Source organism: Carex rostrata, chromosome 19 (genome assembly GCF_964058835.1).
Source record: "Carex rostrata chromosome 19, lpCarRost1.2, whole genome shotgun sequence".
Taxonomy (NCBI): Eukaryota; Viridiplantae; Streptophyta; class Magnoliopsida; order Poales; family Cyperaceae; genus Carex; species Carex rostrata.
In genome coordinates this window covers 6,253,992-6,326,080 of record NC_135936.1, presented here as the reverse complement: position 1 = coordinate 6,326,080, position 72,089 = coordinate 6,253,992, and the positions used below count along the sequence as shown (strand labels likewise).

The 72,089-nt window shown below is 33.5% G+C and overlaps 4 protein-coding genes across 5 annotated transcripts; 3 read left to right on the top strand and 1 right to left on the bottom strand.

Moving 5' to 3' along the window:
- The first annotated feature begins 20 nt into the window (after nt 1-20).
- Nucleotides 21-5,565, top strand: LOC144571383 (4-coumarate--CoA ligase-like 5). Its single transcript, XM_078320658.1, has 6 exons — nt 21-1,094; nt 1,733-1,922; nt 4,213-4,358; nt 4,787-4,854; nt 4,981-5,083; nt 5,195-5,565. The coding sequence occupies exons 1-6, from the start codon at nt 69-71 to the stop codon at nt 5,318-5,320; spliced, it is 1,659 nt and encodes a 552-aa protein (XP_078176784.1). The 5' UTR covers nt 21-68; the 3' UTR covers nt 5,321-5,565.
- Nucleotides 5,566-14,058: 8,493 nt separating this feature from the next.
- On the top strand, nt 14,059-16,545 carry PDV1 (plastid division1). The gene is made up of 2 exons (XM_078321110.1): nt 14,059-14,556; nt 15,717-16,545. Exons 1-2 carry the CDS (start codon nt 14,233-14,235, stop codon nt 16,161-16,163), a joined length of 771 nt encoding a protein of 256 aa, XP_078177236.1. The 5' UTR covers nt 14,059-14,232; the 3' UTR covers nt 16,164-16,545.
- Nucleotides 16,546-25,435: 8,890 nt separating this feature from the next.
- Nucleotides 25,436-62,289, bottom strand: LOC144571959 (NDR1/HIN1-like protein 2). 2 transcript variants are annotated; one of them, XM_078321355.1, is made up of 2 exons: nt 61,252-62,275; nt 25,436-25,611 (listed from the first exon to the last, which is right to left on the bottom strand). In XM_078321355.1, exons 1-2 carry the CDS (start codon nt 62,004-62,006, stop codon nt 25,596-25,598), a joined length of 771 nt encoding a protein of 256 aa, XP_078177481.1. In that variant the 5' UTR covers nt 62,007-62,275; the 3' UTR covers nt 25,436-25,595. The 2 variants fall into 2 exon arrangements, with proteins under 2 accessions (XP_078177481.1, XP_078177480.1); XM_078321354.1 differs by lacking the exon at nt 25,436-25,611 and adding an exon at nt 57,533-57,773 and having other exon boundaries at nt 61,252-62,289.
- LOC144571898 (uncharacterized) lies at nt 49,710-54,093 on the top strand. Its single transcript, XM_078321294.1, has 2 exons — nt 49,710-50,452; nt 53,679-54,093. The coding sequence occupies exons 1-2, from the start codon at nt 49,776-49,778 to the stop codon at nt 54,091-54,093; spliced, it is 1,092 nt and encodes a 363-aa protein (XP_078177420.1). The 5' UTR covers nt 49,710-49,775.
- Nucleotides 62,290-72,089: the final 9,800 nt, after the last annotated feature.

Here is a 72,089-nt window from a genome sequence, read left to right as displayed (position 1 = left end):
CGTCGTGTACTCGGTTCAATTCAATTCACCTCCTCTCCAGTCTCCAGTTTCCACCGACCCCAGCTCCCATGTCTCCGCCTTCCATCGACCCCCGAAGCGGATTCTCTCCAACGACCCGTGCATTCTACAGCGTTCGACCCGAGACGCCACTCCCGCCGGAGTCCTTCCCCATCTCCGCCGCCGAGTTCGCGCTCTCCCTCTTCCATTCGGCGCCATTCCCACGGCACCCCGCCTTGATAGACGCCTTCTCCTCTGCCTCCCTCTCATTCCCTTCCCTCCTCTCTCAGTCCTACTCCCTGGCCACGGCGCTCCGCTCCTCCCCATTCAATCTCTCCCCTGGTACAGTCGCCTTCATCCTCTCCCCTTCTCGGCTTGAAATCTCAGTTCTCTACTTGGCGCTGATTTCAATAGGGGTGATTGTCTCTCCCGCCAACCCGGCCTCTTCCTCGTCTGAAATTTCACATCAGCTCGCGCTCTCTAAATCCTCTATTGCCTTCTCTGTTTCTTCCGTGGCATCCAAGATCCCTTCCCAAGTCCCAACTGTTATCCTTGATTCTCCATCTTTCACCTCTCTTCTCTCCTCTAATCTCCCAAATTCACCATTGCCAACTATCAAGCAGTCTGACACTGCAGCTATACTGTACTCCTCTGGCACAACTGGTCGCGTCAAAGGCGTTGCTCTAACCCACCGAAATTTAATTGCTTGTATTGCTGAAACACATGCTCGCCAAATTAACGAACTAGCTGAGGCAGCGGCGGCTGGTGTGCCGCCTCCACCTCAGACAGTCACACTCTTCACTATTCCTCTGTTCCATGTCTTCGGCTTCTTCATGCTTTTTCGCTCGGTAGCCCTTGGGGAAACAACTGTATTGATGGAGAGGTTTGAATTCGGTGCCATGTTGAAAGCTATTGAGAAGCACAAAGTCACCTTTGTGCCAGCTGCTCCACCGTTGATTGTGGGGCTCGCCAAGTCACCTGACGTGTTGCGGTTTGATCTTTCATCTCTTGATACTATGCTTGTTGGTGGTGCACCACTTGGTCGTGAGCTAGCTGAGCAATTTGTTGCGAGGTTCCCTAATGTTGAGCTTGTCCAGGTGAGGTGTTGATCCATATACTACGAGACCAGTATTAAAACGAAAGCTTCATAATTGGTAAAACCTGTGGCCTAATTGTCAGTGACTCGTAGGAGGAACTGTTATCAAATAATTTGTAACAAAGAACACTACTCAGTGGTGATTCTAGTAATATTTATATTGTATAAGCCACTGTGTACTTGCTGTTGTACCGGAGCATGTAATACAATTACGACCGGTACATCGCCAGCACATACCAGTTTATATATGGGCCTTATTAGTGGAATGCAAAACCAATACTACTAGCCTTTTTAGATTTTTTTTCCTTTCTGGTGAGAGATCGAGTGCTAGAGCCTGGCTAGCTAACTTCTAATTTAAATTGGAGTATGAAATATATTTCAATAGGAAAACTCTTACTCCCTTCCAAATAGGAAAATTTGGAAATAGCAAAGACAACTCAAAATAGATCCCACAAAGTTATTCGAATCATGAAATAGAAAAATCATTGGAGGATAAATGATAGCACAAAGTTATTGGGGTCCGGGTGTATATATATGATGAGAATATATAATAAATGACCACAACTAACTCCAACCATATAATTTCTCCTTGTCTTGCTCTTTAGTTTAAGTATACATATTTATCAATTACCATATCAGGGTTACGGCTTAACGGAGTCATGTGGTGGTGGATCAGCCACAATGGGGCCCGAGGAGTCGAGGTTTTATGGGTCAGCAGGTCGGCTTGGTTCAAATCTTAAAGCGAAGATAGTGGACCCTGCGACAGGAGAGGCACTGGGACCCTGTCAGAGAGGGGAGCTTTGGTTCAGAGGACCAATTATCATGAAAGGTAAGTATGTGCCATTGTCGATTATTTGCTGAATGTTGCTAATTATAGTGTATTTCATTTTAATTGCATATGCTGGTTTCTTTCAATTATATTCAATTAGATATAGGCTAGGTGAAAGAAGCACTGGATTGTGGTCCAGCCATTTAATCTCAAGGGCCCTTTCCCGTAAAAATAAATGATATATTCGGCCCACTATATTGTGGCCAGCCTATTAGGGATTCGGGTAGAGTAGGTGCAACAATTCCTTTCAATTCGGTGAATTAATTACTATCCAAAAATAGAGTCTTAAGTATAAAATTAAATTCAAGACAAAATTTACCACTAGATGCACAATGGAGATTTTTGTCTAGTTGTACGAGCAGTGGTCTTCTTCTCCGTTCTCGTGTCAGATGTACACAACAATAACAATAACTACGTCTCTCCAGGTTATCTACACAAACAGATTAACAAACAATTGTAAATTGGAGTGCTAGCACCGACTGATAGCCCCCTTCCTTACTCTCTCTCTCTCTCTTCTTAAATCTTGACAACAGCTGTCAAGTGCTGCATTAAATAGAAAAGGATATTACAACCGTCTTACAACACTGCATACAGAGTACTAAATGCAAATAAACAGTTACAATATTAGTTAGATGAGAAATAAAATAACTTCACATAGCTAAGAAACATCCAATACACTCTTAAAGAAAAAGAAAAAACATCCTCCCATGTGGATGAAAAGTGCATCCTGTACAGCTCTGTTTGCTAGCACCTCTGGCCGTGATCTATTGCCCCAGAAACACCCAACAAGTAAATGTTACAAAAATTGTCCAATGCACATTGACTTGTGCATTTTTCTGTTTAGCTTTAGTTATAGCAAGCATCCACACCTCTTGTGCTGAATGACACAGCTAAGTGATGGGAGAGTTTAGAGAAGGAAATACGTGATACACCGTGATGTGACGTGATAAATACGTTGTGATTTGGTTACGATATAACGTGACGTGATCAACTTTTTTTTTTCACGTGACGTGACCAAAATGGTGGCAAATGATCATGTCATGCGAATGGTCAGGTCGCGTGTAGTCACGCCGTGACAATACGTGACGTGACCACGCGTGACGTGACATATTCTGATCATTTTTTTTTATATTTTAATTTAAATTGTTGAAAATTCAGAAAAAAGATATAAAAAATTCTAAAATTTTTAAAATAAGTAAATAATATTACAAATTTTTTTTAGAAAAAACTATTGAATATCTGACATTACTTTAAAAATTCAAATTACAAAATTTATTAGAATAAACTAGAGAAAATAAAAATCAGTACTATATGAGTATCACTGAACCTACACTAGAAGGAAAACCTGAATACTCTATGCGTACTCAAAAAAGCTGGATACTCTATGTTTCATACCGTGACGTGACGTGTAATTTAAGCTCAAATATGGTAACGTGATCGACACACATGACGTGACGTGATTGATCACGGCGTGATAAATTTCCTTCTCTAGAAGAGCCAGGATGATGGCCACTGAGTACCACACATGAGTTGCAATCCCTTCTTTACTCTCTCTCTATTTTGAAAACTTGACAGCGGCTCTCTCTCCTTTCTCTATCTCTGTTTGAATGCGAGTTCTAACAATAAGAGATTATCAAAAAATCTAAACAGCTGCACATTTATAACCGAACGCACCAGTTCATTCATACCATTTTGGTCGCACAAATTCAGTTGAACCTTTTCAGAGAGGGAAACAACTTGGGTCTGATGGCCATGGGACTCAAAGTGGTTTCAATGGGTTCTCTCACTGTCGGATCTGCTTTAAGATTTGCGCCCGCAATTTCGTCTCTACTTTAAAATCCGTACACATAAATTCTAAAGCAAATCCAACGGTGAAAGAACTCATTGGAACCACTTTGAGTCAGCTGATTCCTTCAGAGAGAGAGAGACTTACCCAGAGAGAGTGCATACATATTTCGGACCATATGCAGCCCATAACTATAGGGTCCAATATGATTTAATTCATAATTAACTATTAATTTTGGCCCACTATAATTCGGCCTTCAAGACATTTCCAACACAGCCATATTTATAGTTTTGAGTAGAGGCCCATACATATTTATTCGCCAATCACGATTTGGTTTCTTGACGTAATCTGCTCTTTGATCATAGTCATGTCCTGTACCACTAGTAAAATAGTAGATTGAGCGTTTCACAAAATTACAATTTCAGAAAAAAGATCTATTTGACCTTTGTTGTACCGTTATTAGATTAGTTAATAATTAATTAGAAAATGTTTTATGTATAATAGGTTATGTGGGTGATGATGAGGCAACATCATCAACACTGGACAAAGAAGGCTGGTTAAAAACTGGAGACCTTTGCTACTTCAATGAAGATGGTTTTCTCTACATTGTTGATCGGCTAAAAGAATTGATAAAATACAAAGCTTACCAGGTAACAAAAATATAACATATAACTATATATCTGAATATTATAAGGATTCAGAATCAGAATTTGCTATTCGGGTTGATTCATCTCGCACTCACTGTCTGTACCACTAGCAGGACTGAATGGGTAGTGAACCGCCTAGATCTCATGGGTTTATTTCATTTTTTTTTACTTCATCTATTTTTCTTTTCTGGGTTTGGTTCTTTTTTTTTTTGTTCCTAAGTGATTGAGACAGTTCTTGCTTGGGAAAAATTTTACAGCAAAATATTTACTCATTGGTTTGGTTGTTAGATGGACCAATGGTACACTCAACTGTCAGAATACCAAACCCTTCTATTGTAGATAGATTACCACTTTTGGATTAATTACAGTTAAATTTGTCTTTATTTACTTTTCATTCACAACTTAACATCTCAACAATAAAATTAATTCAGGTTCCTCCAGCAGAACTGGAGCTGATTCTTCATACCATACCAGGAATTGCTGATGCTGCTGTCATCCCGTATGTTATCATCTGAATTATTCACTATGTTTTATTTAACAACCGTTTATCAGCAGAGGATTTTATTGATGTCATTGATGGTTACAGCTTACAGAAGTTCTTACCTAGATATGTAATAAACGGCAGGTATCCGAATGAAGAAGCTGGAGAAATACCAATGGCTTTTGTTGTTAGACAACCTGGTACCAACATCACTGAGAAGGAAGTCATGGATTTTGTAGCAAAGCAGGTAAATTTGATTCATAGGTTTAGGAACTGCTCAATCCAGCATGTAACTTCTTTTATTATATCTTTGTATATGCCAAAAATCTATAATAATGTATATATTTTTATACAACAGGTTGCACCCTATAAAAAGATTCGGCGAGTTGCATTTGTTAATGCAATACCAAAATCACCAGCAGGGAAGATTCTGCGTAGAGAACTTGTAAACCAGACTCAGTCGAGCCTCCCTTCTAAGCTTTGAATTAAACAACGGTGAAAGATGATCCACAAGGGACTTACCAGTGTTCTTCGATTAATTGTCTCACAATAAATTGCGAGAAGATTCATTTTTGTAATTGGGATATTCGAGAGGTATATATGGTCTTCCAGCTGAATTATGATGGCAGCTGATGTCTCTTCCTTTTCATCTGCAATTATTGTTGTATTCTTATGTTATTTTTTAAAGAATATTTTAAATTACAAAACTTTGACCGTTACAATTTTCAAGCTTAGTCCTTTCCAGCTTGTTATTATGGAGCAAATCTGACCGTTGATTTTCAAGTTCAACCTACAACAACGAATTGCTTAGATTAATATGTAAAAAAATTTATAGTTACTGAAATAATTATCTTGCATATACAACTCTCGGTCTCAACAAAAGACATTTCTTGTTCCAGCCAAGGGTATAATTGAAAATTTCATTCAAAAATTCATAAGTCGCAAATGCATTTGAGTTTCTTTCTAAATTTTTTAGAGTATGTACACATTGACTAGAGGTACATATGTTGAATTTTCCAGATTTTTTGGAATTATATATTTTGAGAAGTAACAAAATCAATCTCAATCTGCAAGTTCACAACTCTATACATATGCAAGAAAACCAGTAAAGAAAAACAAACTAATAGGAACCAGTAAAAAAACAAAAATACTGAAATTATGCAAGACAACCCATAAATATAGAAAAACATAAAATTGCTGCTCATAAATTTACTGAAATTACTGAAACATTGAGATTTACTGAAATTATGCAAACTATGCAGTTGACAATAAATTTACTGAAACAAACTAAACCCTTACACCAAAAATCAAACTAAAACATTAAGATTCTGAAATTATGCAAGAAAACCCATAGATATATAAAATTAAATATCATCATCCTTTTAATCCTTGTCAATTTCTTCGAATGTCATCTTGAGCACTTGTGCCAGCTGGATTCGGCTCCGCCACACCATGAGATTCTGTTGGGCGGTCCAAATAGTGGGTTTGTAAATGATTAAGTGCCGACAAATCCAAATTATGTATTTTTCAAATTGCTCGATTAATAATTAAATAATTATTAAATTGCACTAAAATTATAAATATGTAAAGTTTAAAGATGATATATGTAATTTTACTTTTGAATTTTAATAAATATATAATTAATTTTCACGGTTGTCAAATATACATAAAGTTATGCCATATGGTGAAGGTCTTATCTTTACTCAAAATTGTCCGAATTTAACTTTAGCATCGAGTTTGTATAATTTTTTCCATTTAATATTTTGTTGCTTGGTATGCTATTAGCACCATATATAGTTACAAGATTCACGAATTAAATCCGAATAATTTGTTTTTTTTTGTAATGCCTAACCGAACACCGAATTATTTGGTTGACCGAACTTTGACCGAATTAAACCCGAATAATTCGTGAATTTTACAATTTTTTTCAAAATTTTATGAATTATTCGCAAATTTTTCCCATAACATTTTGTTTTTGCTCTCTTCTAGGACAAATCTCTGGTCCAAATAATTCTGAATCATTTTCAAATTATATCTGAATTATCCCGAATCACGAATTTTTGACATCGCCGAACCGAATCCGAATAATTCATTTGTCACTATGCTTAGAACAGCTGTCAAGGTGTCAAAATAAGTCGTGGTCAAATGTCAACGAATAGGGAATTCACATTCTCTCCAATAACTAATAAGGAAATTTTTTACAATTACTAAATCCGAACCATACTTTTTAACTTGGCATGAATCTCAAAGCCCAAAAATACTGCCCCCTATTACAACTCGAATTCCAAACCAGTTCAGATTTAATCTCAAACCGTAAAGTGATGATGATCCTCTGCAATACAGGAGAGGATACGGTAATCTCAAACCAACTTATTATTTCTTCATTTGCACAATAGGTACTGAACCTGTTCAGCCCAACAACGGCCCAATCATACAAAACCTGTAACTTCCGATGACGTGTACTGTAATATTTCTAAATGTGTGGGCCGTTGTGGTGCTGCCATCGTGTATTAAGTATTGGAACCTACGAATAGACGAATCATAGTTTTTGAAGCAGTACTGTTCTAAATAGCGCACTATATTTTTTTTTTGGACCCTAAATGTTAAGTTATGGCATCAAAACGCGTTATTTGAGCTACGGACACTATAGCGGTAATAGCGGTCCGCTATAGAGCATAGCGTGTAGCGCAAATAACGCGCGCTATGCAACATAAGTTTTTTTTTTCAATTTATATGGGTTTTAAATAAAGGCTCAGATTGGATTTTAACCGTGATTTTTTTTTTTTGCAATTGACGTACTAAGCTTTATATTAAACTATTAATTATTAAATGAGAGATCCATCAAACTAAATCAAATAAGAAATTGAATATTTTGAATAGATTAAGATAGTTAATTATGTCATGATGTCTATGTTATTTTGAAATTTAAATAGAAAAAAAAGATAGATTATGTCATAATGCTGAATATATTTTGAATAGAAAAAGATAAATAGTTTATGATATTAGTATTATTATGGATACTTAGACTTTGTATTGGTTTAATATGAATATTATAATTTTTAGAAGCGTCTAATTGTCCACAGCCTTTTGTCCACCATTTGTCCACAGCTTTGACTTGCGCGAATACTGTAAAATTACTTCTACATGCTGTATAATTATACAATATATCACATAAAAAATATCAGTTAATCACAAAACATCCAACAACTATTTGAAGTGGTCCCATGATAGTTAGAAAAAGATTCCAACTTGCACAATATGACAAAATAAATGTACTTTCAAACTGTACTTTCGAAAATTGCAGTTATAGGAAGTTATTGGCAGTTAGAGTTAGTTATTAGCGGTTATTGGCAGTTAGAGTTATTAGCGTCTGCACTGGGTTGAATCTTGTATACTGTAAAATTGAATTTTGTATACTGTAAAATTGAATCTTGTATACTGTAAAATTGAATCTTGTATACAGTAAAATTTTCAATTGAATCTTGTATACTGTAAAATTGAATCTTCTAAATAGTAAAATTTACAATTGAATCTTGTATATTGTAAAATTGAATCTTGTATACTGTAAAATTGAATCTTGTATACAGTAGAATTTTCAATTGAATCTTGTATACTGTAAAATATATATTGTAAAATTGAATCTTGTATACTGTAAAATTTTCAAATAACACTGTAAATTTTCAATTGAATTGTCTATACTGTAAAATGTAAAAAATGTAAAAAATGCTACATTTCAGTTTAAACTACAACCTGCAAACAATCATGTATACTGTAAAATTGCAAAATATAAACCATAAAATAATACCATGTATACTATAAAATTGCTAAATCTATACATACATCCATCATCACACAAAATCTGTTCACCACAAACAACATCTGTTCAACACAAGATAAAAATATTCACCGCAACATTCAAAATAGCATAATAGCAACAAAAAAAACTATGGACAAATAACTTTTACATTAAAAACCTCATGTGTTCATTGTTCGGATGAATAAGAAGCCTCATCACAAGAACAACACGTTCTTTTGAGATGTCATTCTGCATAATAATAAAATAAACAATGAAACAAATTCGATTTATAACAAATAAGAATTACAAAATAATCTTACAAGTTATTTACCTAACTGAAAAGCATATGCAGTGTAATCATGCATACAAACCTGTATCATACAAAATAAAACGCATTAAAGAGTACTCAAGTATTTCAACAGCAAAAATAAAAAGATACTTACAGACAAATAAGGATTAATGAAGAACCATTTATCCTTGACAGGTGTCTCAAATTGCATGACACTCGAAACCATTTCAACCAACTACAAAACAAACTATCAAAAACATTCAAATCAAAATCAATGATGTATCAAGTAAAGTAAAATTACTTCATATATCCAGTAAAATTACTTCCTGTATACTGTAAAATTACTTCATGTATCCAGTAAGGTAAAATTGATTCATATATCCTGTAAAATTACTTCATATATCAAATTACTTAATGTATCCTGCAAAATTACTTCATATATCTAGTAAAATTACTTCATATATCTAGTAAAATTACTTAATATATCAAATTACTTCATGTATCCTGTAAATTTACTTCACGTATCCTGTAAAATTACTTCATATATCCAGTAAAGTAAAATTACTTCATGTATCAAATTACTCCATGTATCATGTAAAATTACCATAGACAATTGAGCTGCTACTACTTGAAAATTACCAGAGACGATTGTGCAATGTAATCAAACTTGAAAATCTTTCGAAATTTGTAGTAAATTTACCAGACACGATTAAAAATAGATCTCCAATCCCATTGAACTCAAAAATTCGTGAAGAGCAAAGGTAAAACAAACAACAAATTGATGAAGGGAAATCAATGATTGAGGCTGCTGTTCCTCTTCGTTTGTCACCTATGCATTAATTAGGAAAATCAAAATTCAAAATCGGTTTGATCAAAAGAGAAAAGAACTGCATTTAATTACCTTGAGACATATATAAATCTATCAAAGGACGTGTAGATCAAATCCGAATTCGGATTCAGACTGCGATTTGATCTTTAACGGCAAAATCAAAGCCGTGTAGATCAATTCTACCTCCTTTCTTGCCCCGAAAAGCAACCCTCCAGTTTCAGCCCTAACTTCCCTCTTGTAAGTATTAGTACCAATAGCAAGAGCAAATCCAGTCTCTGCCCCCACCTATCGTATGCTCGTACTCCGTCGCTGCCACCCGTTTGGCGCTGTTAGGACCTTGCTTGAAAAGGATCAGTGTTAGGACCTTGCTGTTAGGACATTGCTTAAAATAATATAATAACAATTTTTAAAACATAAAGAAAAAGTGTCATTTCACTTGCACCAATCTTGTAAAATTCATCATTCAATGCTGTAACTTAAATAACAAATCTTATAAAAAATGTCATTCAAATTTTCAAACATCCAGAAACTTTCAATATGCACCAATACTGTAAAATTCATCATTCAATGCTGTAACTTAAATAACAAATCTTATAAAAAATGTCATTCAAATTTTCAAACATCCAGAAACTTTCAATATGCACCAATACTGTAAAATTCATCATTCAATGCTGTAACTTAAATAACAAATCCTACAAAAAATGTACTTCACATTTTTAAAATATCAAAATCGCAAATCTAAACTGGAAAATCACAAAATCGTAATATTTCAGAAAGAAATTTGTCAAAATATCATAAATCTACAGAAAATTATAAGAATAAGTGTAACCTTGAGTATGTGGATATCTATGTGCTCCCAATGATACTGGTAGCCGCTTTATTGATGGAAGTCTTATTCCCATCCCTTCCTTTGTCGCTAATGGACTTCAACACCAGCGCCTTCTTCATCTTGTCATAGGCGGTGTCATGTAGATCTGGATCGAATAAGGGGAATGAGAGATCGGAAAGAGAGATCAGAAAGAGAGAAAGAAGAGAGAAAGAGATATTCAATTGAAAGAAGAGAGAAAGAGAGAAAGAAGAGAGAAAGAGAGATGAGAAAGAGAGAAAGAGAGATCAGAAAGAGAGAAAGGAGAGAGAAAGAGAGATGAGAAAGAGAAAGAAGAGAGAAAGAGAGAAGAGAGAAAGAGAAATCAGAAAGAGAGAAAGAAGAGAGAAAGAGAGAAGAGAGAAAGAGAGATCAGAAAGAGAGAAAGAGAGATGAGAAAGAGAGAAAGAAGAGAGAAAGAGAGATCGGAAAGAGAGCTCGTTAGAAGAAAGTTGGGGACCGACAGTTAGAATGGAAGTTGGATAAGGTTGTGGACAGATGGTGGACAAAACCCAGTGGACAGAAACTTTTTCTCATAATTTTTTAATCAATTTGATGTTATTTATTGTTCTATGAGACTTAGATAATGTTGATATTTAGTGCAAACATATGATATAATTTTTATATAAAAAAAAAAACGCTATGTAGCATAGCTTTTGCTATAGCGACGCTATTCGCTATAACTTTTTTTGTAGGCTTCCCGCTATGACGCAATAAACGCTATTTAGAACCTTGGCTGTAACTAATATTGGATAGTCCAGTTAGATTTAGTGTCTTCATTGAAACTTCTTGAGTGGTGACTGTTCTGGTCCAATTGATTCAGTTTCTGATCTGATTTGATTCAGTGCCTTCTAAATGAAGCGTATGACGAAACATCCTACTAAGTTTTAGGAAGTTGATAACTGTCCTGCACTAAAACCTCTGAATCGTCTCTGCATCATAATTGTATGGGGATCATACCTACTTGGGGACCGCAAAGATTCAGCACTGGAATCTTTTTCTAAAAATATTAATATTGTCATTTTCAACTATTTAAAATTATACACAAAAGTATGTATACCTATGAGGTGAACAAATTCCTCAAACGTCACCGAGCCATAAAAATCTCGGGGTACCATACACGTTTTTAGAGGTGGATTTTTTTGCTCCATTCAATCTCGTCCATATTTCTGACGATATATGAGGAATTTTGCGAATCTAAAACCACGAACGTCTTCTATATAATTTTCTCTTTCAAATGAGATATATGATGAAATACTTTCAAACTCGTTATACGCAAGTATTTATACCTCATCGTGCAAGTATTCTTTACATATAACACTGAATGATGTTTGAAAGTATTAATATCAAATATTGCAACTATTAATATTTTATTTTTCAAGTATTTAGATATATATATATATTTACATATCCTACTAAAATTTAATTCTTTTACAAATTAATCTTTAGATGTTTGATCATATTAAGTTATACATCAAAATATTAATATTTTATTTTCTAAGTATTTATATCTATAATGTCAATTATTTTTATAAGAGATGAGAGATTGTGACAAATTATCTCAAAATAGCTAATAAATCATCTGAGATTCAAAAAAGAAAAGCAACACATTAAAGTATTTATATCTTATTTTTCAAGTATTTATACTTATGAAAGTTGACGCGAGGATAATTGAATAACTGAAAAGGGGTGATATAATGCAGAGATAATTGGAACATTGAAAATAAAAGACGATATAATTATTCTAATTATTTATTATGAGTAACTATAGAATATTAATGAAACTTCCATCTCAATGATGACTAATCACTATAGAATATTAATGAAAAATTCAGAACGAAAAACACAGCGAAAACTAGTCTAGTTTTCAGGGGTGAAAACGGAACGACTATACGGATGTCAAAATGTAAAACCAAATTCACTTTAAACGGATACAAATCTACGAATACGGATTCAAATATAGATACAAAACGAATAATTGTCGGATAATTGAGTTATATGAACTTTAGGATATAAATAATAATTAATAAAATGTAAATATGAAAAAAATGAATAATTGTAAGTTAATGGAGAGATTGATGTTGGAAAGGTGGTAGATATAAGATATTCAATTGATATAATATATAAATAATAATAAAAAAAAATAGTAACAAAAATAGGGTGGTGTAGTGGTTTGTAGGTTGGTTGCTTAGACCAATAGACCCTCACTCCCCACTCCCCAGTACATTGGTTTGAATCCCCTTAAAAGCAAAAAATAATCTTTTATATGGCGGGTCGAAAAAACACTTATTGGAGCACATTGGTTCGAAACTTCGAATTCCCCTGAAGGCAAACAAATTTATTTTATATAGCAGGTCCGAAAAAACACTTACTGGTTTCGGATGGATCAATAACAGAGACTCGTTATTTATTGGATTCCGGATGGTTTCGGATATCCGCTTCGTTTAGGTATTACTATTCATAATCGAACCTGAATCTCCTCTTAAGTATTTGATAATTATCTGGATCCGTATCCAAAATATCTGCCGTTTAAATTCGGATTCAAATCGGTTTACAGCCTTACTAGTTTTTTTTTTTATTAAAAGACTCCGGTATAATTTAAATATTATTTTTAAAAATTAAACATACAATCTCTTTGTAAACTAGTCTAGTTAACTATTAACAATTTTATACTTCATCGCATCTAGGAGTGTCAATGATACCCGTTTACCCTACCCGTATCGTATTCAATAAGACGGATATGGGTAAGATTTTTTTTTTCGTTAGCTTATTAGGTATGGTATGGGTAAGGTTTTTTTCATTAGATAAATGAGTATGAGTACGGGTAAATACTATTTCGTACCTAGAGTAACAGGTAATTATATAAAATAAATTACATCATGAGAAAATATCTGCATGTTATTGTAAGAAGAATATTATGCTAAATATGTTTTTTTTTTATTTGAATGTTTTGTTATTTAGTTAACAAATTGAATTTGTTAGAAAAGTTATTTGTAATTTTGGATTTGTTTTACTTCAGAAAAAATTATTAGTTAGAATTAATTGTATATTTGTTTTTTAATTATATATATTAGTAATTGTGATTGCATATATATAACATGATAAGTTTTAATAGTTTATTTGTAAAAATAATAAAACTATTATATTTGTATTATTCGTTATTCGTCCACTACCTTTTCGTTACTTGCTAATTTTAACGGATAGATAGAGTAAAACAAATTCTTAACATATATAGATCGCATATAGATAAGATTAAGAAATATGAATATGAAAATAATTTCATCCTACCGTATCGTAACCATTGAAACCCCTAATCGCATCATCATATCAGGTAAAGCGTAAGATGGTCCGCAGTCCACATCAAGGCGACTCAGCTCAGCATAATTCAATTCCGTTTCAGGAAAGATTTTATGGGAAAATGGACTCATCCATTGCGAAAAAACGGAGATGAACAAAACTCGAAATTGTGACCCTCTTCTTCCCCGAGTTCTCTTTCCCTCTGCATAAGTTTTTGTTGTTTTCCCTCTCTTTTCTCTCTCCCCATCCCTCTCTTCTCTCGTCTCCAATTCAAAACCCTAATTTTAAACCTAGACCTAAACCTGGAAGCGCACCTCGTCATGAAATGGGAGATGGAGGAAGTAGAGGCTGTGCTGGAGAAGATCTGGGACCTACACGACAAGGTTAGCGACGCCATCCACTCAATCTCTCGCTCGCGCTTCCTCAAATCCATTGGTAAAAATTCGAAACCTTTCTCTGGCGATGGCATCTCGGCGGTGCATCCTCCTGCGGGCGGCGGTGGTGGTGGGGGAGCTGATCGGAGGAACGGATTCGTGTTTGTGAAGGGGTTGGATGAGGCGACTGTATCCATGGCTGAGGCGAGAAGTCTCAACTCCATTAGAACCGCGCTGGAGGACTTAGAGGATCAGCTCGATTTCTTTCATGTGAGATTCCTGATCCTTTTTTTTCATTATTTACCTTGCAATTTAGGGGATATGAAATAATCAGATGGTTGACGAAGTTTCTGAAGTAAATTTCACCTCTTGCTGTTGTAATTTTGAGTACTAGCTCCAACTTGGGACTTCTGATTTTATTTTGCTTTTATCATATTTATTTATATGGGAGTTTCATATAGTCTGATTTTCTGTTAGGAAAATATGGGGATAGAAGGTCTGTGTCAATTTGATCCATAAGGATTTGTGTAAACTGGTTATATTAGATTGTTGACTAAATCATTGAAACTGCCAGTTGCCAAGGTTAGTCTTGTTATTCTTTGTCATGCATATACTAGCTTGATTGCAGATCTAAGGCCAAATATGTTAACAAGTTTTTCAACAAGCTGTCTTAGAATTCTAATTTATGAAGTTAGCATGTTTTCCATGCCTTCTTTCTTCTAATTTTGACCTTTGTTGGTGAAATCAAAACTCAGTAATTTCTTCAGTTGAGCATTCCGGTGTCAGTTGAATAGATCACTTCTGTTGAACATGCAGTAAATGTAATGGTATTGGGAAGTTTTAAAATGTACCAAAATTACAAGCTACTATATAAGAATAGAACTACTGTTGATTGTTTGATCATATTGTCTTCGATGAATTCACATGGAGAAAATTAGCATGATATTGACCATGCAAATTATAATAAATCCAGAAGTATACTCGTGTAAAAGTGCATTAAAGTAAAATTTTGTCGGACAGCGTGTTGAGTTATATGTCTCTTTTCTTATTTGGCATATGCTTTTAGTTGGCTAAAAGGACATGGTGACAGATGTTAGAATAATCTTCAAGTTGATAAAGACCATTGTGTAAGCCACGTGTTGTAGAAGCTTCTGATTTCTTTTTGTTGTGTCTGTCACTCTAACAATAAATCTTAGCAAAAATTACTGTATTGGCAGCTAGTAATGGATACAAGGCATAACTGTATAGTATTTGTTTTTTACCATATCAGAAGAATAATTCATAATGCAGTTGGTACTCAATCGATGCCAATATGTTGATGATAGATTGTTCTCTTCATTTTTTTTTAAAGGGTCATTTTGTGGCAATTAACTCAGAAACACATTTGGTGCATGTGACACAATCCTCCAATTGATTTTTTTTTTCTTCAGACAGTACAGTCACAACAGCAAGCTGAATGGGATGCAGCCATAGCACGAGTTGAACAGAGCCGTTCACTTCTGGCGATGCGATTGGCCGAGCACCAGGGCCGAAAGTACAAGGTCATTGAAGAAGCAATGGCTTTTGTCAGTGACATCAACACCGACACCCACAACTTTGTCTCTCATGAAGATCAGTGCACAAAGGATCTCAAAGATCAGTCTGACAAGGAGCAGAGGCTGGGGCTGGGGATGTTGATGCAAGTCCTGTCTTCCAGTGCTTCCCTTGCCAAGGGCTCCGTTGGGGGCATTTTAGGTAACGCGGCTGTGTTTGCTGTTAGCATGCTTGCACTGTTGCAGCTGAATCAAATGGCATGCAGGATGGGAGGTAAGGGTAATTTTGGGAAGAGAAGGGAAATGTTTGATAGAAGTATGCGGCTATCCATTTCTAGGGGGTAATTGTGATGTGGTGTTTTGTGGCAGTTTTAGCCGTAGCAGTTCTCTGTGGGTTTGTGCTGATGCAGAATTCCTCATTCTGTCAGTGAGGCAAGTATACTTTTTCTTATGGTGTTTTTGCTTCAGTAGGGTTAGTGTTGAGAAATCAAAGTCAATTTTTGCAGTGCTTGTAAATGTTCATTTTTCCTGGGGCTTTAGTTTTTGTTTTTCTTTTTCTTTTGGGTTTGTATTGAGATGTCAATTTTGTTAACCTGTTTGCTGTAAATATCTGAGCTTGAACAGTTTTTGTAGTCAAAATAGTCTGGCTGTAACAGTGTCGAATGATATTCTGTCTATGCAAAGCAATTGGCTTTGCATTTTGAATTCCATAATTGTGCTGATTTCAACTTTGAAAGACTTTCTTTATTGGTACATCTTGCTTTCTTGCTTTGATTTTATTCTTTCCGTCTCTTATCAGCAAAGAGGAAGAAACGATAAGATAACACTATTACACATTTTTTGTTGCGGTATGCACTTTTTGTTCCCGACTAATGTCGGTGATGAGCCTAGTTAAAGAACCACATTCTTATCTTTTGCTTTTAATTTGCCTTTTACAAACTGCCTCTCATTTTTGAAGACTCTAGGGTGTGATGCTAATTTAATTGATCTCAGAAGATTTTACTAATTGTCACCACTCTCTATGTGTCATAACTTTGTTAATTTTGCTGCTGCTATTTTAGCGAGAGCCAAATGTGATTAATCGAACCTAATAGTCAAAATACCAAAAACAAATATTCCCTTTTAAACATCAATAAATATTTTATATAAAAAGGCAGAGGTCTAGTATGTCAACTTACATTTAATTGTCTATGAAAGATCTCCTATTCAAGTTTCGTAGTTATAACATTCCATATCATAAGACATGTTTTTTGCCACTAGAGCAAATACTAATTCTTCTTATTAAAAATAATTGATAAATTCAACTGAATATCCTTACTCTTTTAAGTTGAACAAAGAGAGATTCATACACAAAATCTTATCACGTAAGCTAGGAAAAATCATCATTTCAGTTCGTAGATAAATAAGAAAAGCAAATTCTACGGTCGTTTTCAAACGAAAGGTCTCTTGCAAACAAATTAAGGTATTAAACAAAAATTGATTGCCTTTCACAATCATGTTCCCCATGATTCTTTGCCAGGGACCTCAACAATTCTTGACACTACATGATAAATTCTTAAAGTAGTTATTGAATAAATAAATGAAACCCCAATGCCAGAATTTTGTTTGCATCAACAGAATCATTAAAGAGCATCTTCACTAGTGTTGCCAGGTTGGTCAAACCATTAAAGCACCGGCTATATTTAATGAACTAAAATAGTTTGTTTGGGTCCCCCTTTACTAAATCGTAACAAATTGTGGGACCCGCTTCTTTTTGTTAAATAATTCCCCACTGTCCTTTCCTACAAAGCAAGGAGCCAAATCTATACAGCGGGCCAATTGCGACATGTCTTATAGTTTTCTATTAATTACTATTGTTTAGTTAATGTAATGAGTAGGGAGACATTGTTTTTGTTGGTTTAAAACTCGTTGGTATTTTCATTAATCAGGACAAACTAATTATACATAATTTCGTACCGGTACATATAATATTTGTATCAGTACATTAAATATTACAACTGATTTCTTTTACAAAAGTAAACAAAAAAAAAATCAAAAAATAAAAGCAGAATCAGGTTTTTTGTGCTCAGATCGGTAGATATATATTGAGTTTGCCAGATTTTCTGTGCTCGTGCTCAGATTGGTAAATTATGAGCCTGCATAATTTATTGCCGTTAGCACAAAACATTACGGTTGAAATCAAGGCGGGACAGGGGAATCCAGAGGAGCCTTCATGCTCAGATGAGATTTGTGCTTGATTTATTCAAACAGAAATACGGCAAGAACAAAGACAGGTCGAAGCAGAAGAGAATGAAGAAAAGAAGAAGAGGAGGAAGAAGATCATATCACTGCTAACAACATCACTGTCATCAACCATAAACACGTCCTTTATTTATGTATATAGATAGTAGATACTACAGGCGAGGTAGGGAGAATTCACAGCACCTCCATCCGAACTCAGTGAGTCGAGAAGAGAGAGTAGTGAGATGAAGCGGTGACCAAATCCATTAATAAAAGCACTGCTCAGATTGAATGAGACAGAGTGGACCGGATAGAATGAAAGAAGGGAGAATTGAGAGCAAAAAGCGGAAGAAACGATGGACTTCTTCCACTCTCAAAATCTCTTCTCAAATCGCCAAAGTCGCTATCTCCAAAGAAACTGCAGTAGTGAGACATTGTTATTTTTAAATTTTCATAACTCTTTTTTATAGTAAAAATTAGATTCAAATCTCCCCACTTAAATATTATAAATAGGGGTCCTCTAGGACTGATTCTTAACTCTTATGTTTTGTGTTTATAATTAGAAATTTCCACATTACTGATCCAAAATTACATATTTAAAGTTTCTTTATGGAGTATCCAGTCTGTCAGTTGATAATATATTCGTTTGATTTGTCATTTTATGAAATTATGTACCCACAATTTTTAAGAGTCAACTTAGATTTTATTGAATCACAAAAAAAAAAAAAAAAAATTTATTCCTTACTCAAGCAGCGCAGCTCCATTTAATTTTGGCAATGTGGTCTCGAATATATAATCTCAATTACTCAAACGGCCTTGATTTATATCAGGGTACTACACCCGTAATTTATATCAGGAGCATAAAAAAAAAATACTAGTATAATTAGGAGTGTCAATGAATACGGTAAGTGTCGGATGAAAGTATTTTTATATTCATACCTGTTACAAATTGTCTTTATATGTATTATATATTTATCTACTACGAATTACTTTACATGTACCTTACCTTATCCGGGACAAGTTGTCGGATAACGAAACAATAACTGATAAATAACGGGTAATGCTATTATAATAATAAAAATTATTTCACAAATTATATACGTGTTTTAAAGGTCTAAATTTTTTTGAGATTTGCTGAAATTTATTTATGTATTTTAATGGTTAATTAAGTGTAACACAACTATCAAGAATAGTTGGAGAATTAATATTCATTGCTTATTAATATATATAATTTTTTTTTATAATTTTCCAATGAGATAAAGATACATAATAGGCTTTACCCATACCCTTACTCGTTTAGATAATGAAAAAAAAAATCTCTATCCATACATGTACTCAATAAGTTTACAAAAAATAAAAAAATTGCCCATACCTATCTTTTGAAATACAGTATGAGTCAGGTAAATAGATAAAACGATGCCATTGACGCCCCCAAGTATAATTAGTGGGTTTGCTACAGATTATATATAGATTTATTTTCAAATCTATGTATAATACTTCCATATATAACAATCCGGTTATTTTAAAAAGCAGAGGGTCGAAATTTAAAAATGCAGAAATAAATATATTATGTAAACCTGGGTTGTACTAAGGTTAGAGAATTTTTGTATACAGTAAATTTTAAAAAAAAGAGAGATAATAGAAAGCATATTAAGAAATTTTTATAGGTAAAAAAGTAAGTAGGAATTTTACAGATTTTAATTTTTTAATCGGTATAATTTCTATCGATTCAAATTAGTTCTTTTATAATTTAATAGAAAATAGCGAAAGTTTATGTTTTAAAAAAAAACTTGTTTTAAATCGGTAGAAATTCTACTATTTCAAACTAATTCAAATTTTAATTCAATAGAATTTCTATTGATCCTTATACTCATGAAAATATATTAGTAGTATTTCTATTTCTTTCTCTCTTTTATAATATTTTTATCCAGTCTATTTCTCTCTCTTTTATAATATTTTTTATAGACAAAAAGTTCTCCTAAGTTTGGATAGTGGGGAAATCATTGCTATATATTTTTTAGTCTGTCGGCAATTTGTTGACACAGTTGCAATGTGGGGGCGGAGGATGCTTCATTGTATTTCTGACTTATTTACACAGTAATTACACTATGATCAATAGTTCGTTGCACAGTAATACAGAAAGTGGGTGCAACAAGAATTTTTTTTTTTTTTTTTTTGGATTATAACAAGAACCTTTTGAGGAACAAAGAAAAACATTGAATCAAACAGTCAATATCCTCGGGAGCAGATCACCTGCCCCCTCAGTCACTGTGGGGTGGGGTCGGGTTTAGGATGGGTGGGGCCGGGTTTAGAGTATGGGGTGGGTGGGGCCCACTAACAGTGACTCTGGGGGCAGGAAATTCCTACCCCCAGGAGTGCAGGAGATTCGATCCCAATATCCTCTCCTTTCCTCCATCTGGCTACACGTGTCCACCTCATACACGTGCTCCCCAATTCTTTTTCCCCGATCCCTGTGTAAATTGAATTATTATTTATATACTCGACGTCTCTACATATTAAATACGATATATAAATAAAACAATTGTTACTTAACTAGTAATGATATAGAAAAAAATATTGTTATTTATATACCCGTATGATTCCAAAGACGGATCGTACGGGTGCTAAGTTACTCTATAATTATAAAATTTTAGTATATTGAAATTTAGTTGAATTTTTTTTTTTAATTTTATATGAACTAGCTCTTCTAAAAAATTATCACTTGTCTACTTATAATCTAGTGGTTAGAATTTACTTTATAGTTGTGGAGAATTTTAGTTCAATTTTCACTAACAATATATTATTTATTTTAATTTTAAGATCTCTTATCATGAATTTCTAGTTTCGCCTTTGTGTATACGAAAGTAAACACATTACTCGAATATTAATTACATCTGTTTCAACAATTTAAATTTATCATTTAAACTTATTCAAAAGATTTTTGATACCATATCGTTAACTATAAATAACACGCTAGTCAAATTCTACATATACATATTAGATGGACCATCTGATCTATATATGGGGGGACAAGTATCTTCTCTATTATTGTATAAAATTTCCTTCACTTTATAGGTTGAGATTAACTCCCAGTTGCTTTGAGATTCGGGCTAGAGCAGGCGCAATATTATTGGGCTTTAAGATTCGTGCCAAGTTAAAAGGAACGGTCCAGATCCAATAATTATAAAAGATTCTCTATTATGTTACCGGGGAGGATCTGAATTCATAAATGGGTGCATCCTGCCTGCTTGGGATATAAGATGAACAATTTATCAAATGATCAAGAAAAATGAAAAAAAGTAGACAATTTACCAGCATATAACTAAATGAAGAAATTCTGTATGAACATTAAGAGCACCTAGATCTCAATTCTCTCTTGGGCTTTTGACAGGTCTACATCATTAGAATTTATAATGTAAGACAAAGGTCTCACAAATTGACAAATAAGACAGCATTAAGGCAAATATTAAATTAAGACAATATTGGGTACTTATTCTTCAATTTTTATTCCCCTTAAATCCGAAACCATAGTTGAACCAAAGATGTGACCCAAACCATAGTTGAACTAAGCAAGTGAATAGATTAAATATCAATTAATATGTGTGAAAAATTATCCTTAAGCTTGAAATTTATATATTGAACTAAAGATAAATGACGGTGTATGAAAATTTATCGTTTAATTAATTCGGTCTGAAAGATTTTATAGTCCCTATAGGAGTACTGAACATTGTGATACCAGAAATGTTGATTGAGCATAATCTTCAGTATTAATGCGAACTCAAACACAGCAGTATAACTGAGCCGGTACACTGGTACCACTGCATCTTTTAAAGTTTTAATGGAAAACTACTGAGCCAAGCTCACAGCCTATTACATCAGCACAAAAATAGCTGTAACAACTTCTGCAAAAAATGGAAAATCTAGAAACTCAGTTCTATGCTCTTCAGTCTGCTACCAATACCGGTACTAGTGAGGCGTACCAGACTGCAACAAGCCGGCTCGGTCTGAGCTAGACCAACCTCATGGCTCGCAAGTTTTAGCAACGAGCGAGCCAACATTTGAATCCGAGCTAAAAAAATGGCTCGTGGCACGCTTGTTTTGGCAATGAGCAAACCGAGCTAGCTCTTGAAAGCTCGTGGACCAAAAACTCAAATGTATTAAATAATGTATTATAAAATCAACTACCATAAATTAAGTTTGTAACTAAATTCATACATACTAAAATACTAAATCTTCAAATCCATACAAACATAGTTCACAAAATAAATTCATGCATACTAAATTCACACAAATTCATACCAATTCAAAAACTTATACTTGGACCAAGCTAGCTCGTTAATAGCTCGGTCCACTAACGAATGAGTTGTTAGCGAGTAAGTCAGATGCAAATCACGATCGATCCACAAGCTACGAGCTTTTTTGCCACCCCTAGTACCAGTATTCTCCATATTATCAGCTAGAAGGTTCAAGAAAGGTAGGCTTTAAATGGGACTTATATCTAATATTCGTTGGCATCAATATATTTTGCATTTTATTCAGTTCTTATTTCAAACCCGGATCACAGGACTATTATACTCCTATATGAACCCATAGATCTAAAGTGAACACATTGGATGGATTTGTTGATGTCAACAACCAACATATCGTAGATAACACATTGGTTGATCAATAAAATGAGTTTGTTTTAGATTGGATCATTGGATGGTCCAGATAGAGAAAATAAAATCCAGCTATTAATGTATGAAATACTAATTGACACAGACTTGGTCCCTCATCAAAGCCATTTTATCATTTGTACAATAAAAGAATGGGAGAAAGATAATTCCTACAAGAACACTGATTTAGGAGATGAATAAAACAATTGTGTTTTATAAGTTGAATCAGATCGAAAGTTGATGGGATCAGATTGAACCCTCGACTCGGATCCATAACTGCATAAAATTCTGTGATGTTATTCCATGGTAATGTAAATAAATCAGCTGTTATTTCAAAGGAATAACCGGAACCTATTATTGCAAATGAATCAGATCGAAAGTAGATGGGATCAGATGGATCCGTCGACTTAGGATTCATAATTGCAGGAAATCATGTGATATTATCCCATACTAATGTAAATAAATCAGTTATTTCAAAGGAATAACAGGAAGCTGTTATTCAGATCCCAACCGTTTAAAATTTTGAATTGCAACCCATAAATAGATAAGATCTTCAATCTTCTCTCAACGGACCAGGTGTTGATAAACGAATACGAGGTACTTATTTAGAAGTTATAAACGGAAACCGAGTGCCGGACTGAAATTATGATACGGGCCAGAAAACTATCCTTATTTTTTTTTAATTCCCAACCAGCCCAATTAAAAATAACATGCGGAGTTCGGGGACGCTCCCTCGGCCCATAAGGCTTCCGAATTGAAGCCCAGTATCATACGGAAATTTATAGTTTGTTTCTTAAGGAGCTCAGTGTATGAGTATCATTACCTCCGAGGCTCCGACAGTGGTCTACAGTGGAAGGTGCAAATAGCATTAGCAGGGGAAATTGGAGTCCGGAGGACAAGGGGATATGCAACATGTTAAACTTTGTTCTTCTGGATTTGTCTTTTATCGTTTTTTTTTTTTTCAAATCATACTTTTCTTTGTCCTTTATGTTCATTTTTGTCTTTGGCAGCTGTAAAGCTTGGAATATCTTTCCAATTGATAACTACACCAAAAGGTTATCTCAAACATTTGCAATTGACAAAATTGTTATAATTTGAGTCGCAATTTGGACTTTGTATTGATAGTTTATGATATTAGTATTATTATGGATATTTTGAGTCGCAATTTGGACTTTGTATTAGTTCAATATGAATAATATAATTTTTAATCAATTTGTTATTATTTATTGTTCTATGAGACTTAGATAATGTTGATATTTAGTACAAATATATATTATAATTTTTATAAAAAAGAAACGCTATGTAGCATAGCTTTCGCTATAGCTTTTTTTGTAGGTTTTTCGCTGTGACGCAATAAACACTATTTACAACCTTGGTTATTTCTTTGAGGAGAGTTCAAGCCCCAAGTTTATGATGTCTCATCTTATCTCAAATTTTTTATCCTCATTTTCAAAGTTCAAAAAGTCATCTGAATCGCTCAATATTATCTCATATTAAAATATGGTTGGAGACCAAATGTTATATTTTTTTATAAACTTTTTACTATATTTTCTAGAAAAGTACAAAATTGCTATTTTTGGACAGTCTAAAATAGTGATTTTATAGCTATCTAAAAAAATAGTAAATTATTTTCGAAAAATATAAGATTTGATATCCAAATACATTTTAATATGAATATCATGTAAGTGGTTTGAATCGACTGTTTAGATTTTAAAAACAATAATAAATAACATAAGTCACAATGAGACATTTTAACCCTCCTCTATATCTACTATACGTTGATCTTAATAAATGGTTTGTATTTTCACATCACGTTAAATGTGAATTTTTGAAATAATTGTTATGAATTTGATAGAATTTCATGAAGTGTTGTGATTTGAAAAATTACTACATGAATACATTAATAAAAAATAATCTACGAAAAATTATTGAATTGGCCACGTGAAATTGAAGGCCATAAAAATAACCCATGAAAATATGAATGATAGTAAGTGTTTTAATATTCAATTTATACGCGGTATGCGCAAAGCCACCGCATACTTCATACTTCATATGCAGTATGCGGATGCATATGTGGATTTTTTATGCGGACTTATATATGCGGATTTTAAATGAGAATTCATGTATATATAAACAAGTATACGGTATTATGTGGTAAAAACCATTAACCGGTATTTTTATCGCTGTTAATATACTCTAAACCGGTAATATGTGGTATAAATCATTGTTAATATACTTTAAACCGGTAATATGCTCTAAACCGCATATTCGGACCGAATATAGATTTTCTATTCATATTGCAACTGAATAGAAATATTTGACCGAATATTCAGCCGAATAGACCGAACATTACTACACTGATGATAGTCATTACTTATTAGCATGGAACTCAACTACATCTGCCTCATTTGCATAGAGATCTATGGAATTAATGTCAATTGCATATGGACATTTTTTTTTACCGATGCTAGTAATACAAATTCTAGCAGTGTTAATCAATATGTTTAAATTCAATAAGTTATTAAATAAGCTGCTGCTAATTAATTACAAATTACAAATTAGATCATTCTTCATTTTCTCACTTTGGTATTTGACATCAAGGTTACAAATTACTTGCTTTTTTTTTGTCCAACTGATCTGATTTTATATATATTGTTTTGTAAAGAATAGCATAAACACATCTTTATTATAATAAACAAAAAAAATCAATTTGTTTACATCAACCTATATGACAAATTCTTCAAAAAAGTAAGAATTGGAAATGTTGATCATACCAATCTTGGATTAATTCTCCAATGCACCAGCTGTCATTCATTTCATTCTTCTTCTGCATTCACTTGTCAATCACTACACATTTAATTTAATAAAAGCAAGTAGTTCACGAGCTTTCTTTGAGAGACTTTTAGTTGATACTGAACCTACATTGACACCAAATATAACAAATATCATGTTAAGCAAAAAAAAAAAAAATCAAACTAATAATTTGATGAACAGAACTAGAGTTAGGTCCTCTCATTAAATTTTAGCAAAGGGGACAGCCAAAATAGGAAATTTTTTCTGTAGAAACTAAGAAAAAGAAAGAGAGAGAAACATAAATAGTACATTATATTTTTAATTGGTAGAAAGATCAGTAGAAATTCTACCGATCTAAACCACCTTGTATTTTTTTTCCTTTAATTTTTTTCTAACAAAGTATAAAAGGTTTTTACAAAAAACAGATACAGTATCTTAAAATCTATATATAATAGAAATATTTCATCTATTATTTGAAAAACTTTTCTTTTACCAGAAATCTAATATAAGAATGATATCTATCTATGTATTAGATTAAAAAAAAGATAACTAAGTTTGAATCGGTAAGAATTCTACGGATCTTTCTACCAATCTAAAATACAGTGTACTCTTTTTATTTCTTTCTCTTCCTTTTTTTAAAATTTCTAGAGATAAAAAATTTCCACCAAAATACTGTGGAGGGAAATATATATATATATATATATATATATATATTTCGCCGTAAAGTTTGAATAAATTTTTGAAAGATGCCATGAACATATTAATCTCCATAGTTCAGTCACTAATTGTCCTGGAGTGTACTAAATGGGCCAGTAGTAGGCCCAGAAAATATACGACCCAACTGCCGCTTGTGTATGGTCCGGTAACGGTGCAGAGGACAGACATACCGGCCCCACCTCTGACATTGACCTCACGAGGCTCGTCATTCCACATGCACAGTTGCCTCATCGTTGCCAGAGAATCTAATCTGTTCCTTCGCTCCACGGTCATTAGCTTATTGGCTAATTGCCAAGGATATTATTATTATTATTTTATATATAAAGGATTAGGATACAACGTCTTAATAAGAGATTTAGATTTTTGACAGTAAGATTGATTGATAATATTTTAATTAATAATTTTAATACCTTTATCTCAAATTACAAATATTTTAAAAAAATAGATGTCAGAAATATAAATCTTTATAAATTTAAAACTATTAGTTGAATGATCAAATTTATTTTAGATTTATTATTATCAAGTATATGATGTTGATAAAATATAGATTCTAAGTGCTGAATTTTAAAATTATAAACTTTTTAGTGTTTTCAAAAGTATCAAATTAATCGGCCATTTTTATTAATATCCTTAAAAAAAAAATTAATAATGCCCCTACATTAAATTTCTTGTTAAAAATGTCCCAACCGCCAGGCCCACGGGCGGCCCAAAACACAAGCGGACCGCCCATCCCACTGGCGGGTCACTTCAACTGGCGGGGCGCCCCTGGCACGGGCGGTTCACTGTTCACTTTTTTTTATTTAGAGAGATCTTAGTATTTTGATTTGAATAATTTTGTGAAAAAAAAAAGTTTTCTTATTTAGAGTGTATGTCAAAAAATAAAATATTTGATATATTTACGAAGTGATGTCGTAAATCTTTATAACTTTGATGTTTTTTTTTTGTGAACTTTTATTTTATTTGTCAGTCGGTGAATTTTCAAAGTTTAATTTTTGAAAAAACTTTAAATAGCCATAACTTTGGCTAGGAAACTCGGATTTACGCGTATGAGCACTTTTCGGAAAGGGAAGAATGGGACGGGCCCGTTTTGCCCCGGTGGAACACCAACACCGGGCATCGTTGTATCGGAAGCATTAGAATTTCAAAAAAAATATCGTTTAGGGTCTCAAAAATTCAGTTTAAGTTTTCGTTCGACGGTAGGCATTAAAAAACAGCGATTTTCAAACCATCTTAATAAATAGTAAAAAAATTCAAAAAAAATGTAAAATTTGGTTTCCAAGCACATTTTAATATAGATTAAACATCTAACGGTTTGGATCGGCTATTTGAACTTCAAAACTAGAGAACCGCCCATCCCACGGGCGCTCCACTAGTGCTCCGTTTAATTCATGAAGTAGCGTAGCCTTACTCTACATGTATATATATGTATATTATATATATAATATATGTATATTATATATATAATATATGTATATTATATATATAATATATGTATATTATATATATAATATATGTATATTATATATATAATATATGTGTATGTATATATTTATAATATATACACACACACACATATATATACATATATACATATATTATAAATAAATGAGTTTATAAAAAAAAAAATTGTATATATGTTTATATGTGTATATGTGTATATGTGTATATGTGTATATGTGTATATGTTTATATGTTTATATGTTTATATGTGTATATGTGTATATGTGTGTATATGTTTATAGGTGTATATGTGTATATGTATATGTGTATAATATACATATATTATAAAAACCAGAATAAAGGCCAAGTCCTTAATTAGTGTTATATTTAGACTTGTGATATCCAACTAACAAATAAAATCAAAGTTCACCAAAAAAAAAAAAAAATCAAAGTTATAAAGATTTACGACATCACTTCGTAAATATATCAAATATTTTATTTTTTGGCATACACTCTAAATAAGAAAACTTTTTTTTCACAAAATTATTCAAATCAAAATACTAAGATCTTTCTAAAAAAAAAAAAAAAGTGAACAGTGAACCGCTGCCAGGGGCGCCCCGCTAGTTGAAGTGACCCGCCAGTGGGACGGGCGGTCCGCTTGTGTTTTGGGCCGCCCGTGGGCCTGGCGATTGGGGGCATTTTTAACAAGAAATTCAATGTAGGGGCATTATTAATTTTTTTTAAGGATATTAATAAAAATAGCCGCAAATTAATCCCCTCTTTTATATTCCAAGTCTATGAGCAAATTCATGTAATTTAAAAATATTAAAGTTTAAAAAAAAAATCCATTTAAATTAAAAACATCCAAGATCCTTCTATAAATCTTCTTATATAGTGAAGAAAATGGGCTCCAATAGACGACTACCTAGCTTAGTCATCTTATTGTGTACATATTAATTCTTTTTAGCGAATATTTTGTACATATTACTTGGTTCCCACGTTCAACCCTAATGTGATTTTATCTCTGACGACCGCGCGACATCCCACCTTATTTTGTACATATTATCTAGAGCATAGAGGGCTACAGTGCTATGGCTCAATATTCGAGTTTTTAAAATTCTAACGATCGATCTGAACTGTTCATCTTGTTCTCCATATTAATATGTGTTTGGAGACCAAATTTTACATTTTTTGCCCCCCCCCCCCCCCCCCACACACACACGAAAATTCTAGATCCGTCCCTGTTAATGCTATTTTATGAATGAACTATCCTATCCTACATTATAATGAAAAGAATCTAACTAAAAGAGGGGGGTTGAAGGATTCTTTCAGTTAGGTAGTTATTTAATCGGCTTGTCAGAAGAGTAATTTTTTTTTTTACTTAATTTTTTAGTTTGTTCAAAAATGGATCGGGCAGAAAAATACGAGCTTGATTGGAATTTACGCAACAACTTTAAAGCTTGTGTTAAATTATAACAGACGGACAGGATTTAAACTCAAATTTAATTAGCATATAAAGAATAAAGAAATTCAATTTCTAGAAAGATCTGCGGTGTCAATATATCTACCCATATTTCTATGAGAAAAAATATGCCGAAAAGAAATACCTCAATGTAAAATAAAATAGAAAAATTATTTAGCAATCATGGAAATCAAATAATTAATAAATAGTCACTGTATTAATTACATTGTGGAAAAATATAGCAGTTAGAAAGATATTTAAATAGAGTTAAAATTGTCTATGCATTCATTTTTTGTAAAAGATTATGTTAATATAAATGTGTGTGGTGTCTGTTAGTGTAATAATCTAGAAGTCAATAATACGATAATTTATCATAAATCTTTGTTCATGAATTGAATGTTTATTTATATATCATTTTGTTGCCTTGAGTATTATTGAATTTATGGAACATTTCGAGTTCATGACTGAAATTGTGAAACTCCATAATATAGATAATATATACTCTTAAAAAGTCACTGACCAAGGTAATTAGCAGGAACACTAATTACCACGATAAGGTTAGTATGTGGATTAAAAGATGGTTAAGTTTTACAAACCACCTGACACGAGATGTCATTTTAATCACATAGATACATGTTCTAGGAACATGGTATTTGACAGACCCCGAATGAAACATTAAATAGAATTGTGTTCGTGTCATTTATGTTTTCATTCAGTGTCAGGTTCTACAGTATAAGGTATTTATCGTTCCCACTGAGAAATATGTATGTGTGATTGTTATCTACCGCTGTCCGTAAAAAGCAGTCATAAATTACAAGAGTAATTATATTTGATAATCTGCTCAAGATCAAGAAAAGATTCAGTTAGCATCGTGATATTGTACAGTACAGCATCATCTGTGTAATTGGATGGTCATGATGTGTTGCCAGATGCCACCCTTGATTATAGAAGTTAAAACAGTTTTAACTCTATTTACCAACATAACACAGATCCTATTGGGTCACACCATATAGGAGTTAATCGGAGAATCTTATTGTGATTGATTATAAATTGGTTATGATCAATAGTAAGATGGTTATAATTAATTATACGTGTTATAATTAAATTGTAAATGTTATGTAATAATAACAAGCAAAAACATTGGTTAATTTATAAACGTGTGTGACACGTTGTATAAAAGTTAACCGGTTAATTTATAAATGTGCAGGACACGTTGTATAAATTACCGAAACAACAAACCGCAAGAAAAATATATATATAATTGTTCAGAATAATTATACGAATATTATTTGTGTTCGGGCCGAGGGCATTCGGGTCTTTTCAGATTCGTCCTTATCCGCATGACATGTCATTGATCCTATCCAGATAACATGTCATCAATCCTATCCACAAGGGCAAAATGGTTATTTCACACCTATGCCACCTTGCATGTGTAGAAACATGGAGAAGAGTGTGGAAGGGTGTGGAAGGGGTATTTTGGTCATTTCACATATAAAAGGATAAGGTGTCAATGGCATACCTTGTAAATAGGCCGAACTTGGAGGGCATTTTGGTCTTTTGCAACCGACCTTAAACACTATAAATAGGGGTGGAGGGGTAGAGAGAAAATTTGCTAATTCACTCATACCGTTTCGTGTCGAAACGGATCGGCATTTTCTCTCTTTCTCGGTTTCTCTCCCAAATATTATTTCGGTTGAGAAAAGAAAGTTATACGTAGTTGACGTATAATCTTGCGGGTTGTTGTGGAGTATATTTACGGGATCGATGAATAGTGTTTTACCGAATTTCGTGGTATGTCAGTTTTGCATATTGATGAAACTGAGCAACCGAAAATTCGTGTTTACGGGTTTTCGTCTTTTCCCCGTGAATAGTGTTTTTGCATAATTCCGCGGTTTACGGTATTTCTGGCAGAAGAAATAAACCGCTCTCCGGTTAGTCCTGGTGGATAACCGATAGAGGCATCAGACGTCTGATGCTCCGTTCCAAGTCGATTCCTTCCCTGGTGAGGCTCTACTCGCTCGGTCTGCATTCCAACTGTGATTTGGAAACAAGGTATAAATATGTTATATTAATTTATTTAATTTGTAAGTAGATTAAAGTTTTAGAAATCAATCATGGAGTAGATCTGTAAAATGATTAAATTGGGTTTTGATGCCAAAGGAATACTGAAGGTGGACCGCCTTCAAAAGTTTCCTGACATACCCCGTTTAATCCTGAGCTTAAGTTGGCCGTAGAAATTTTTGTTCTACGGTCATTCCGCACCTTAAACCTAAACGGATTTTGGTTACAGCACCGTGAAACCCCAACAGTGTCAATATGCCTACTCATATTTTTTATGAGAAAAAAGATGCTGAAAGGGAATATCTCAATGTAAAATAAAATAAAAAATAAAATAAAAATATTTAGCAATTATGATTCTATCAATGTAAAAACATGTAGCTAAGATTCTAAAATTATTGCAACTTGCACCTTGGTGGTCCCTTTTTGTCTGTCCTCTTCATTGATGATCATGAAACAAATTATTATAATAGCTGAGAGCCGGAGACGGACAAGTTATATATGTTAACTAGAGGTAAGCCTCGCGTTGCTTCGGCAAAATGAAACCAATTTACAGAAGGAAAAAAATATAAATAATGCTTGTTTTTTTCTTCTTTGATCAAGGTTGTGTAACATTAAAGGTGGACTCCTTACTGCATATACATAATCCAACAAAATCATCAATCATATGCAGCCTACACCATTGTAGCCAAATCTGAAAATTTCATTAGAAGTATAGATAAATTGCTGATATTATGTTGGATATTCTCCTCCAGCAGCAATGTTCCTACACAATTAATAAAACCTGTTATTGCTCTTTACAAACAAATATTAGAAGATGCATTTCAATAGTGGTAGATCCAATCTCAATAGCAAAAGTCGAGCCTACTGTATGCAACACCGAGTGTGTATCTATTGATGTGCACTTTGATTTACTGGTACCCCATACCGGATGACTGAGGACAAAATGGTACTGGTATGCCGTACCATATGACGAAAGTTGGTTGGTACTAAACTGGTAACAGTGGTAAAAAAAACCATCATAACACACTTATCTGCTATTATATATCTTCAATTCCAAATCAAAATGACATGAGATGATGTAAAAATAACATGATCATCATAGATACACAGATTTTATTGAAGTTAGATAAAGTCATAATATGGATCTCTTTGCAAATGTATCTTGTGAAGCAAAGCTTAATTCTTCCATTTCAAGTAACAAAATTGACAGCAGTTTTGCTGCAATTCCATTCAACTCTGACACACAACAATAGATCTGACCAGACAAAATTTGAATTTGGTATCTTACATCAAGCACTGAAAGCAATGGAAAGCCCAAAAGTAAGGACGATACCTTTCATGTTAAGTCAGGGATATGGGCCGGCTCCTTGAGCTGTGGATTGACTAATCTTGATGTAACTGCATGTGGGTTTCTAATGTCTAGAAAAACATTGTTGAATTTGACTATATGTCTATAGTATAGTAAGACATTAAGATAGCATGTTGTACAAAAAACTTCATATATTAATTTTTGTAAAGCAAAGAAAGTTAGTCTAACTGATAAAGATTCAACACAGCCAAAGCCATTTTGCAAATTCGAAGTAAATTAGATTAATTCGAATATCAGAGGCATATGATTCAATATCTAAGTACTGTTCATTTTCCGTGTTCGAGGGTTTTTCATTTTTTTTTCTTTTTGGTTGAAAGATAATAGAAGGAAAAAATGACGAACAGTAAAATTAATGTACGTTATTCTTACAGCATTCTTAAAGTTGGAAGTTGTGTAAAGGGAAACTAAAACCATGAAAAATTAACCATACTTGAACTGTAGAAACATTTGATTTGCAATAGACTGGAAAAATAGCATAAACAATACATAAATAATAAATTTTTACTGATTGTTGTGGTATCTTGTTGGACGAGCAAGTCATTTTCTAGTACATAAAAAATAACTGAAGCATAACTGAGTTCAGCCCAATTGTTTTATAACCGAAAATCAAATTAAATTTTACTGAAAAATAACCGAGTTCTCCATACCAGAGGAAAAGACAATTAACATATGTGTATAAAACAATAAATAACTTGCATATACCTCCTCATATAAGCTTAAGTATATTTTGTGGCAGCCGATTAGTTTTGGTTACCTGTGAATTTAAAGAAGATTCTCTTAAAATAAGTGTGGGCTAATCCACTGTGCTGCCCATATGATTCTCTTAAAATAAGTGTATCAAAAGTCGATGCCACCTACAGAAAATTAAGAATCTATACAAATAGATAACAACTTGAGAGATTTAAAGAAGACATCACAAAAGTCTTTAAAAGCTACTTTACAACCTGTGTAAAAGCGTATGGAGAATGTTAACTTGACAAAGTGCTATTTTTTATGTATTGTTTATTCTATTATTTATGTCTTAGTTTGCTGGACAATTAAGCTTAGACTTTTCATTTCATAACAAAAAAAAAAAAAATTAGCTGTAACATGAGTTCATTCCAAATAGACAAGTATCCTAATATCAATTAACAATGCACGAAAATAATTATGTAGCCATAAAATATCTAGCCATAATAATTGGAGGGCAATATTTGATGTAGACAGCTACCATAAGTAAAATTAATGCATAATAGTGGCTAATTTATATTAATACCTTCAGCACAACACCCACAAACATCTCTGTATTATCTGATTTCAATATTCTGCAAGAACAATATGAAGAATAAATTAACACAGTGAAAAAAATAATCAAATAAATTGTATAGATGGAAATAAACTGTATAAATAATCAAACTCCTCTTATTGTTTCTCTCCATTTGAACCCCTGGCAAGTGGCCATTGGCTCGGAAACGGCATGAATTTGCCTTGATAACTGCTCGTGCATTTATTTTTTCTCTATTTCAAAACCAAAAACGCATGAGAATCTTTTTGAAAGAAAAATATTTAAAACTTCAATTTTTTTCTTCTTTTGAATATCAAGTTCTCCAATAAGAACTACATACTACATACCTCTTGTAAGGTCTTGTCTGGGCTGGAGGTGTTCGAACTGGAGGGATTATTCAATCAAAGCTAAGCGGAGCTCAACCAGTTGATCTTCTCTGTAAGGCAGTCTTTTTCTAATTTAACCACTGATTTTTCAACTAATCCACTTTTCATTGGTGTTAATTTCTTCAGTTCCTTCAATCTCTCTTCCTGCCACCTTTCCACCTCCTGTTTGAACGTCCATCACTGTTTTTTATTTTTATTTTTAAAGAAAAAATGCAATGGGAATAAAGTTTCTAAACTCTTTAGGGGCAAAAAAAACTAAGATGCAAAAACCGAATTAAATCAGTCACTCACCATGAATTCTATCTATATGTAAATTTAATATATAGTCTCTATACACTATTAAAAATATATCTACAATTTTTAATAATGAGTAGCTTTGTTGTTTCACATTTCTCAAATAAGTTAAATAAGAATTCAAAAGGCAGAACCGTTACTGTGAATTTAATAACGAAGTTGGAGTGCTGTTTATGTAGATATTGGAGTAAAGTCCCTGATTCATTTTTTGATAACTTGCATTATGCATAAGTTTTGTTGACCTTCTTGAAATTATGAAGGTCATAAAAAGCTATAATTCTAGATTGACTAAATTAGCTCATATATAATAGTGGTCTTCACAACATAAGAATAGCTTGCCATACTCACCTTCAGTATTTCACTCAAGTTCTTCAAAACCTATTAAGACACAAATTTTAAAATGCTAGTAACAACTTATTTGTCTATCACAAATGAACAAAAAGTCTTTCATTAGAAAAATATTTCCTAATTCCAAATTACAATAGCAGGGATCATAATTAACATGTTATGCATAAGAATTACATGGTTTAGTGATTAACAGGTTCAGGTTGAAGCACTAGTGGAAAAACTGGAATCAGGATCGGCCTATCTGGATCGGTTATATGGGACAACCAATCCTAATAAGTATCTGGATCGGTTTATTTAACAAAACCGATCCTAAAAACTATTTAGATCGGTTTTTCATAATAACTGATCCTAATTTATTACTATTAGGATCGGTTTTTTGTGGGAACTGATCCTGATAGTTTAATCATTTGGATCGGTTTTTATTAAAAACAGATCCTGATAGTATCAGGATCGGTTCTAACTAAAAACTGATCCTAATAGTTCCAACTATTAGGATCGGTTTTTGGTTAGAACCGATCCTGATAGTAATACATATTTTTTAATAAATTAGAAAGGTAATTATTTTTTTATTCCTTGAATAAACATATTAGTTATACAAATGGAATGTAAGTATATTCAAAGAATCAACCTTTTTCAGAGCTACAGTCATCCAAAATTCAAATAATCAACATTTTTCAGTCTGACTATTCATTTGGTTCTTCATCTGACTCCGAAGATCCTTCATCCATCTCTTCCCCTTTCTTTGATGATCCTTCAACTAACTTTTTACACAACTTTTTTTTTATTAAAGTATGTATCTTCATATTTCTCTCGGTAAATCCTACTGGCACCAAAAGGGAAGAACCACCCACTTGTCCCCTCTTTCAGTCCTTAATGGAAATGACTGGCGAATTCCTTTGCATTGTGATTGTATTATCACGACCGTACACCTCTTGGTTCATATGTTTATTCTATGGAATTAAAAAAAAATTATATCTTTCTAGTTTCTTAAAAAAAATATCTATTATTTTTTTCATAAAGAACAATTGCTGAATTTTTATTAGGATCGGTTTTGTTGATAATAACCGATCCAGATACTATCTGGATCGGTTATAATGAATAAAACCGATCCAGAAGGTATCTGGATCGGTTATAATGAATAAAACCGATCCAGAAGGTATCTGGATCGGTTATAGTGCCTAAAACCGATCCAGAAGATATCTGGATCGGTTATAATGCATAAAACCGATCCAGATGTTAATGTTATAAATTTTACAAATTATCCAGAACCTATCAGGATCAGTTCTTAAATAAAACCGATCCTAATAGTCAACTATTAGGATCAGTTTTTATAAGAACCGATCCTGATAGTATCAGGATCGGTTTTATTTCTAACAACTGATCCTAATAGTGCATATAAGGCTGAATTCAGTTCGATTTTTGTCAGAAACTCGTCTCTCTTCCTAGGTCTCGCCTCTCTTAATTAACGCAACAGCTATTTCGCCCTGCTAATACTCAGCTATCTCAGCTCTTTTTCTCAGGTACATTTTGGTCATCTCTTTTCTCAAATTTGATACTAATGGAGCCCTAAACCCTAAACCCTAAACCCTAAATCCGGCCTATACAAGTGGGTTATGATCCTCGCTCAAAATCTAAACCTTATAAATTTTGATTTAGCTCTTTTATTGGTTCCACAAGCTTTTAAGTTTGAATACCTCTTATCATTTCAAGTTTTCCTTTAAATGCGGATATTTGGATGCACATGCTATATGTCTAATTTATGAGGAAATATATTAGCTATATATGACCTATATATTCTTTATATGTTGAGATTTTCTTTACAAGTTTGAATACCTCTTCTTATTTCAAGATTTGCATGCACACACTTTTGAGTTTGCTATATATATGCTATATGAGCATTTTTTTTTATTTCAACTTGTAGGATATATGCTATATGTACATCTCTTAATTAGGTTTCGATTTTCCGGATTAATTTTGTAGATTGGCTATTGTTGAGAGATTTGGTGCAGCGATCTTCATCTCACTCGGTACGGCATCTAAAAAAGTTGTAAGTACAACATGCAAATAACTCATGTTTAATTAGTTTTGTGCATGCATGAATGTGTATTTTGATAGCTAGAGTACGTACATAGATGTATTTATATTAGATATTTAGCTAGAGTATTGTATTATGAGCCAAAACCGCATGATTAATGCCTTTAGGTCATGATACCCGTTCAAAATTAATCCATTAGGGATTAATTTTGAATAGTCCCCATTTTGGGACTACTCTTTGAATAATTTGTCTCATTTAGGATGTGGTCACATGTTAGTCGTGTTTTAGCATTTAAGAAAATTTCGGCAGCATTTCCCCTTAGTTCCCCGAGTACTCGGGGAACTAAGGGGAAATGCTGCCGAAATTTTCTTAAATGCTAAAACACGACTAACATGTGGTCACTACTGAGACAAAGTATTCAAAGAGTGGGATAGGATGGTAACCCGGCCCTATGTAAGCCCTATTGTGAACAGAATTGAGTACCCCAACCTTGTTCTTAATTAATTGTGTTTTATTATAATTGCAGATGGACCGCAGTTGGATGTACGAAGCATCACGTCTATCTGATGAATATATGACAGGTGTCGAGGAATTTATCAGAGTTGCTATGGAAGATATGGCGAGCAAAGGGAGTGCACTCATGTCGTGTCCTTGTCGTGATTGTAACAATGGTCAAAAAATTTCCAACCCGACCCAAGTGAAGAACCATTTAATCCGTCGTGGATTCAAGCAAGGATATAAGTGTTGGTTATGGCACGGTGAGAGTTTGTCAACCGGCATAGGTACTGGTACTGAGCATCAGGATTACCATACCGGTGATAATGACGGGAATAATCTCCGGGGATTGGAAACCGACATAGGCACTCGTACCCAGCATCAGGAATACCATACCGAAGAAAATGATGATATGGTGGTAGATAGGTGTGATAATTTTGATCAAATGTTACGTGATTTAGAAGAGGATTTTGATAATGATAAGCAATATTGTTTATTTGAGAATTTGTACGAAGATTCTAATAAGGAATTGTATCCTGGTTGTTCGAAATTTTCAAAATTGAAAGGTGTATTAAAATTATATAACCTTAAAGCATCTAACGGTTGGAGTGATAGAAGTTTTACCGAGTTATTACAAATTTTGAAAGAAATGCTTCCGGATGGGAACGAGATACCACCTAATGTTTATGAAGCGAAGAAAATATTGTGCCCAGTGGATTTGGAAGTTCAAAGAATACACGCGTGTCCAAATGATTGTATATTATATCGAAATGAGTATAAAGATCTTCACGAGTGTCCAAAATGTGGTGTATCACGTTACAAACCAAAGCAGATAACCAGCGATAAAAGTGATTATTGTAACCCGAATAAAGGACCTCCGGCAAAAGCATTGTGGTACCTCCCCGTGAAACCGAGATTGAAACGTTTGTTCTCAAATGCTAAAGATGCAAAATTAGTGCGTTGGCATGCAGATAACCGGAAAAAAGATGGAAAATTACGGCACCCCGCTGATTCTCCTCAGTGGAGAAATATTGACAGAGAGTTTCCCGAATTCGGACGTGACCCTAGAAATCTAAAGCTTGGGCTGAGTGCAGATGGAATAAATCCGCACAGTAGCATGAGCAGCAAGCATAGCAGTTGGCCGGTTCTATTATGCATTTATAATCTTCCGCCTTGGTTATGTATGAAACGCAAATACATCATGTTGACCTTGCTCATATCAGGACCCAAACAGCCCGGGAACGACATAGATGTGTATCTAGCACCATTAATTGATGATTTAAAAGAATTATGGCAACCCGGAGTGCCGATATTTGATGCATACAGTAAGGAGAAATTCACTTTACGGGCCATGCTTTTCTGCACCATTAATGATTTTCCGGCTTATGGAAATTTATCCGGTTACAGTGTCAAAGGAGAGAAAGCGTGCCCTGTTTGCCTGGACGATACAGTCGATGTGTGGCTACCTAACTCCTCTAAAAACGTGTACATGGGTCATCGTAGATTTCTTCCTGCCAACCACGTACACCGAAAAAGAAAGAAAGAATTCAATGGGAAAACCGAGAATACCAGAGCAAATTATCCGTTGACCGGTAAAGCTGTTTACTCGCGAGTAAAGGATATCACAGTTCAATTTGGGAAATTTAAAAAAAAGGCGGTGAGAAAGAAAGGGACACCGAAAATTAGTTGGAAGAAGAGGTCAATATTCTGGGATTTACCATACTGGCAGCACTTAGATGTTCGACACTGTCTCGATGTGATGCATGTGGTTAAAAATGTGTGTGATAGCCTGGTTGGAACATTATTGAATATTCCGGGTAAGACTAAGGACGGTATCAATGCTCGGAAAGACATGCAATTCTTGAACATACGGTCGGATCTACAACCAACAGAGAAAGAAAGAGAAAGTGGAAAAACTTGTATATATCTAAAACCCGCAATGCATACGCTGTCGAAAGAAGAGAAGAAAAGCTTATTGGAATGCCTTCATGGTGTCAAAGTTCCATCTGGATATTCTTCGAATTTTAAAAACCTAGTTTCACTGGAAGATTTAAAATTGACAGGAATGAAGTCTCACGACTGTCATGTTTTAATGACACAGCTTCTTCCTGTTGCAATTCGGGGCATATTGCCAAAGTGTGTTAGGCAGACCATCACGAAGCTTTGCTTTTTCTTTAAGGCCATCTGTTGCAAAGTAAATGATACTGTTACGCTAGATGCTATGCAGAAGGAGGTTGTTGTCACTCTTTGTCATCTTGAAATGTATTTTCCGCCGTCCTTTTTTGATATCATGGTTCATTTAATCGTTCACCTAATTAGAGAAATTAAGATGTGTGGACCTGTCTTCTTGCGGTACATGTATCCGTTCGAGAGATACATGGGCTTGTTAAAGGCATATGTAAGGAATCGATATCGGCCTGAGGGCAGCATTGTAAGAGCTTATGCTGCCGAAGAGGTTATTGAGTTTTGTACTAATTACATGGACGATGCGAAAGCTATTGGCATCCCTAAATCTCGGCACGAGGGTAGACTTCACGGGGTAGGCACAATCGGTGCAAAATTATTCGAGCCCGACCGTACAACGATGTCACTAGCACATTTCCATGTTTTGCAACACCTCACTGACGTTCATCCATTTTGGGACAAGCATATGACTCTCTTGCGGCAACAGAATCCCAATAAATCCGACAAGTGGTTAATCGGCGAACACAATAAAAAGTTTGAATGATGGTTTACACGTAGAGTCATGCAAGCTCCAGAGGGAGAAAACATTAAAGAAACTGTCAGATTGTTGGCTCTTGGTCCAGTCCATGTCGTTAGGACCTTCCAAGGATATGACATCAACGGTTACACATTTTACACAAGCAAGCAAGATTCAAAGAGTACCGTGCAAAACAGTGGAGTGACGTTAGTAGCCGTTTCGAGTGATTTGTCAGATCCTAAAGGTGCCGGACCATCGCATGCATCGATGTCATATTACGGATTTGTTGAAGAAATTTGGGAGCTCGATTATAGAAAATTTAACATCCCGTTATTTATGTGTAAATGGGTCGATAACCGTAGGGGGGTTAAAGTCGACGAAGATGGTTTTATTTTGGTGGATTTCAGTAAGGCTGGATACAAGGATGATCCATTTATACTTGCAAGACAAGCCACACAAGTGTTCTACATAACTGATCCCACCGATCGTTCCAGACATGTTGTCCTCCCTGGTAAAAGACGTATAATCGGAATTGATAATGTAGAAGACGAAGAAGCGTACGATCATTTTGATGAGATACCACCGTTTTCTACTGGCATGGCATTTTTACCAAGCGGTGATGTAAACGAAACAAGTCACACGCGCAACGATCATAATGAAGGAGAATGGATTGAAGGTGTTCCCACTAGCAACAATCCCTAAAAGCTTATGAGTATGTCAAAATATAAAAATATGAAAATGTGAGTTAATATTCGTTAATATTACTGACTTTATAATTTTTTTTTCAGGATGAATTGAACCACTAGTCAGTGAGAAGCATGCAAGTAATTCTTCGAAATTTGTTGTAGCTTATATCTATTCATGGCGAAAAATATTTATTTAATGAAGATATTTATAAAGCATGCAATTATTTTTGTACAGTTATTTATGAAGATATTTATGTAGTTATTTTTTTATCTTTCATTTATCTCAAACACATCTAATAAATCAACTTAAATCAAAAAAAAGAATCTGGATCGGTTCTTCACTAAAAACCGATCCAGATGCCCATTTTTCTTTCAATTATTTTATAAAAAATTAGAAAAGAAAAATAAATAGAATCTGGATCGGTTTTGTACATAATAACCGATCCAGATAACTATCTGGATTGGTTCTTCACTAAAAACCGATCCAGATGTCCATTTTTCTTTCAATTATTCTATAATAAATTAAAATAAATCAGAAATAGAAATTTGGATCGGTTCTATTAAGAAAAACCGATCCAGATGTCCTTTTTTCTTTCATTTATTCTATAAAAAATAAGATGTGTAATTTACAGTGAAATTAATTTTGTAAAATTGTATTAGCATTTCATTCTAACATAATTCTTAAAGATTATGACATCTTATATTTTATTTTGTAAAATGTATTACTTCCAATTTATTTTAATAATAACCATTTAATTATCGAATAGATTATTTCATAAAACATATCTTAAAATTTTTATACATAATCCAGAGATATTATATTAGTAATTAACTTACATATTTCTCAAACACATCTAATAAATCAACTTAAATCAGAAAACAGAATCTGGATCGGTTCTTCTCTAAAAACCGATCCAGATAGTTATCTGGATCGGTTCTTCACTAAAAACCGATCCAGATAGTTATCTGGATCGGTTCTTCAGTAAAAACCGATCCAGATGCCCATTTTTCTTTTAATTTAAAGGTTATAAAGTTAGTAACACACATTTTTCTTTCAATTATTATATAAAAAATTAGAAAAGTAACTTACACATTAAAATTTATTTTGTAAAATTGTATTATTATTTTATTCTAATATAATTCTTAAAAATGATGACATCCTAAAATTTATTTTAGTATTACATTCTTAAAAATCTACTCATATTTACTTAAACAAAACCAGATTAATTATTCCTCAAATATAAGAAAAAACTATTTCATTCTAACATAATTCTTAAAGATTATGACATCTTATATTTTATTTTGTAAAATGTATTACTTCCAATTTATTTTAATAATAACCATTTAATTATCGAATAGATTATTTCATAAAACATATCTTAAAATTTTTATACATAATCCAGAGATATTATATTAGTAATTAACTTACATATTTCTCAAACACATCTAATAAATCAACTTAAATCAGAAAACATAATCTGGATCGGTTCTTCCCTAAAAACCGATCCAGATAATTTGAAATAAATACCATGACCTATCCACCTATCTGGATCGGTTTTAGTCTAATAACCGATCCAGATACTATCTGGATCGGTTATTAGACTAAAACCGATCCAGATAGGTGTCTCCTTGGCGCCTATTGCAATACTTGTGGATGCATCGGCTCCTCAAAACCCTTGGCCTCTCCTCTCCTTAGACTAAAACCTCAAATCAAACCCGTGGCTTCTTCTTCTCAAAACCCTTGGCCTCTCTTGTCCTTCTCAAAACCGTTGTTCAAACCTTGTGGATGCATCGGCTCCACCCTCTCCTCCTCCTCAAAACCTAGTCCGCCGCCTCTTCTCCTCCGTGAAGGCATTCTCCTCCACTCCTCCCTCTCCGTCGGCTTGGTGGCCCCGCCTCTTGCAATACTTACATGTGGATTTGATCTCCAAATCAAACCCGTGGCTTGGTGGCCTCTCCTTAAAATCAAACCCGTGGCCTCTCCTCCACTCCTTCCTCTCCGTTGGCTTGGTGGCCCCGCCTCTCTCTTAAACCCGGCCCTCTCTCTCAAATTCGGGTAAGTCCCATCTCCCTCTCCCTCTCTAAAATTGATTTGTTAGGAATGGTTTAGAAATTGTTAGCATTTTGAATTAGAAATTGTTTTTTGGATCGGATTAGAAATTGTTGCTAATTAATTCGGTTTATTATGAATTTTTTAGAAATTGTTAGCATTGTGAGAAATTGTTACCATTGTGAGAATTGTTGTTAATTGTTGTATTATCTCCTCTTTATTTTATGCATGGATTGTTAGCATTGTGAGAAATTGTTACCATTGTGAGAATTTTATTTGGTATTTGTTGCTAATTAATTCGGTTTATTTGATTATATTTGTTAACCCTAGTTACTCAAGTATAATTGGTACCAAGGCATTGTGAGAATTTTATTTGGTATTTGTTGATAATTAATTCGGGTAATTAATTCGGTTTATTTAATTATTTTTGTTAACCCTAGATTAGATCAATTTTGTGGTCTCATTTTAATTTTATGCATGGATTGGATTATCTCCTCTTTATTTCATTGTATAATCGGGTAATTGCATTGCTATTAATTGTTGTATGGTATAACTTTGTTGTACTAATTATAGTTCTCTAGAGATAATGTAGCATTGAGTTCAATTAATTGTTTTAAAAATAAAACAGATATGGAAGGTGGCAGTGATCATGATGGTAGTGTGTCGGCATCGATTAAGAAACGAGGAAGAGGGCCTAACAAAATTAAGGAGAAGTTTAACGAGAAAGACAAAACGCTGGAACTTGACAAATATTTCAGGCCGGTTGTTACTCGAGAGACAACGAGTTTTGCAACGGATTTTGGGATATTGGTAAGAAGGACTATTCCTATAAGGTTCCAACTATGGAAAGATGTTCCAGATGAGTACAAGCAAAAAATATGGGAAATACTTAAGGTAGATAACATGGTACTAATTTCATTAAAAATAATTTGATTAGTTTAACTACAAACCCTAATTTCTATTTGTTTGGTAGGTGAGCTGGAAATTACCCGAAAAAGTAGAAGTGAAGAAATATTATTATCAGAAAATGGCTACTTGTCTCCGGAAGTTCAGAACCGAGTTGACTAGAGTGTGGCGCGAGGGTGAGACGCCCGATTTTGGTAAGCTCCAGATTGAAGAAAAAGATTGGGAAGAATTTGTCAAGTACCGAATGACAGCGGAATTTGATGTATGTTTATTTCTAGGAACCACCTATCTTATCTCTAATCTAGAAAAAGATTGGGAAGAATTAAGGCCAATTATTTATTTGTTGAAATTGAAGGCTGCCAGCCAGATTGGGAAGGAGAACCAGACCCACAACAAGTATCCGCATTTCTTGGGATCCAGAGGTTACAGTGGTGAAGGTTTCCAAAAAAGACTTAAAGATGCTATGCAGGCGATTGCAGATGAGAAAGCATCTAGTGATCCGTCTTCCCAATGGTCAACTAGTACTGTATTGACACCAGATGAGCTTGTTGATTTGTCTGTTGAGCATAGGCACGTCACATGGAAACTAGCCAGACAGAAGCTCTCAGACGAGACCAAGGAACTCTTTTATCCAGAAACATACATACCGGTCATCAACAGAATTGTGAGGGTTTAGATATTGTTATTAATTGAAATTCAACTTTAAATTATTATGTTGTAACATGCATGTTATCATTTCAGGAAGAACAAGAAGCGGCTTTCAAACAAGGCCAGTTGGCGGTGGTACGATACGAGGATGTTCTAGGAAAATCTCTGCCAAATACGGAACATCCTGGGAGGGTGAGAGGAGTGGGAGGTCTCATTCCACACTCACAAACATTCGGGAAGGGCCGGATAAGGAGGACACGTACCTCGAAGACATCAGAAGAAGAAATTAACGCAAGAGTGGATCAAAGAGTGGAGGAGAGAGTAAGAGGAATAGAGGAGAGATTACGGCAAGAAATAACCGAACAAATGAAATCTGAACTTGCAATTTTGGTTCGGCAGACGATGGGCCAACAAGAAAAGACGTTTACCCCAACGGTCCTTCAGAGCAGCTGCCAGTCAGTCAAACCATATACCGATCTTTCCGAGTTTACTGAGGTAATGCAAATTCAGATTTAAATCAGTTGGCATATGCCTTAGTTTCATATATATTCAGATTTTATTCGAGTAAATACATATACTTGTACAGGAGGCAGAACTCAGCTGCAAACTCATGGCAAAAGTAGGTGAGAATACTATTGTGGTGGCCATGGGGACAATTCATGTTCCAGTTGCACCCGGTGGAACAATTCACAACAGGCCGATGCCGCCCGACCATGCAAGAGTAACGGTGGATGGTGTTAAAGATGTGGACTTCCTAGAGCTCCCCTTACCTGTACCAAATGGTGAGCAGTTAACCCTTGGATCGGTCCTCGGCAGTTTCACTGCATGGCCGATGCCCATGATATTGACAGGTTCAGATGAGGTATGTTATTGCTAAGTTTACTTCTTAATTTGTATCTATATGACAGAGTCATGGTTCATTATGGATTTTATTTCAATTTATTACGAAATTTTGCAGGAACCACGCGAAGAGGTACATCTTCCTTTAGGTGGGAAAGCAACGAGTCACTGCAAGGCGTTTGATGGTATCAACTTTGACAAGCTGGGACGAACATTCAAGCATCTGCGTGATCGATTTGCGGAGCTAGATGGCAGTCCATTCAAAATCGATCCGCCACTTGATCTTTTTTGTTCAGCAGACTCCATATCTGTTTATGCAGATGATTATGCGGCCTTGCTTGCACCACGGGAGTGGCTCACTGGACCAATCATTCAGATGTGGATGCTGTGAGTTAATATTCGTAATAATTATAGAATTTAGTACCTTCAATTCAAATAAAACAAATTTGAGAACACCTGTATGCCTTCTTTTTTTTAGGTATTGGCACAAATACATCAAGGAGGAATTTCCCGATGTGCAGGTTGGTTTCATGGACCCCCAGCGGACGAATGCCACCATGCTAAGTGATGATCGAGGAGGTGTACTTCAATACATAGGGCAAGCACTCAACGGAAATCGGGACAAGAGATTGATATTTATACCCTATCACCACATGTTAGTGTTATATATATATTCTAATTTTATTATATTTATGTCAAAATATAAAAATTATATAATATGACATTCTACAAACCTAACATGCAGCAATCATTGGGTATTGACCGTGCTTATGCCAAGAGAAAGTGCATTGTACGTGTACGATTCCGATAAGAAAAGTAAAAAAATGCTAATGATCACTGCTGCGGTCGAGGAGTAAGTGACATCCTAAATTTTACGTTTGTTTAGAATGCATTAGATTTTTTTATTATTTTATCATTTATCATTTTAAATATCTCTCGTAAGTACTGATTGTTCAATGTGTTCATATTTCAACAATGTCTTCAACAGGGTAATGGAGACTTCTTTGACGATTCATAACGATTGCAAGGTAATAGTTTCTATTGAGATATATGATTATAAGACAAAAATTGTGATTATATAACCTTAAAGCCATTTGTATGCTCATTAACATACATTTCAATTTTTTCAAACTTATTATGTAGTGCCCACAACAACCAGACGGCTGGGAATGTGCATATTATGTCATGTTGCTCATGCAAGACATAATAAACGAACACATATATACTTTTCCGAACTTAAAGGTATGCATTTATATATTTTCAAAAAGTAATTAAGCATTGTTGCTTCAAATATAATAAAATACACAATTAATTGTGCATGCTCTTCTATCTTTTAAAAAATGTAGGATATTCCCGCCAAACATACTGTACAACGCTTGAGCAACTTACGAAAAATGTGGGTTCAAATTTTCCTGAAAGAGATACAGTAGACATGAAGTACAACAATTTAGGATGTGTAAACTTAATCTGTAGGATGTGTATGTCTATGATATTTAATTTAGGATTTGTACGTGATTTGTATGTGTAAACATAATTTATGATACGTAAACTTAATTTGTAGGATGTGTTTGATATCTATTTGTGATTTGTATGCATATATATATTTATCAATCTGTGATTTGTATCGGTAGCATTTTAATTGGGCCAGCATATATATATAAATGGAAGCTGGCCAAATAATTAAAATTCTATTTTTTACATTCAACCAAACATCTGGATCGGTTATTATTAAAAAACCGATCTAGATATGTAATTTTTAATAAAAAAATAATTCAAAAAAACTATCAGGATCGGTTTTACATAAAAACCGATCTTGATAGTACGTATCTGGATCGGTTATTATTAAACAACCGATCTAGATATGTAAATTTTAATAAAAAAAAAATTCAAATAAACTATCAGGATCGGTTTTACATAAAAACCGATCTTGATAGTACGTATCTGGATCGGTTATTATTAAACAACCGATCTAGATATGTAAATTTTAATAAAAAAAAATTCAAATAAACTATCAGGATCGGTTTTACATAAAAACCGATCTTGATAGTACTTATCTGGATCGGTTATTAATTAAAAAACCGATCTAGATGTGTTTTTTTTAATAAAAAAAAATACAAAAAAACTATCAGGATCGGTTTTACATAAAAACCGATCTTGATAGTATGTATCTGGATCGGTTATTATTAAAAAACCGATCTAGATGTGTTTTTTTAAATAAAAAAAGAATACAAAAAAACTATCAGGATCGGTTTTACATAAAAACCGATCTTGATAGTACGTATCTGGATCGGTTATTATTAAAAAACCGATCTAGATGTGTTTTTTTAATAAAAAAAAATACAAAAAAACTATCAGGATCGGTTTTACATAAAAACCGATCTTGATAGTACGTATCTGGATCGGTTATTACTCAAAAACCGATCTAGATAACAACTATTAAGATCGGTTTTATTAAAAACCGATCCTAATAGTTTCTATTTGGATCGGTTGTTTAAAAAATATAAAACCGATCCTGATAGTATCAGTATCGCCTTCATCAGGATCGGTTGGATTCCGATACTGATATGTGTTTATAACCGATCCTGATTCCATATTTTCCACTAGTGAAGATATATTCTCTTACCTATTTAGTATGCTCTTGGTATTTAGTGTTGTGATGGGTTTAAATAAATTCGTCAGACTGTTTAAGAGATTTAAGCTTGAAGGAATTTCTCATACCCGTTCAGTCTGCTCTTCAACACTATCACAGACACTCAGATGAACTTTCCTCTCTGCAAATGCAAAAACCAATTCACAACTCAAGAAGAATTAGTATATTCTTTGATAGCATGTGAATATGGGACCAGCGTAGAATGTGCATGCTTTGTTTCTATGGCCTCTGTTTTCTCTGCTCAAGGGGAATACAGGTTAGTGCTATAAATTTCCTTTATGGAAACTTGTTCTTTAAAAATTGTCAAATGTGGTCAAGGTCTAATTGACTCCGACTTGGCAAGTTGGTATGATATTGTGATTCTTCGCGATTATGACGTGAATCAGCGAAGTTCAGATACACGCAAGGGGAAATGTGCAAACTAAGAGCATTTTCTAAGGTAAAAAAAAGGAAAGGGAGAGGAAATAACGCATGCTTACCAGTGGAAAGGGAGGTAGAAACGGAAGTGAAGGGCTTGGTGGATGAGCGGTGGGAACCCTGGAGCAAGAGCAACAACAAAGAGAGAACACAATCCAGCAATGATTAATTAGTGCGCATTGAGAGAACTTTAACACTGGACTAAACATAGTTAACGACACAAAAAGACCGAATAGTGAATTAGGATTATTTCACTTAGTAAAAAAGTATCTATTTGAATTTCATACCTTATGAGTATCAAATAAAGTGCTTAGATCAGTAACAAACAATCAGAGAGAGAGAGAGAGAGAGAAACCTTCAGAGCTTGACCGGCAGAAGGTCGGCGGAGAGAGGAAGGAGGTCAGTGGAGGAGGACGGGAGAGGGAGGAGAAGGAGAGGGAGGGAAGAAAACAATGAAGGGAGGAGAAAGAGGGGTGCGTGGAAAAAAGGTGGATCGGACGAGGAGGGGGAGCGAGCAAGGGGAAGCGGAAGAGAAGGCGGCAAAGAAAGAAGAAAGAGAGAGAAAAAGGTGAAAGGGTTTTAGACCGAAGGCAGAGAGAAAAGAGAGGAGAGTGACACGTAGCGAGGAAGAAATGTAAACGCGAGAATCAGCCGTGAGATACAATCTGACGGATCAGATAGTGACAACGCTGAATGAATAGTGCAAATCCCATCCAGCATTATATATATATAATATAATAAATAAGATATATAGATGGGCCCCATCTGCCAGCCTCACTGTAGCTATCACTGTAGATGTACTGTAGCAGACTCCCACCAAGATTATATATATATAATAGATTTGACCAAGAATTAATTAGTTTGTTGTTCAATCATCCTAATCACATTCGTCATAATTAATTAACTCACAATAATAAGATATCATATTATGATTTGCATGAAATGCATATCTTGAGCGAGGAGGGTTCAAATGCACCCAATTTTTTGTGCACCCAAATGTATTATATCTTTCAAATTTCTTTTCTCCGTTTTCAAAGTCCGAATAGTCAATCCAAACCGTTAGATGCGATCTATATATTAAGATGTACTTGGAAACCAAATTTTATATTTTTTTGGAATTTTTTTACTATTTATTAAACCACTTTGAAAATTACTAATCCAATGGTCCAGAAAATGTAAAATCAGTAATTTTCAAAGTGGCTTAATAAATAGTAAAAAAATTTCAATAAATGTAAAATTTGGTCTTCAGGCACATCTTAATATATATATCGTATCTAACGTTCGGATTGACTATTCAAACTTTGAAAATGAAAAAAAAAAAATGAAAGATAGGATACATTTGGATGCACAAAAATTTGAGTGCATTTGAACCCTCCTCGTCTTGAGCATATCCTATAGCTAGTATTTCCTGTCTGTATTATTAATTGGTTGCTCCAACTGGGAGTTGACCCATGTTATCTCTCTATAAAAAAACCTTTCTATGAAGGAAGAAGCTAATTAACCATCTTTCTCAAGTCATCATGTCACATGAGATAAGCCTCAGCGCCGTTTCTGGATCCCTTGAGCAGCAACCGCAGTCTCCACTACAACAATATAACCCCAATACAGTACAATCGACACCTCCATGTCCTACAACACAAGCACACAACAACAACGCGCAAGATGCAAGACAAAAGTGGTTTGAAGACATGCGTGGATGGGTCATGGTCGTCGCTGTACTAGTTGTGTCTGTGACATATACAACTGGTCTAAGTCCACCTGGAGGATTATGGCAAGACAACAATGGTCACGAAGCTGGTTCTTCAATTCTTCGTGACAAATCTCCAGATCGATACACAACCTTTTTCTATGCCAATGCGACTGCATTCATGACATCATTGGTTATAATAATACTTCTCATGAATGAGAAGTTCTATTGTGATCGGTCTAAGGTCGTAATGTTGTACATCAGCATGGTTCTAGACTTGGTCAGTCTGATGATTGCCTATGCTGCAGGATGCGCCAGGAGAGTCTCCACTTCTATATATGTAATTGTGCTAGCGGTGGGGGTTTTGTTGTTTGTTGTTTATTCAGCCCGCTTTTTGCCAAATTTATGCTCCTTCGCTAGCAAGCGCGCTCCTTGGGTGGTAAATATAGTGGGTCATCATGATTGCATTCCCGGTCGTGCGAGTTCCAGCGTACAAACGAGAGATCCTGGGTCGTGATGGCATGACTCGGAGCTTGAGTTTCTGATATATAGGCGGATGTTTTTCATGAATATTCCATATATTTATTATTATTATTGTTCTGTGATAATTTCATTTTTTTTTTTTTGGTTGGAAGAAAAGCATGAGGCATTAATTGTCTAATTTATCTAAGGTCCCATCTACAATAGAGGTATTTAATTTAAAGAATGTGATCCATGCCAATAAATTGAAAAAAGCTGAAGTGAAAACTTAAAATGGACTTGTCAAATAGACTTGGCGTGCTGGTATATATATAGACTTGCGAAGAAATTCATGTGGCAATAATCTTAACAGTTGTGAAATTTATTAGATGAAAAGCTCCTCGAGCGAGGGAATATATATATGTTAAATTACACAATAAAAACAAGAGGACTTCGAAGTTCAAATTACTTCCATAGGCATCAGAATCATATTCATGGTGTGTTTGTGCGTAGTCTAGCTTCTGTGTGATTTAGAGTTTGTTTCCCTGTATATATGCGTCAAATTTAATAATGTTTTTGTGCGTGCATGCGGGGATGCAGCTCCTACTGCAGTAAAAGGTTAGCTTGACCCAGCCCATAAAGAATTCGTATCCTCTGAGATATCTCAAAATTTGCGTGACTTTATGGAAAATCCCAACCGTTTAACTACGTTCTGCACGAATCTCAAAGCACACAAAATACTGACCCCCTACATCTCCCCCGAATAGGCACCGGACACGTCGGTCACGCAAAAGTTGAGATATCTCAGAGGATACGCACCAGCCCATAAAGGCTTATCTGTGCGGTTTTGGAAGGCAAACTTTGATTCATTATGTCGACATGTATGTAACGACTGATAACTAGATTGACCCAGACTTTGAATGGGCTCAGTTCTTTTATTCAGAGCCTAGCCAGAAAAGTGTAAACTGGCCCATCAATTATGTGTTGCAACTTGCAAGGGAGAAAACAAAAGATATCTAAAATATCCATTTCAACTTTTGGATGTTTACTCTGGAGTCAAGAGTCAATAAGCTATTACAAAATTGCTATCACTTTCTGAGATCTTATTGCGTCGCAAGATCTACATGTTAGCTATCTGGCAACTTGGCAAGAGAACTAGTATGGGGATGGCTTATCTGGTGGTAGCTTATCTATTTGAAGTCTTTATAATTAATATAACCCAATATCAGATGTGAACTTTCTTGTTCACACTATAATATAATAATACTTGTTCAATGAACTTGCCTGGATAGTTTAACGTTGAAAGATTCTCTTATCTTATTTTGGCTTTTTTTTTTCCTTTGAAAATACTTACATCTTCTTCTTCTTTTTTTACAATAAAAGCATTAGGCGATTTTATTAATTTAAAGAGTTACAAATCAATTATTACACGAGAGTAGATAAGAAATATTTAGAAAAGCACTCAGTTATAAATAAACAAAAAATGCACAGTGATATGTGCATCATGTGGACACAATTTTTAGTCATTTTTAGTTGATGAAAATAATAGAAGCCTAATGATTGTTTCATTTGTGCGTATAGTTATCTTACTGGCAGACATCATCGTATAAGACACTGAATCAAATCAGACTGGAAACTAAAACTGGACCAGAACAGTCACCACTCAGAAATTCTAATTGTGACACTAAATCAAATCAGACCAGAAACTAAATCAACCAAACCAGGACAATCACCACTCAGAGGTCCCAATGAAAAGCCGCCAATGTGAGAAGCAGGAAAGGGAGGGAGAAGAGGAGAAGAAGAAAGAGAGCACACAAACAACATATAAAGTAAGTAACTATATATACAACTCGTTCCACCAACTTTTCTATTATCAAAAAGGGAAGAAGACCTCATAATAAGATAAGAAAAAACAAATCACTTGTCTTGAAAAATAAAAACCTTCAAAAGAACTATGTGAAGAGCAATAACCAAATTTACAAAGCGGAAGTACCAAAGAACGATGGCTAGATCCCCTAAATGAAAGCATCGACTCGAACGACAACGAAGCAATGAGCGGAGGCCATATCCACTAAATAGAATCACCAAAAGCGATGACCAAATCCACTAGACATAAGCACTTACTCAAATAAAAAAAATGAATAGAAAGTAGATGTATATAGTGGAGGGAGAGGGGAGGGGGTTACGGATGGCCATGACGATTTGAGAATCGCCTCTCTTTAAGCGGCACCGTTTGGCTTTTGGAAGTACGTACATGACTTCTCAGGAGAAAGCAAACTAGCAACCCTATTCTCGTTTGACTCAATCAAATTTTAATAACTGGACAATAACTTCATAAATATACAAGGGGGAACGGTAACAACGGAAATAAATCTGTTGTGATTTTAAAGGATCGCAGGATCTCTGCAATTGCAATCCCAACCATTCATATATTTTGAGATTCATGCAAAAAAAACTAATATTTTTTAGATTCTTACATTCCATTAAATAAACAGTTGAAATTAGAATACCCTGCAATACATTAGAATTGCAGCAGATGTATTTCCTGTAACAGCTAATGCTGCCACGAAATAAAATAGGTGGGTTTGTTTTAATTGTACTCTTTGATTTCGAAATTAATAGATTGAAACATGAAAGTAAGCTTCTGAGAGGAGATTTTTTATTGGTAGTAATTAATAGAAAAGAAGAGAGAGAAACAGAAATAGTACATGTGTATTTTTATTGGTAGTAAGATAGATACAAATTGTACCGATTCTAAAAATGTCAAATTTTGGATCGGTATTATATGCATCAATTCTAACTCAGATTTTTAATTTATTTTTATTATTTCGCAGAAAATCATTGTAATATTTACTGTTCTAATTGGTTTAGATTTTAAAATCAGTACACATTGTACCAATTTTACTATCACTACAAAAATATATGTATTCTTACTGTTTTTCTCTCTTCTTTTCTATTGGTTACTAACAATAAAAAGTTTCCCTTCTTAGAAGCTTCCTTACTCCTTAGATCAACTAATAGCTCGCTTGGTTGCCACGAGTCTGGTTCCTCTATAGTAAATCAAATTTTGCGTTTAGATCCGAACCGTCATATCAAAATCTGGATAATCTGGTTCAAAAGGGAATTCACACGGATCCTTTTACATCGTATTAAAAGAGATTTGACGATCTGGATCTCGACTCATAATTTGAATTACTTTTTTTTTTAAGGTTTTTTTTTTTTTTTTTTTTTTTTTTTTGAAGGTTAATTTGAGTTACTTTAGGTGATTGAATCAATCCTTCACAAAAGGGGGCAACCAAAAACAGAGAAACGTTCCCTTCCATTCCATCAAAATGCATCAAGAATCACCACACCACAGTAGCCAAACGGGGGGAATCAGCCCATCCCCCGAATCGACACCGTCTTCTCCACCAAAGCAGATCAATGGAACCCAACAATCGACACCGATAGGACCTCAAACCGAACAAGAAGCCAACGACTCAGACAACAAGAAGATGTTTCAAGAGATTCAGGGATCTCTTATGATAGTTGCTGTTCTAGTAGCTGGGGCCACCTACCAGGCCGGTCTGAGCCCGCCTGGCGGTTTCTGGCAAGCAAACGACGACCAAGGCCACATAGCAGGCACACCAGTGCTCCGAGACACATTTTTTTATTGCAACTCTACGGCTTTCATCATGTCCCTTGTCAACTAAATATTCATCAAGTCCATTTTTTTATTGCAACTCTACGGCTTTCATATAAATCAGCTGTTATTCCGATCCCAACCGTTTAAATTTTTGAATTGCAACCTGTCACACCCCAAATCCCGGGTCTGACAGTCTGCCGCGTATATTTATTAAGGCATATATATACGCAAGGCAGTGGATCTTTTATATGCATTACCAATATCCTCATCTGCTGTATCCCTGTAATAAACCTGAAAATGACCCAAAGGGAGGAGGTGAGAATAAATTCTCAGTGCGAATTTGCCACAGTTAGATTATTGGACTTGCAATCAAACTCCATATTCAAAAATGAAACCCATTCAATAGCAATTCAAACAAATACATATTCATAATAAAAAGAAATGCATATGCTCGACAACAAATAATAAAACCGGATCACGGTTCACGGAATTTCCAAGATAAATTTCAAAATAAACACATAGTTGGCTTAACTCGACTCATTAGGGCTTGTAACAACTACAGATATTCTTTCGAGCTGGACCGTTATCAAACCCACATCTGTAGGGTTACAGGCGCCTACAGATGGCCAACCAAGCTGGACCCTTTATCTGACACCCATCTGTAGCTGTTTGGCTTAACCATTTCCTAAGGTCTGGTTACAAGTCACATATACATGTCAACTTGACAAAAATGCAATCACGCGGAATCAAAGTCAGCCATACGGCTCAACTTTGCAATTTCATTCAAATAGAACCAAAGTCGGCTATCAGCCTTGCAAAATTCAGTAAACAGATCAACGGATAGGTCACCGTCACCTGAATCCAGCCACCTAAACAGGTCGGCCTGGCAAATTCAGAAACAGATCAACGGATAGGTCACCGTCACCTGATCCAGCCACCTAAACAGGTCGGCCTGGCAAATTCAGAAACAGATCAACGGATAGGTCACCGTCACCTGATCCAGCCACCTAAACAGGTCGGCCTGGCAGATTCATTCACGTATAGAACAATTAATAGAACTAATCAAATAATAACCATACCAACATGCCAATTTACCTTAACCGAACAATTCAATCATTCTCATTTATGCGAGAATCAATATGCAGCATGAATTTCAAAGTATGCAACAATTAAGCATTCAACATGACAAACGAATAAACAGTTTAATTCCTGAAAATAAAGTATCAAACAAGTCCAAGAATCCCGCACCTGATTACGAAGAGTGTATCGCGCACTTAAGGTTCAGACGTCTCGAGAGGTCCCGCGAAATCGTGCTCAATCGAGCCTACGCCTATATTAACATATACATACGTGGTTTAATATTTGTTCGACTATCACTATGTTTACTCGAGTCATATTAGTTTAAATCATACTTTCCTTGACAAATCCTTATAATCTCATACAATTTACCATTGGGTCCTATAACCCATATACATTTTCCACACATCAGAACAATTGCACAAATACCCATTTAATTATTCATTTCTCTAACTCCACAAACCCTAATTCGATTTAACCCAAAATAATTTCAAATTTTGGAAGGGAGAAAAACTTGTCGGTTAACACCTCTATTTGTTGGATCAAACTAGATAAATCACAATTCTTTGCAAATTTTCGGATTTGGACCAACCCTAGATGGAAAATCAAGGTTTGGATGGAATCGAGAAAGAAATTACCAAATTAATCACATGGAAGCTCAATGGAGATGGATTATTCACCATTTACACAACAATTTCGAATTTGAGCAAAAACCCTAGCAATGGAGATGAACTCAGATTTTGAGAGAAGAGAAGAGGAAGAACTTACCAACGGGAGAGCTAGATGGGGACTAGGGAGAGATATTCAACCGATTTCAAATCCCTCACTTCAATTTCTCACTTGTTTTGATGGATTTTAGAGGGAGAAGAGGGTCTCTCTCTCTTTTTCTTTCTTCTGGACGGAACACACAAGGGAAAAGGGGAAAGGATGGAGAGAAAGAAGGAGAGACAACAGGAATTTTGCTAAATAGACCCGCACACTGTCGGATAAAACGTTACAACGTTTTAGTAAATCCTTATGACGATTCAGCTGGTGAAAAACGCAGGAAATAGTGTATAAAACGCATAATTTGGTGTATAAAACGTTATAACGTTTTCTGAAAACGTTATGACGTTTTAATTGAATCCAGCATTCATAAAATTGCCATTTTTAATCAAGTTTTACAGTGAAAAACGTTACGTAACGTTTTAAAAACGTTATAACGTTTTACGAAAAAAAAAAATTTTTTTTTTTTTTTTTTTTTTACAGATTTAACACAACCCATAAATAGATGGATAAGATCTTCAATCTTCTCTCAACGGACCAGGTGTTGATAAACGAATCCGAGATACTTATTTAGAAGTTATAAACGGAAACCGAGTGCCGGGCTGAAATTATGATGCGGGCCAGAAAACTATCCTTATTTTTTAATTCCCAATCAGCCCAATGAAAATAACATGCGGATTTTGGGGACATTCCCTCGGCCCATAAGGCTTCCGAACAGAAGCCCAATATCATACGGAACTTTATAGTTTGTTTCTTAAGGAGCTCAGTGTATGAGTATCACCTCCGAGGCTCCGACAGTGGTCTACAGTGGAAGGTGCAAATAGCATTGGCAGGGGAAATTGGAGTCCGGAGGACAAGGGGATATGCAACATGTTAAACTTTGTTCTTCTGGATTTGTCTTTTATCGTTTTTTTCTTTTTTCAAATCATACTTTTCTTTGTCCTTTATGTTCATTTTTGTCTTTGGCAGCTGTAAAGCTTGGAATATCTTTCCAATTGATAGCTACACCAAAAGGTTAGTAGAATTTAAGAGAATCTAGTCTCAAACATTTGCAATTGACAAAAATATAGTGGCGTTTCAGTTCATCAGGTTAAACGGTAATAGATTTCTCTTAGGGGTGGAAAGAAAGCTCGTAGTTTGTGGACCGATGGTGACTCGCATCTGATTTGTTCATTAACATCTTGTTTGTTAGTGGACCGAGTTATTAACGAGCCAGCTCATCACTGGCTTGATCCAAAATTAATAAGTTTGAGCTGGGACTTAGCTCAGTCTAAAGTATGAATTTGTGTAAATTTAGAATAATTAATTTATTTTGTGAACTATGTTTGTATGAATTTGAAAATTTAGTACTTGAGTATGTATGAATTTAATCACAAACATATTTTATGGTAGTTGACTTTATATTACATTATCTAATACATTGTCAAAACAAGCGAGTCACAAGTCACTTTGATGAAAATCCTAGATCCACCCCTAGATGTTAGTAATACAAATTCTAGGAGTGTTAATCAATATGTTTAAATTCAATAAGTTGTTGCTAATTACGAATTACAAATTAGATCAATCTTCATTTTCTCACTTTGATATTTGACATCAAGCTTACAAAATATATATGGTTTTTTTGTCCATCTGATCTGATTTTATATATATGGTTTTGTAAAGAATAGCATAAATACATCTTTATTATAATAAACAAAAAAAAAATCAATTTGTTTACATCAACCTATATGACAAATTCTTCAAAAAGGTAGATCATATCAATCTTGGATTAATTTTCCAGTGCACCAGCTGTCATTCATCTCATTCTTCTTCTGCATTCACTTGTCAATCACTACATATTTAATTTAATAAAAGCAAGTAGTTCACGAGCTTTCTTTGAGGAGAGCCTTTTAGTTGATACTGAACCTACATTGACACCAAATATAACAAATATCATGTTAAGCAAAAAAAAAAAATATTCAAACTAATAATTTGATGAACTAGAGTTAGGTCCTCTCATTAAATTTTGGCAAAGGGGCCAGCCAAAATAGAAAAAAATTTATCTGTAGAAATTAAGAAAAAAAAAAAAAAACCAGAAAGAGTACAGCATATTTTTGATTGGTAGGATTTCTACCAATTTTAAAAATTAAAAAATTTGAATCGGTAGAAATAATACTGATCTAAACCACCTTGTATTTTTTTCCTTTAATTTTTTTCTAATAAAGTATAAAAGGTTTTTACAAAACATAGATAAAGCATCTTAAAATCTTTATATAATAGAAATATTTCATCTATTTTTCAAAAAACTTTTTACATTTTATCAGAAAAATCTAATATAAGAATTATCTCTATCTATATATTAGATTAAAAAAAATAACTAAATTTGAATCGGTAAGATTTCTACGAATCTTTCTACCAATCTAAAATACAATGTACTCTTTTTATTTCTCTCTCTCTTTTTTTTTAATTTCTAGGGATAAAAAAAAAGACATGTTTCATAGCAAAGTTTGAATATATTAATCTCTATAATTCAGTCACTAATTGTCCTTGAGTGTACTAAATGGGCCAGTAGTAGGCCCATAAAATATACGCTCCAACTGCCGCTTGTGTATGGTCCGGTAACGGTGCAGAGTACAGACATGCCGGCCCCACCTCTGACATGCACCTCACGAGGCTCGACATTCCACATGCGCAGTTGCCTCGTCATTGCCAGAGAATCTAATCTGTTCCTTTGCTCCACGGTCATTGGCTTATTGGCTAATTGCCAAGGATATTATTATTATTATTTTTTTATAAAGGATTAGGATCGATGGCGACGTCTTAATAAGAGATTTAGATTTTTGACAGTAAGATTGATTGATAATATTTTAATTAATAGTTTTAATACCTTTTATCTCAAATTACTAATATTTAAAAAAAAAATAGAATTATAAGTTTGAGTGTCATTTGATATTTCATTCTAAGGCGCCAGAAATATTAATCTTTATAAATTTAAAACTAGTAGCTGAATGATCAAATTTATTTTAGGTTTATTATTATAAACCTTTTAGTGTTTTGAAAAGTATCAAATTAATTTATTATCAATTAATCCCCTCTTTTATATTCAAAGTCTATGAGCAAATTCATGTAAATTAAAAATATTAAAGTTTGAAATAAACAAAAAATTTAATTCATTTAAATTAAAAACATCCTAGATCCTTCTCTAAGAGCCTGTTCGGCGGAGGCTTGGGAATAGGAATAGGAATAGGAACGGGAAATTTTGAACTGAAAAATTACTGTTCCCGTGGGAAAAAAAAAATTCAGTCTGAGTGAATTTGTTTTTTTCCACGTAAACAGTAAATGCCGAAAAGGCCCTAAATCTTCTTATATGGTTAAGAAAATGGGCTAACTTCTCATCTTATTTTGTACATATTAATTCTTTTTAGAGAATATTTTGTACATATTAATTCCTTTTAGAGAATATTTTGTACATATTACTTGGTTCTCACGTTCAAATCTCTGACGACCGACATCCCACCTCATTTTGTACATATTATCTACTTCCCATACTAATTGGCCAACATGATATGCTAGTTCATGAGGTTCTGTTCGGCTGCCTTTGTATTCGTTGAAAAAAAAATCTACTTAGATTGAATTTTTTTTTCCCACGCGTACAGTATTTTGGCCATTTAAATTGGATTTGAACTCAAGCTCATTCTCATTTCCACCTGGCAAAAAAAAATTCACTTGGATTGATTTTTCTTTTCCCACGCGTACAGTGTTTTGATCATTTAAATTGAATTTGAACCCAAGCTCATTCTCGTTTCCACCTGTCAGCCGAACAGGCGAATGAATTATTCTATGCTACATTATAATGGTAAGGATCTAACTAAAAGAGGTGGGTTAAAGGATTCTTTCAGTTAAGTAGTTATTTAATCGGATTGTCGGAAGAGAATTTTTTTTTTTTACTTAATTTTTTAGTTTGTTAAAAAAATGGGTCGGGCAGAAAAATACGAGCTTGATTGAAATTTACGGAACAACTTTAAAGTTCGTGTTAAATTATAACAAACGGACAGGATTTAAACTCAAATTTAATTAGCATATAAAGAAATTCAATTTCTAGAAAGACAAATATATTGATGTTTTATATTTACCAAATTGCCTGTAGAATAAATATTTTTATACTCAATATGATAAATTTATTTTTTTACCAAACAACTCTCAAGGAAAAATTGTTTTACAAGCAAAGTGGTCATTTTTATATATTTATAATTTCGCTCAGTGTATCAAAGAAGAAAATATGTAGAAAATTTAATGTAAAAATATTTAATAAAATAATAGCAGCTTAGTTTTCAATTGGCTACTGGTAATATGTTAAATGTACAAGCTTTGAAAAAAAAAATCTAAATTATTGGGTTTTTAGGTTTTCATTGATATGAGAAACTTCAAATATATTAAAAAAAAACAGAGAGAGATTTATTTATTTTAACAATCTTAAAAAAATAACTTACATTTATAATCTAATATTATAACCATAATTATATTATCTATCCACATATAATGTTTACAGAAAATGATAAAAAAAAAATTGTACGCCTCACCGTACATGAAGTAATATGCAATTTCAACAATACGAAATTAACGGTTCTTAATTTATTATCAAACAATACTTAAATTACATAAAATTTGATTGTTTAATTTCTCTATGTTCAATAACATACCTATAAATTAACTTTTTAATTTTAAATTCCATTTGAATTTTTTTTTTAAATTATTGTCAAAATTATCAGAATATATTTCGTCAAGTGACATCTTCGTTATAAATAAGTATAAACAACCTAATATTTTTCGCCCACGTTCCCTTAATTAGTAAAAACTGATGTGGGCACCATAGTAACAAATTAATTATTTGAGTTCGGTTTAGCAAGGTCAAAAATTAGTGATTTGGAAATAATTCGAGTATAATTCGGAAATAATTCGGAATTTTTCGAATCAAAAATCTCAGTTCTGCAAGAGGGTGCAAAAAAACCAAAAAAAAAATTGCTGAGAAAAATTCATGAATAATTCGGAAAATTTGTAAAATTCGCAAATTATTCGGGTTTAATTTGGTCAAAATTTGATCAATCAAATAATTTGACATTCGGTTTGGCATCACCAAGAAACGAATTATTGAGATTTAATTGGCGAATCATATGACTATGGTGGGCACACTTTAGAGAAGGGAAGAAATAATTCCAACGGTTATACCAAGCAAAGACTACATTGGTCCCATTGACAGAACGATAATTAATTAACTTGAGAAAAAAATAACAGGAAACATAAACACTTTCTTTACCTTCTGTCAATAACAACAATGTAGCCTTAACACTGTATATTTGAAATTTTTTGTACTGGTACAAACAAAGAATTAGTTAATCAAACTCACCATCTAAAGAGGTAGACTTGGCACTTAACCATGGCACCAACACTGGCACCACCACCTTTCTTCCCCACCACCTTTAACCTCATCGGTGCACACGCCACCTTCACCGGCACCTTCCACATGTTCTTCCCCTTCACTCTCACCCCCATCCCCACCTCCAATTCTGCCTTCACTTTAACGCCGCTTCCTTTATACCCGTTTCTCATCCTTTGCGCCACCGCATCATCCAACAACACGCCGCTCTCCCCGGCCTGAACCACCATAGACCCCGCGCTCTTCTGTTGCAAGTAGAAACCTGTCAATTGACCATTTCCCAATTCCACATCCCCATCTTGATCCTCTGCTGTCAGATGCCCCACGCCATCGCCGAACACAATTCCGATCTTCGTGTTTGGATTCCACGTGATAATTTTCGCCGAGATCGCTACATCTAGGCTATCACTGGAGCTGATACGCAGCCGTGTTGCGTTGAGTGATTGTAGATGGAAGGAAGGAAAGCGGGGTTGGAAGTAGAGGTAGGATAAGGCAGCAGCAATGGAGAGAAGGAGAAGTGCACATAACAGGAAGAAGAGGATGCAACAACAGATGGAGCGCCGATGGTTGCGGTGGCGGCGTTTTCCGGGGTGGCGGAGAGATGGTGGTAGGTGGGTTGGTCGCCGGAGTTGTTGAGGAGGTTTAACCGGGGGCGCTCCCGGGTCCCTGTAGCCAGGAGGTTTCTGAAGAACAGGTTTGGCAGCCATGGGAGGCTTGGTTGCCATTGGTATAATTTCTGATTGGGGAATCTGAAAATGGAGGAGCGAGGAGGTGAGGTGAGATAGTGATTAATTTGGTGGGAAGGAATTAGTGTGCATTGATTGATTGATTGATTGGTTGATTGATTGAAGTTTCAATTAGTGGAGATGTGTTGAAGGATATTTGTACGAGTAGTGGAATAGAAGAAGGTAAAGGAGATTGTGTGTTGATTAAAGGGGTAGAATATTAATCAACTCTCCGCATTGCCATATATAAAGCTATTTACAAACACGAGCGAGAGAGAGAGAGTGTGTGTGTATGTGTGTGTTAGAGAGAGTTGTAGCCAGTTGTGAGGCAGGACCGCAGGAGTTGAAGGTGGTCGCTCAAGATTGTCGCTTGCACCTGGAGCACGCCGTAAATAAATCGGTAGCCAACTAAGAGCATTTACATCATGAAATTTTAAATTCAGTTTCACAAATATGAAAGAGTTTTTTATTTAGAAACTATGCAGTAAAGTTTCTTATTAAAAAACTGTTTATAAACTCCATGCTAACTGATTGGCTCAAATTATTTCTCATTTTTTTAATTTATTGCTGATGTGGCTTAATAGAAACTTTAAAATTAATTTCAGAAATGTGAAAGTTAGAAACTTTAGATACCTTAATTTCAAAAAAGTGATTAACAGTTATTTAGAAACTTAGTTGAGTTGCTGAAATGTAGATACTCCAAGTCATATAACTAATTAACTCGTATAATTTCTATATCTCACCAAAGAGCAAATTATAATAATAAATCTATAGCAAATATTTGATTCATATTCTCTTGAAGTTAGTTAATTTTTTTTCTCCAAAAGCCATTTCCTAAGAAAATAATTAAAATGCTTCAAAGAGTGAAACAAAGCTTAATTAGGTATGTTTATCTACCTTTAAGTGTCAGTTTATCTGTATTAGTATGGCGGGTTTTATCTGTAGAAAGTATATTTTATATATCAATATTATTATGAGGAGGAATACACTTACAACATCTTATAACAATTTAGTTTTGCAATTTTTATAGTCCAAACAGTCAATCTAAATCTTTCAACGTGTAATCAGTATTAAAATGTGCTTGAAGATCAAATTTTATACATTTTTTTGAGTTTTTTTACTATTTATTAAGTATTTTAAAAAAAATGTTTTTAGATAATTATGGACCACTGAAAAACAACCATTTCGTAAAATACTTAATAAATAGTAAAAAAATTCAAAAAAATGTAAAGTTTGATTTTCAAACACATTTTAGTATAGATTACATGTTGAACAGATAGGATTGACTGTTTGAACTTTAAAAATCACAAAATTAAATTGTTGTAAGATGTTGTAACTTTCAAATAGTGTAAGTGGATCCCTCCTCGGTTATTATATAAAAATGATAATTTCAGGTGACAAAAGATATAGTGTTGATTTTATTTTAGATTAGTTGAACAACGACTTTTTAGCTTTTCCAAATTTGCAAGAAAGAAGTTGATTAATTCTTTAGAAATTAATCTAAAAAATATTATTTTACCTAAAATATAATATGATTGTGCATATAATATATTAGTAAGATATGAAAATATGATTAATAGAATGCGTCAATTTATATAGCTCACATTTGGTACATAGAAAGTATACATCAAGACCTTATTGTATGATTTTTCAATATATATTATACAATGGGGTGTGTATTGCCGTACTTTGTCACAAAAATCAACTTATTTTTCTTTTCTGTGAATTCAAGAAATATATAGCTCTATTAAAATGTAAATTATTTGCTCTAATTTATATCATGCATATAAAATATCACAGTATTTGACTTAATTAGAATGTACATCAAAAGCGAAAAATAAGTATATATCAATATACTTTTGCAAAACTAATTATAATCATCAAAACAAAATTAAATGTGGCTATAATTAATTTGAGAGTAATCTCAACTATACCTTACAAATGCATTATTTGCAATTTATATATTTCTATAAATAAAAATTGATATAAAATGGAGGCATAAATGAAAGATATCAACCTTCTACTTTATTTTATTTTCAACTTTTGCTTTGATAAATACTAAAGTAATCTTTCAAATGAAGAAATTGAGTTATTTAAGAAGAGCGCTACATAAATAAAATTCCAAGTTTTTTATATTACAAAAAAAACTCTTATATAATAGTCGTGCTAACCATAGTCACAAGATTTGCGAATTATTCGCAAATTAAACCTGAATAATTTGTTTTTTTGGTGATGCCGAACAGAACGTCGAATTATTCGGTTGATCGAATTTTGACTGAATTAAATACGAATAATTCGAGAATTTTACTATTTTTTCCCATAACATTTTTTTGGGTTTTTTTTTTTCTTTTTGCTCTCTTGCAGGACTGAGATCTCTGACCCGAATAATTCCGAATCATTTCCGAATTATATCCAAATTATTTCCGAATCACGAATTTTTGATCTCGTCAAACCGAACCTGAATAATTCATTTGTGAATGTGTTGCTAACTGTGCTCCAGGTTCAGTCAATATTTGATTGTCTTGGTTTGGGTGACGTGGCGTATGGAAAGAAGGTCAAATATTTTTGTCGGTGAGCGGATCCAATGATAGAAACATTATTATGCATTCTTTGGAGAGGAGAGAAGACAAGAACTTGACTGCTGCAGTGACTACCTACTTTGATTTGTATAATCAATCCGATTAATCATTTAATTAGTTTAGTTAAGCACAAATCTATCTGAGTTTGTTTAGCACGACCAATCAGTGTAGGCCCTCAACTGGGACTTACGTACGTACAGCGTATAATCATGTATTATCATGTTATGTATATTGATTTTTTATACTGGTAAATTTAGGCTCTCCATCATTATCATGTCTTGTTCTTAGAGTTTGCTTGACAATAAAAGGAAATGGATATCTAGGTCTCATTCTAAGATTGTATGCATTACTCTAAAAGTACTCTGGAGAGGAAAACTATACATGTATCAAAGATTTCTTCAAGCTTATTATTATTATTAGGGGCGGAGTCAGAATTTCGAACTATGCGAGTCAATCATATACATTTTTTCTGTTGAGAATGGAGATCAATTCTATAATATCAAGTCATTTCACTCTAAATTATAGGAAAAATTATATCTAAATACAATTTTTTTTTTTTTTAAATAGTGGTCAATTGACTCTAATTTCCTCTTAGTCCCTACGTCCTTGATTACTACTACTACTATCATTTAATAATAATAATAATAATAATAATAATAATAATAATAATAATAATAATAATAATTTTCGTAGAGTTGAAGTCAAGCTATTCAATTATTTTAATATTTACAAGAATTTTTATTTAAATTTTGAACTTACGATTTTTCACACAGAGAGCATATTATCTCTGCCACACAAGTTCAATGATTGATTTTTAATTTTTAAAATTTATTATTTGGCGGCAAATCAAATTTTAGATTTTAAACTAGTATGTGAGTTGGGTACTGTGGCTGAGTTAATTTAATTTGGAGGACATTAATTTTTCCAGCTAGCAGGTTGAAAACAGAAGTATTAATTAATTGTGGACCATCTTATCTAGTGATGGTGGACTTGTTTATCTCACCTCTCTGTGCACACTCAATTCATGAATTGTATGGATTCATAGGATGGTCCTACTGCTTAATTACTAATCATTTTATAATTTCAAATTTATTCATCTTTAATATTTATAGTTTGAATATAATGATATAAGTATAATTTGAAATAATTAATTAATATAATAATATAAATGAAGTACAAAAATATTAATATGTTAAGAAATCAAACAATAAAGCTCATAAATTATGCAAATATTATGGATAAAATTGTGTATTATTCACAAAAATGATTGAATATACATGTGGATACGGATCGAATATCAGATATCTGTAGATATATACATAAATATTTTCATAATTTATAGGTAAACTATATGATATATATCTACTATATATTCGGATACAGATAATTAAAATTTAAAACCATATATGTATCCTTATCCTCAAGAATATTCAAATACGGATACAGATACGGATACGGTCGGATAATATCCGAGTTCCGACCCGTTTGCACCCCTAACCAAACCCCATAAATTTCATTGGACAAATCTAGATTAACCTGAAACGTTCATTTAGATCAGACGGATGAAATAAAAGTATGATCATTTGTTAATTGTTATTAATGTTCGACACCATGGAAAAGTACTGAACAACTATTCGATAAGATATGATTAAGACCTTTTTACCAGAAATAGATGGCATTGATCTGTCAAAGATTTTGCAATTAAGTCCTTCAACGGAAAAAAGCACCCCAAGTCAAATTTTTAGTTTAATAGATAAGATAATATTTTTTTATGTAGACAGTTGCAAGTTCCAAATCTAGCTAAAATATTTCTTCATATATATTCAAATAGGTACAGAAATTAACTTGTAAGTTACTTTTCTATATAGTAGTTCATGTATGCAGGGGCGGATCTACTGTAGTACAGGGGGGGTCAGCTGCCCCCCGCTGGATTTTCAAAAATAGTGCTAAAAATCTGTTTTTCGGACCTCTGTCCCTCCCTGGAATTCAAATTGCCCCCCCTGTAGCCCATTTTGGAATTCTAATAGACGGAACGGAGCCCATATAAACTCTAAGCGAAACAAATTAGCGGAGCCCAAATAGGTGCTGATCCCAAATAACGAAATTAGTTGAACCAAAATGTTTTTATTTTTTATTTTTTTTTTTAATTCAAAGGCAGAAGCTGTCAAGTTGAACCAAAATGTTGATTTCAAATCCCTATAAATGTTGAATTGTTGATTTTTTTCAAGTAATTTAGGATTTTTATTATATTGATTGGTATTTTTTTTTGTTATGTTGAATTGTACTCGATAAGCTATTGGGTTTGAACCCGATAATCTATTTGCATCCGATTATTGCCCCGCCCTGACAAAAATCCTGCGTCCGCCCCTGCATGTATGGTTAAGTAGTTTGAAACTATAATGATACTAAAATAAGAAATTGAAAGATCTCATTGAAATTGTTCGATTGGAAATTGTAGATTCTTCTCTCCATCGGAACAACAGGGTTGTTATGCTTATTACTAAATTTGTTGTAAAAATGGAATAGAACCAAAATCTATTTTTATGAGGCCAAAAAAAGAGAATACATTTTGGGAAAATAAAGCTTCAATGAAAGAGAAGTAAATGAAAGGCTTTCTGTTCTCTCTTATTATTGGTGCATATTCAATATTTCATGATTATAAATTTCAACAAAAATATATATTTTGACTTGCCATATACCATTTTTGAGTGAGGCTATGGTACTATGCATATTGGTCTGTGATATGAACTGAAAAAAAATTTAACAGTTGATACGAATCATTCAACTTGGTCTCCTTATGAATATGTACTTGTAAACTAAATTTTATATATTTTTTATTTATTAACTATTTTCTTTTAGATGGGTAAAAAATCACTTTAGTTTTGAACCATCACTGTGTCAAGTGATTTTCTAACCATTTGAAACAATAGTAAAAGAAATCTAAAAAAAATTTAGTGAATATGTACTATTCATATGAAAACTATGTTGAATGTTTCGGATACATTTTGAAACCAAAAATATTGATCCATAGTATGGACCAATCCGCGCCATGCCGCCATGTAGCCCGGAATTTTTATTAATATCCAAAAAAATAAATAAATTTCAAATTCTACCTACTTTTGCACAGAATTTCGAAAAATACCCAAACCGGTCAAATTCTCACCTGTTTTAGAGCTACTTTCTGGTTATTTTCTCACCGGTTCAAAAATTGAAACCGGTGAGATTTTCATCGGTTTTTGTCATTTATCGCTCGTTATTTTTTGAATTTTCACCGGTTTCAGCATTGTTGCTTTTCAAAATCCTCTTTTGCGTAGAATTTGAAATTTAAAATCCTCACCCATCATTTTTTTTGTTCAAAGAATTTCCTTACACGGGAAACAAATGAACAATGCTTCGTAGAGAAGAAAATGAATGAACTTTGCCAGAACTGGGGCAGTGCCTCTTTTTTGTCAAAGAAGATCAACAGAGTACACAAAGCTTTAAATTTGTTTTGGTTTTCTACACGACACTGGTGCAACAAAAGATTCATCCTTTTCTTCAAGACCACTCATGCGAGAATCAAGCATAACCTTAGTTTGCACCATAACATCATTTTTTATATATAATGCGACCAATCCTTTTAATTTTTTTATAATAACCAATAATTGTTTAGTTCAGAGGATTAAAAGTTCTTCCCACCATTATCCAATACTGTATTATATATATATTTATATATATAATATGAGGAGGGTTCAAATGCACCCAAATGCACCCTATCTTTCAAATTCTTTTTCTCCGTTTTCAAAGTCCGAATAGTCAATCCGAACCGTTAGATGCGATCTATATATTAAGATGTGCTTGGAGACCAAATTTTACATTTTTTGGAATTTTTTTACTATTTATTAAACCACTTTGAAAATCGCTGATCCAATGGTTCAGAAAATGTAAAATCAGCGATTTTCAAAGTGGCTTCATAAATAGTAAAAAAATTCCAAAAAATATAAAATTTGGTCTCCAAGCACATCTTAATATATAGATCGCATCTAACGGTTCGGATTGACTATTCGGACTTTGAAAACGGAGAAAAAGAATTTGAAAGATAGGGTGCATTTGGGTGCATTTGGGTGCATTTGAACCCTCCTCATATTATATATATATATATATGGTATTAAATGTTGTGAGTTGTATATATACACACGCACACAATGAGGAGGGATCAAATTATATCTTTTTTGGTGACACCGAATTACACTCTCGATTTTCAAAGTTTTCAAAGTTTAAATAGTTGATCCAAACCGTTCAACATAATTGATATATTAAAATGTGCTTGCATATCAAATTTTACATTTTTTGAATTTTTTTTTACTATTTGTTAAGTATTTAACAAAATCGCTATATTAAAAAAATATAAATTTGATCTACAAGCACATTTTAACATATCCATCATGTTGAACGGTTTGAATCGACTATTTAGACTTCGAAAATATAAAGTGTAATCCGGTGTCACCAAAAAAGAATGTAATTGGATCCCTTCTCATATACAACACCTCATGCTGAGAGGAAGAGTATCCTCTGCGGAGCTTTTAATCTGGTCCGTTCGTTTTGGATTGGACGGACCAGATTAAAAGTTCCGCAAATTTTGAGAAATATTTTTTTTTTCAAATCGGGCAAGATCTGATATGGTTCGTTTCAGATCGGACGGATCAGATTAAAAGCTCCGCACGGAAAAAATCCGCAGAGGATAGCGTTCCATGCTGAGAGCCCCTGAGACTGTCTGTTTATTTATTGAAAAAAGTACAATCACCCAATTGCTAATATTAAATTTTCATAGATGCTATTAGAAGGAAGAGTAATCTGCAATTTAGTTCCTAGTTCCTACCGACCTTTCTGCTTTTATTATAATAAGCAACAGTACCGAGCTTTCTAATGCTGTTTGTAATTAATTATATCTTAATAAGAGTGTGTCTTCATCCAAGCATAAAAAATAAAAATGAACAATTGACGCACCTCATCAGTTATTTTCATATTACAAAAATAAAGCATTCAGAAAATATAAGAAATGTTTATCATATTCGCTAAAGCTGAGAATAATTTGGGCATATATGTAGTTCCTAAAAATATTTTTTCACAATCTATTTTATAAAAAAATTACGAATCTTATTAGTGTAATCTGTAACTAATTAGCCACTTAACTTCGATTTATTTTTTGAAGCTCTTTATAATTACAAATCTTATTACTGTATAATTGACAGCTTCGTTGCTTAATTTTTTTTTTTTTCATATCAGCTCATTGTTTTGAGCTAGGTCTTATTTCTAAAATTGACCTAAACTTTGACAAAATTCTTTGTTTAATAATGAAATTATTAATTAGGGGACTGGCCTTTACTTTTCTTTTTCTTTTTTCAAAAATCATTTGTTTCAATCAAGTAAGTTAGATATCTTATTATCTACTGCAAAAACTGGAAAAAAAAATTTAAAAACCATAAATAGAAAAACAAAATTTTACCAAACCAACTTGATTGTTTTGGTTTTTATAGAAACCATAAGAACCGAAATGATATTTTGGTCTGAAACTTTTTTTCGGGACCGAAATGGCATTTCGGTTCTTATGGTTTTTGTAAAAACCAAAATGGTTTGGTAAAATATCGTTTTTTATTTATGGTTTTTAAAAATAAATCTCACTTGATTGTGAGAGAAATCAAAATTCTGTAATTATTTGATATGAGGAGAAAGCTTGGTACTGTGTTAACCATTAAAAAATAAATTTTATCAAAGAAAGTTATCACACAAATGCTGAAAATATCGATAAGCGTTATACAAATAATATTCCGTGCTAATTGATACAAATTAGACCAATTTTGAAATTAATATATCAATAGATGCCTAAATTGCAATGAAGAAAGAAGAATTATTTTTCATTAATCAATGCATCACAAAATTGAAATCCTAGCATTAAATTTTTTTTATAAGATTACCTTAAATATCATACAGATTAAGTAATGAACTAATTTGAAGCAGCTTTAATCGAGTAACTATCGATCCAATAGTCATACAATTTTATTTGTTTAGCCAATTGTTAATGAATATCCATCAAAAAGTTATGAATATATGCACTCATTTGAATAATCATATTTCATGCAAATGCTTGAAATATCATTTATCATGTTTTAAAAAGCATTTTATATCTATATGTGAATTATTAGTTAATTAGGGGACCAGTGCTTTTGTATCTTTTGATGACATGATTTGCTTGTAAACATCAACATAATCACAAGTGATATACAAGTCATTTTCTCTGTAGTTGTCATAATATTAAATTTCATCTCATTGAAATTATTAGTAAGTTCGGGAGATGATGCCAGTGGATTACAATTAATATTCAGGATACTGTTAAAAGAAAATTGATTAAGATGGCTATGTCTCAACTCACAACAGACTACATTAATCAATACAGTACAGTATAGCACAGTACTAAAATGTGCACTGAGTTAAGGGGTGCAAACAGATTGGATACGGATCGGATAGTGGTAAAACCATATCCGTATCCGCTTTTATTTTTCCGATACGGATCAGATATTAAACGGATACGGATATCCGCTTTTTATAATAGTAAATAACATATTTTTTTCATAATATATATTAAACTATATAGTATATATCTACTATTTGGATACTGATAATTAAAATTTAAAACCATATCCATATCCGTATCCACACAAATATTCGGATAATGGATATCCGTATCTAACTGAGTTAGCATGTAACAGAGTACTTATGGGAGTACACTATACCAAAGAAAATACATTAAATCAAGCTGATACTCTTTGTCAAGGAGCTGTATACTGATCATGCAACAGGAAAAAAGCACCACCTTCCACCATCTATATTTTTTAATTTTACAAGTCTTCTGAAAATTGCTCCCTTTTGAAAAGGGTCCTGTGTCAAACATCAAGACCAAACAAATCTAAAAGACAAAGAGACATAACAACAAATAATTTTGACTTAATTTCCTCCTTTAAAATTGCTTAAATGGTTGATTTGTTACCTTCAGCAAGTCAAATGGAGAAGCTGTAGTGAAAAGCTGACAGTAAATGTTAGGCTATGAACTCTTTCTTCCTTCAATTAGTTTTAGCGTAAAAATGTACCGGCAAAAATGCCAGCAAATGTTTGGCTGTGAACACTTTCTTCCTTCAATTATTTTTAGTGTAAAAAATGAACCAGCAAAATTGCCACTAATTGTGCTTTGCTGCAGTATATTTGCTTTCAATATTTATGGTTGGCATTGTCTCCAAAAATAAACACAATTTAGTAGAATAATCCTGGAGTACAGAGTAATAGATTTGTCTCATGACAATTAGTTGTACTAATCATAGATCATCAATAAAATGTATACACAACTTAGTGCAAACATTTGTTGTTCTCCGACATTTATTCTCGAAATAACTTCATCATCCTTCAAGTCACAGGCAAATCCAGGCAAAGAAGCTAATTGTGTGTGGTTGGCAACTCTGTTTACCAGTAAAGT

What these genes read in the sequence shown, in the direction of transcription:
- LOC144571383 (XM_078320658.1), top strand. Translation starts at nt 69, where the DNA reads ATGTCTCCGCCTTCCATCGACCCCCGAAGCGGATTCTCTCCAACGACC. An exon ending in AGGACCAATTATCATGAAAG is followed by an intron (nt 1,923 to 4,212) that starts GTAAGTATGTGC and finishes TATGTATAATAG; the next exon opens with GTTATGTGGGTGATGATGAG. An exon ending in TGGATTTTGTAGCAAAGCAG is followed by an intron (nt 5,084 to 5,194) that starts GTAAATTTGATT and finishes TTTATACAACAG; the next exon opens with GTTGCACCCTATAAAAAGAT.
- PDV1 (XM_078321110.1), top strand. Translation starts at nt 14,233, where the DNA reads ATGAAATGGGAGATGGAGGAAGTAGAGGCTGTGCTGGAGAAGATCTGG. An exon ending in ATCAGCTCGATTTCTTTCAT is followed by an intron (nt 14,557 to 15,716) that starts GTGAGATTCCTG and finishes TTTTTTCTTCAG; the next exon opens with ACAGTACAGTCACAACAGCA.
- LOC144571898 (XM_078321294.1), top strand. Translation starts at nt 49,776, where the DNA reads ATGTCACATGAGATAAGCCTCAGCGCCGTTTCTGGATCCCTTGAGCAG. An exon ending in GTACAAACGAGAGATCCTGG is followed by an intron (nt 50,453 to 53,678) that starts GTCGTGATGGCA and finishes ATTGAATCAATC; the next exon opens with CTTCACAAAAGGGGGCAACC.
- LOC144571959 (XM_078321354.1), bottom strand. Translation starts at nt 62,006, where the DNA reads ATGGCAACCAAGCCTCCCATGGCTGCCAAACCTGTTCTTCAGAAACCT.